The 71,936-nt window shown below is 46.8% G+C and overlaps 3 protein-coding genes across 10 annotated transcripts in view; 2 read left to right on the top strand and 1 right to left on the bottom strand.

Moving 5' to 3' along the window:
* Window positions 1-4,229, top strand: part of LOC122939172 (gastrula zinc finger protein XlCGF26.1-like) — a 1,061,774-nt gene extending 1,057,545 nt beyond the window's left edge. For 2 of the 7 annotated variants that reach the window (XM_044295180.1, XM_044295184.1), the window contains 2 exons: window positions 1,328-1,378; window positions 2,750-4,229. In XM_044295180.1, coding sequence (XP_044151115.1) covers window positions 1,328-1,378; window positions 2,750-3,903 — 1,205 coding nt within the window. In that variant the 3' untranslated portion in view covers window positions 3,904-4,229. The remainder of the gene's footprint in view (window positions 1-1,327; window positions 1,379-2,749) is intronic. The other 5 variants (XM_044295179.1, XM_044295181.1, XM_044295178.1 and 2 more) reach the window with 4 other exon arrangements.
* An 11,270-nt stretch (window positions 4,230-15,499) lies between these two features.
* On the bottom strand, window positions 15,500-20,344 carry LOC122939181. Its single transcript, XM_044295203.1, has 2 exons — window positions 19,261-20,344; window positions 15,500-16,844 (listed from the first exon to the last, which is right to left on the bottom strand). The coding sequence occupies exon 1, from the start codon at window positions 20,127-20,129 to the stop codon at window positions 19,278-19,280; it is 852 nt and encodes a 283-aa protein (XP_044151138.1). The 5' UTR covers window positions 20,130-20,344; the 3' UTR covers window positions 15,500-16,844; window positions 19,261-19,277.
* Window positions 20,345-23,460: 3,116 nt separating this feature from the next.
* On the top strand, window positions 23,461-48,552 carry LOC122939171 (zinc finger protein 665-like). 2 transcript variants are annotated; one of them, XM_044295175.1, is made up of 8 exons: window positions 23,461-23,586; window positions 37,725-37,848; window positions 37,973-38,149; window positions 38,233-38,356; window positions 38,436-38,500; window positions 38,820-38,970; window positions 43,879-44,727; window positions 47,014-48,552. In XM_044295175.1, the coding sequence occupies exons 2-8, from the start codon at window positions 37,771-37,773 to the stop codon at window positions 48,018-48,020; spliced, it is 2,451 nt and encodes an 816-aa protein (XP_044151110.1). In that variant the 5' UTR covers window positions 23,461-23,586; window positions 37,725-37,770; the 3' UTR covers window positions 48,021-48,552. The 2 variants fall into 2 exon arrangements, with proteins under 2 accessions (XP_044151110.1, XP_044151109.1); XM_044295174.1 differs by having other exon boundaries at window positions 43,879-44,895.
* Window positions 48,553-71,936: the final 23,384 nt, after the last annotated feature.

Genomic DNA, 71,936 nt, shown 5'->3' with positions numbered 1-71,936 from the left:
GGCTGCACCGAGTGCTTGCTATATTAAAACTAATAAGCGGCACTGCCCCCCAACATGTTTCGCCGAGTACCGGCGTCTTCAGGGGTTAGGGCAGTGTTTGAGCTCGCTCGTTTATCAGCAAATTATATAGCCTCTGTTGACATGTCATCAGTGGGGGCCTATCCACATCATGTCCAATAGGAATGTGTGACGTCAGGAAACCTCCAATATCATTGGTGGCAGTGGAGAACTTCCCCTCTTTCATCATCTCTTACCTATTTCGGTCCTCTTCTATTTGTCGGAGTCTGTATTTTTCATCATTAATGGCCGCGCATGCGCTAGAACTTGGTCTGCTGTCTTACCATTTCTCTCTATAGCACATGTCTTGGGACTTAGTCTCCATCTCTTATTATTTTTAAGGGGGCTTAGTCTTATTTCTCTCTTTTCTCTCTAAGCGCATATAAAGTAACTCCATAGAATAAAAAGGAGAAGCAAAAGGGACATCACCTCCTCCCCCATGGGAGTTTCTCATTGAGGGCACCCAACAGCTACAGGGCGGACAGCAAGATGCGTTAGCTGTTCTTCATCCTCCTCCTTCGTCCTGTTGCTTGAGCGACCGGGTCTCTTCAAAAATATATTTGAGGGGGATGAGGGACAACTGCAGTATAACTGGCATGAGCTGCCACTGCCCGACCTGGAAACCACACATGCTTCCTGCTGCTGAGGCCATCTGGTGAATGACTAAATTTTTCACGGCTTTCCACTGCTCGTACAGACGCTTGAGCATGTGCAGTGTCGAATTCAAGCAAGTTGGAACGTTGCAGATAAGGTGGTGTAGCTGCAGGCCATTCTGACGCAACTCCAGGAGAGCGTTCCTCACCACGTGAGAATGGCTGAAAAGTGGGACCATCTCCTGGACATTTCTTGTGCAAGCCACAGCCAGTGCGATGTTTGCTTCTCGATGTACTTTAGCAACTGCTCGCCTCTGTGGCTACTATTGCCCAGACCGATCAGCTCCAAACATGTCGTGGCATCGCTTGATGACACGTGTGATAGGAAGGAGGGGGTGTGATAGCAACGCTGTGCCCTACTGCTGGGAAGCTTATGTGCCCCCTTCCTAAAGACTGTATTTTTGTTAAAAATGGCAAAAAGAAAAATAATGCCCTTGCAGGTGGCTACTTTTGATGTTCTGCTGCAACTGTTATAAGGCATTAATTGCAGCTGGAAGCTTTTCCTGCCTCCCTATTCTACACACAATTCTTCTTCTTTGTAATTCTAGCCTTTCCTTCATAAGCTCACCCCCCCCCCCCCCCCTTCATTGACTGATTTATTTTTTATTTGCACTCAGGGGAGATGCGGAGACAGCGCAATCGGGAACGAAACCGGCGGCAAGGACCAGGTAATTGAACCAGGGGTTCTCTGGGAATTAAGAAAATGAAAATGCTTAAATATGACTTTATTATAAATATATTCTCAAATACCTTTCATTAGTTACAGTATAATGGCTTGTTTTGTCTGGGGAGCGATCATTAGGAGAATTAAAATGGCCGCCGTCCTATTAATACACACAGAACCTGTCCTAATCACACAGAAGGACAAGTTACTTCAGAGCACTGAGGTAAAGAGCTGCCTCATCCTCCTCTCTGCTCGTCAGGGATTATGGTCCTGAATACAGATGAAGACAGTAACTTGTCCTGCTGTGTGATTAGGACAGGTTCTGTGTGTAGTAATCGGACGGTGGCCATTTTAATTCTCCTAATGATCGCTCCCCGGACAAAACGAGCCGTTATAACTAATGAAAGATATTTGGGAATGTGTTTATAATAAAGTAATAGTTTAAGTATTTTCATTTTCTTAATTCCCGGAGGACCCCTTCAAGTCCCAAAACAGGCCACTCACTTAAGCAGTCAATGACCACCTGCTACAATTTCCGACTACCATTCTGCTCCCCCAACTCATCCTCTAGTAGTCCCCTTGCTGACACCTCGTGGAGCACATTAGCGGGGGTATAGTCAGGGTCTGACATGTAGCATATAGAATGCATCATACCGGTTTTTGAGAAATCTGCAGTAGATGTCATATGCTAATAAGGTGTTCAGTGCAATGAGGGCTGGGTTTAGCCCTTCAGAGCACTACATCCCCACTGTCCCCTATCACTCCCTTCTCCCTTTGATTGACAGGACCAGGCATCCAAATTATCATCCTGCCTGGCCCTTTAGTCTTGTATATGATACACATAATACTTTACAGATTTCTCAAAAACGGGGTAAGGGATTTGAGCAAGAGAGCAGTCGTTTCACTCAGTGTGATCAATGTGCCTGGTTTAATAGGGTTGATCCTGCTGACATATGATTTTATGCAGATTATTGTATCCAAAGGCAAGACTAGATTCTTATAGAGAATGAGAATCCATCCTTACACTGGCTCCATAGCCATCGCTTCATTATACATCACCGCCCTGTTCCTTTCCACTGTGCATGTAGCTGTCGGGAAGACGGGCATCACCTAATAGCCGCAGGTCCCTTTATGATTCTTTACTGTTGTCGGCTTCAACACAGAAGTGGAAAACTGCAAGAGAACAGGCTGGGGGCCGCCATGATGCTCTAGAGGTCCCTGCTCTCAGGTCTAGTGTTATTGTCTTAGTCAGTTATGAACTTTGCTACCTGCCTTCAATTTGTACGGAATGTGTTTTTATATTTATAAAATATTAATGTCATATAAAAAAATTCTTTAATTTAAAAATAATTTAAAACATTTGTATTCTTGGCAGGTGATCGGATATCATCAGATTATAATGGAGAAGATCCGGGTGTCACATTACATACATATGAAGAACGCGCCATTATCCCAGATGTACTGTTGGACCTTCAGAGCAAAAACCTATCCTCTAAAGTTTTAAAACAAATCCGATCTTCTGATTCATCACAGATTCTTACACGGAAAAGAAGTCACAGAAGGGATGCGGGAGCCCAAAGAGCTCAGAAAGGGAAGAAGTCTTATTCATGTTCAGAATGTGGCAAGTCTTTTATTAAGAAATCAAATTTTGAGATCCATCAGAGAATTCACACAGGGGAGAAGCCGTTTTCATGCTCAGAATGTGGGAAACAATTTACTCACAAATCAACTTTTGAGAACCACCAGAGACGTCACACAGGGGAGAAGTTGTATTCATGTTCCGAATGTGGGAAATGTTTTACTAAGAAATCATATTTTGAGACCCATCAGAGAAGTCACACAGAAGATAAAACGTTTTCATGTTCAGAATGTAGGAGATATTTTACTCACAAATCATCTCTTGAGAGGCATCAGAGAGTTCACACAGGGAAGAAGCTGTATTCATGTTCAGAATGTGGTAAATGTTTTCCTAAGAAATCAAATTTTGCGACCCATCAGAGAATTCACACAGGGGAGAAGCCGTTTCCATGCTCAGAATGTGGGAAACATTTTTCTCACAAATCAACTCTTGAGGTCCATCAGAGAAGTCACACAGGGGAGAAGCCGTATTCATGTTCAGAATGTGGGAAATGTTTTACCCAGAGATCACTTCTTGTTAGACATCAGAGAATACACACAGGAGAGAAGCTCCCCTGTTCAGAATGTGGAAAATGGTTTACTGACAAATCAAATCTTGAGAGACATCAAAGAATTCACACAGGGGAGAAACCGTATTTATGTTCAGAATGTGGGAAATGTTTTTGCCTGAAATCAGAACTTCTTTTGCATAGGAGATTTCACACTGGAGAGAAGCCATTTTCGTGTAAAGAATGTGGGAAATGTTTTACTCAGCAATCAGCCCTTGTTAGACATCAGAGAACTCACACAGGAGAGAAGCCGTATTCATGTTTACAATGTGGGAAATATTTTACTCGGAAATCAGTTGTTCTTAAACATCAGAGAATTCACACAAGGGACAACCAGTTCTAGCTCCTTCTCAAAATTCACCATACATGTATTATAAATGTATTTAAAGATGACATCTGCTCAAGAGATAATCAAGTGCCATAGCTGGTGGATGCATGCTGTTTTACACAGCAGATACCCACTGGCAGGGTCCATAATTAAAAACAACTCTACACTTAACCCCTCAGATGCCATGGTCAGTTGTAACCATAGAATCTGAGCCATACAGCCCCCTACGACAATATTGTGGAATCATTTGGTTGCTATAGCATCTGATACCTTGTGAAGGTTCCTAGGCTTGTTCCTATTGAGCCCTTCCTGTGGCAGGAGAACCATTGCAGTCTGATTGCGATCTAATGATCGAATGTTCAAGTCCACTAGTGCAGTGTTTCCCAACCAGTATGCCTCCAGCTGTTGCAAAACTAAGACTCCCAGCATGCCCGGAGAGCCTTTGGCTGTGCGGGCATGCTGGGAGTTGTAGTTTTGCAAACAGCTGGAGGCACACTGGTTGGGAAACGCTGCACTAGTAGGGGACAAAAATAAAGTTGCAAAATATAAATAAATCTATATTTATATATAATAAATACGAGAACCAAAATAATTAGGAATTTAAATCACCCCCTTTACCTTTTGTTACGTAAAAATTAATTAAAAGAAATTAAAATTATTGGCATCGCTGTATCTGAAAATACACAATTTGTTTTAATAAAAGTATATTCTTTGTACTATAAGCGCTGTAATGTAGTTGGTAAGACTAAAAAAAAAGACCATTGTTCATCCAGTTCAGCCTATTGTTCTGCAAAGTTGATCAAGAAGAAGGCAAAAAACCCTCACGATTTAGAAGCCAACTTTCCTCATTTTGGGTAAAGCATTCCTACCCAACTCCACTCAGCCATTAGAATAGCTCCCTGGATCAACAACCGTTCTCCAGAAATCGAATAACTATAATCTGTAATATTCTTACACTCCAGAAATACATCCAGGCGCCTCTTCACAACCTCTGGCAGAGAGCGCCACAGTCTCCCCTTCTGTGTTGATGGGAGAAACCTTTTCCATTAGACGCAGACACCACATTAGGACTCCTGATGGAGAACTATTACTTTATAAGTTACATTGCGCGTTACCAAACATACAGGAGAATACAGCACTACATACCTTTTACTAGGGATGTCCCGATATCATTTTTTTAAGACCGAGTATGAGTACCAATACTCCTATTTAAGTACTCATCGATACCAATTATAACAGCGGCGCAGTTTTTGGTTGCTATGGACAATGCTTTACTTTTCCTTTGTACAAGAATTAATAAATGGGCATATAACCGTGTTTCCCAACCATTGTGCCTCCAGCTGTTGCAAAACTGCAACTCCCAGCATCCCGGAAATGCTGGGAGGTGTAGTTTTGCAACAGCTGGAGGCACACTGGTTGGGAATCCCTATTATATGCCCACCCCCCCCCCCCCCCCCACCTTATTTTATATTCAATGTTTGAACATGAAATGGAGAGAAATTAACTGAATTCCTCTTCCATTTCCTGCACCATACCCACCTGGCCTGCTGTAATCCTTCCCATGAGATGCACCAGAGTACTGCGAGGAAGTGGCTTTAAAGGGAACCTGTCACCTGGAAAACGCACATTAAACCAACCACAGTACCTTAAAGTATCCCCCAGTGTGTTGCTAATCATGATTTGTCTCCTCATATTTTGTTAAAATCGCAGTTTTAATGTCTGTTGGCACCTTCTCCAAGTCGGGCTTGAAGTCAAGGGGGCAGCGGCCTCCTTGCTTTAAGGCACGATAAGCCGCCCCTTACCCCTCCTCTCTACATTGTGATGGATATCTTGCCGGGACCTCGCTCTTCTTGCGCATGCGCCATGCGCTACCTGTTACAGCACGATCCCGGCTCCCTCACTCACCGCCTTCATTTTGCAGACCACGCATGCACCGTTCAGTTCCATCGCACCCGGCCGTCTCTTCTCGTCTTTAGCGTAAGCGTGATCACTGGCTTGCGTTCTCCAGCGCCTGAAGCCAGTGATCACGCTCACGCTAAAGACGAGAAGCGACGGCCGTGCACAATGGAACTGAATGGCACATGGGCAGTCTGCAAAATGAAGGCGGTGAGTGAGGGAGCCGGAATCACGGCAAGATGTCATCTGGGATGATAATATGGGACACGGGACCCGCTGCTGCACGGCCATCAGGTATTGGCAGTGGTATCGGCGACATTTGCACGAGTACAAATACTTGTGCAAATGTCCGGTATCGATACTGTCATCGGTATCGGGGCATCCCTACCTTTTACGTCCAGTGACATCTCCTATGATGATCTCTTTAATCATCTTCTCCATTCATGCCAGACCACCATGATGACTTCTTTCTGCCATGTCTTATCTCTGCAGAGTTTATCACACAAACATCTTGGGTTCCTACGTTCCTTCATCCTCTCCACCTTCCGCACATCCCATTCTGCCACCCCAATACTGTGCTTGCTGTGTTCCCAAATACCGTTCTGCAGAAACAGCCCCCCCCCCCCCCCTGAAAATACTATGCCACACAAATTCAATAATTATTGCCACACAGTGCCCTCAAAAATAATTGTTTGGGGGTGGTGAAGCCTTACTGTGATGGCTGTCTGAGTACAAAAGCTCCATCAGCCATTAGAAGTGAGCAAACACCCTCCAGATGGTTAAAATCGCCCCAGGGACTTGCTTGACACCCCTAAATAACATGAAATGCATACGGACTAGGATAAATTCCTCCGCAAGGAGGTGGCTCCTAGCTCTGGTAAAGATGGTGATGCTTCTCAACTGGAAGCCAGAAGCCACTTCAATGTCTCTGGAAGGTGATACCTAATATCTCCCTCCTTTCTTAAGAAAACTCTCTTACAAGCATTGAATCCAGGTATGAAGAACTTGTGCAAGGCTGACATTAGGCACATTGATCAGAGAGTGGAGAACATGGTCACAGATTCTTTTAGCTTTTGTGACTCTGTGGGCCACAGGCTTTGGGTACAGGATACACATTTGAGTAGGGCATTTATGCTCATTGAGGATATGGGGTCGCTTTTTAACTGTATGTGGCAGTTTATCCGCCCCTGCCCAAATGTATATGGAATATCGTAAATAAAAAAGGAAAGTGACTACTATTTTCTACTACTTTTTGGACTCATTGAGGATATGGAGAATTGCAGCAGGAGAAAAAAAATCATTAAGGCACACTCCAAACATGCCGACAAATCACTGCAAGCCGTAGATTTGGATATCTTTTCCTTGCTGCTGGGTGCTTCAAATGTAGTCATAGTGGGGATACCTCAGGCCCTCAGACCTAGACCTAAGAACACCATTCTATCCATCTCTATCAAGATATCGCTGCTACCACTCTGGTGAACAGGCGCCTCATGCATCCTCTTCTCATAAAGCTGTATGAGCTTAAACTCCAGTACCACTGGCTATATCCTTTCGCCTTACCTGTGACCAAATATAGTAAAAAAAATTGCCATTCACATCTTGATGACTTGTCGGAAGCCTGGGAGAAGCTTGGAATATCACTTTTTGAAATCCCATCTTGGATGCCTACCCAGGAATATCTGAAGCTGACTATCTTACCTCGTTTTGGCTCCTGGTCAGTTCATACTAAGGCAAAGTCTACCAAGGCCAAGATGGCAAAGACCAAACCCCTAATGGACACTGACATTTGAGTATCTTGAGGGTGTGGGAGACTATATTACAACGCGTCTCTCCAATGTGCTGCATTCTGAGCTAGTCTCTGTAATTGGGCTCCTATGCTTAGGTTAAACATTTCCCTGTTTTAAAGCCAGTTTTAGATGTTCAGCAAGCCTTGCACACTGGTAGCCATTGCAAATGCCAACCAGGCTGAAACTAGTTTCAGTACAGAGCTTTTCTTTTTCATAGTTTTTTTCTCTCCGTTTCTGTGTTTTTTCCACTTTTCCTTATTCTGTATGCTCATATGTACTTTTGCATCTCTGGCTGGGATCAGCGCTGAGCGTCAACACCCCAACAGCTAGACTTAAGATAAATGGCACAGTTTATTTGCCCTTTTTTTTGCAATTGTTCTCCTCCTTCATTTTGAAACAGATGAAGCCTAGGTTTCCTTTCCATTTTCTGTCGCACAGAAAAAGTGAGCGGGCACCTAGGCCTCCTAGATGTAGAAGATTATTATCAGACAGTCCAACTCCAAAGGTGGTTGGATATTGCTTTGCATAGTACAACTCTATGGGGAGCAGACCTAGAGATGGCTCCCCTAAATCAGGATTTAAAAAAAAAATCACTCTGGCTCCCTAAACCAGCAAAAATGACCCTAGTTTCTAATCCCCTTCTCAACGGTCCCCTGTCTGGTCTCTCTTGACTAGGTCACAGCAAGTGTTCTGGTCTCCCTCGCCCTTGACCCCAGCTTCACTGCTACCTCCTCTAATGAGTATAGATACTACATGGGTGGGTGATCTTTGGAACCACCTCTTTATTCATACAATAGCGGACCTGCTACCCTTGCATAGTATTCCTGCTGCTGAGTTACTCCCTCCGTTTCTCTATTACATACTTGTCATATTCAGCATACCTGTAGGAGTTTATTAGCTCTGCAACTTCTTAGGAACCTACAGTGGCTTAAGAAATTAAAGCTCACATCCAGTCATCAGATATCTCTACTCTAAGCTGTTGATACAGAATTATCCTTCTGCTCCAGCTTTTCTAGGTCTCTGGGAGGTGGAATTAGGGTTTAGTTTATCGTCAGATGAGAAAACCTTTGTGCTTAAGAATTCACACGGCTTTTCAAGATGTATAAAGATTCAGGAGAACCTTTACAGGGCAGGACACCAGAGTTCTTGCATCAATTAAGGTGCATTTAGATGCTCAAAGGAGCAGCCAATTGTCAGAAAGGAAGCGTTCCTCCCAATCAGCTACTCGTTAAGTGGAAGAGAAGCGCCTCATTTACATGCAGCGATCATCTCCACAGTATGAGGACAAGTGATGACTGCCGCTCTCGCTCTCTCCATTACAAAATCATTGTTTAGCACCTTCATTGGGTGATCGGCGTCAACTTTAGATGGGCAGATTATCAAGAACGAGGGTTTGTGAGAATGTATTCACAATACTCAGTCTGAACATTGTGCCGTGTAAATCCACCTTCTATTGCACAATGGTTGGACAAGGTCAGCCAAATTTGTTGCCTAGAGGAGTTAACTAGCTGGCAAGACCACACTCGTAAGCAATTTATGCGAATCTGGGAGCCTGGGTTACAGCATTGCCTCAAAGGGAGATCCTCAAAGGGAGATAAGCCATTGTTCTTGTATAGCCAGTTCTATTTCCCTGGATGCCTGTACTTTGGTCTTGCAAACAACCCTCCAACTATGGGTTCAACTTGACTAACCTTCAACTTGCCAAGGCAGGGGCCAGGCTAGGGCAAGTCAGTTTCAGAGAGGAGAATGAGGAGTAAGGGTACGTGAGATCCATCTTTTGCTCTTCCAGGCCATGTGGACTGCAGAATTGACCTAGGGAGATTGCAGGGTCCTAGGCCACAGAGGAATTGCAGGCTACGGCGTATTAGAGTCAACCGATCGATCAAGACTCCATTGCAGAAGTGGTAGGAAACATGTTAAGACACCATCACAAGAGCTTAGCACAGGCCTAGCTAGAAGCCTGCATCATTCAGTGGACCCCTACAGTCACACATGCCAGAGTAAAGCCATAGGGAAAGGAGTCCAGAGAGAGAGAGAGAGAGACAGCGTGAGCTAGCAAATGCCTGAGTGTCTCTGATGCCACATCGCTAGCTATGATACCCCATCACCTGGGAAGAGAGAACTGCACTTTGTATGGACTGCTGCTGGATGTGCTGTGGATGTCACTGTTATGGGGGCACTGTGGATGACACTTATGGTGGCACTGTGGAGGTCACTGTTATGGAGGCGCTGTGGATGTCAATGTTATGGGGACACTGTGGATGTCACTTATGGGGGCACTGTAAATGTCACTTATAAGGGGAATCTGTGGATGTCACTGTTATGGGGCACTGTGGATGCCACTGTTATGAGGGAGCTGTGGATGTCACTTATGGGGGCGCTGTGGATGTCACTGTTATGAGGGCGCTGTGGAGGTCACTGTTATGGGGGATCTGTGGATGTCACCGTTATGGGGGCGCTGTGGAGGTCACTGTTATGGGGGCACTGTGGAGGTCACTGTTATGGGGGCACTGTGGAGGTCACTGTTATGGGGGCACTGTGGAGGTCACTGTTATGGGGGCACTGTGGAGGTCACTGTTATGGGGGCGCTGTGGAGGTCACTGTTATGGGGGCGCTGTGGAGGTCACGTATGGGACCCAGATATACAGTGGACCCAGATATACAGTCGCTGAGACAATATATTGAGGGTATTGCTAACCTGTAAGAGGCGCTCCACCACCCTCTCTTTTCCTTTTTAACCTGTAATAGAAAAGATAAGAACACACTGAGTATCTCGGAGAATCATACTGGGAGAGCTGGAGGTCCTCTGATGGTGAACAGAGAAACATCTAAATGGATGTCTAAAGAAGATCTCACAGAGGGGGTCTTGAGTGCGAGGAGACTCTGATGAACCTCAAGAAAGGTCTTCCTTTTCAGGTGCTGATTGCTAGAGCGGTGAAGGTGCCGCAAGGGAAGCTATTTCCCAATCTGTGATGTCCAGAATCAATATGTCCAATGCGGAGCAAAAAGGCTGTAAATCTTCCTGACCTGCATAGAGACTCATCGACCATTCTTATTAAGAGAGAAGGGATAACCCCAGCAGTGCCTGATCTTATCTCTCAATAGTCAGAGTACACGCCACTTTTGTAGTTTGGCCCAAGAGAGATCACGCTAGAGAGATAATAAGAGTGAGAGTACATGCTGCTTTTGTAGTGTGGGGCAGGAGAGATCAGGAAACGCTTGTAAGGAGGCACCTGCAGTCAGTAGACCACACAGTACGGACCTTTGCCATTTTTGCTTCTTTTAGCTCAGAGTCATGCACACTGCAGATAATGTCTCTGGGTTGGTCAGAGGACCCTTTGGGGCGCAGTGGGGGGCCTGTCAAATTTGATGCTGCATGAAGATGGTTCTTCAAAACAAAGTCCTTTTTATCTGTAGCCTCGTAAAATCCCTACAATCTGATGTTATTTTGGCGTCTCCTGTTGTCCCAGTTTTCCAAAATGTTGCATGGCTTCTTTCAAGGCGAGAGATTGTGTGGCCTCTGTCCGCTCTGTTTTTCCTGTGCTCCCTCAAACACATCATCCCTCTCAGCTATAGATTTGAGATCTTGTCTAAATGTAGACATTTCAGCTTTACTGGTCCCCTCACCTCCGAGACAAGGGTCTGGAAGTCATCCTGATTGGGCAGAAGAGTTAAGTATTTCTGTAGGGATTTAGACCCGCGGGTGATGCAGTAATAGTTGATTCAACATCCGAGAGGGAATCTGAGGAGGCACCACACATCTTAAGTAGGTTTAGACAATGATGCGGTTGCACTCAATGAGACTTCTGGCGGAGCTGCCCAATCAGATCATGCAGGAAGCGGGGTGGTTGGCAGTTTTGCCGCTTTGCCCTGCTGTTTAGTTGGCATGGAAGCAAGTGTTGAAGCACAAACCTGAGAGCACATGTTTTAAAGATGGCGGCGGGTCTTGTTGGTTGAAACTCAGCAGCAAGAAGAGAGGCCGGAAGATGCAGGAGGTTCCACAGAAAAGACATGTCTGCAGACCTGAGCCAATTCTGGAGGAAGAGAAGAGTGGACAGGAACCGCGTAATCCAGGTGACTGGACCTGCAGAAGGGAGCATTCCGCCCCCGTAAAGAGTAGTTGAAATAAAGATGATCTTTGAAGCCAATTCCCTGCTGATAAGAATTTCATGGCGTCACTGTCACAGCGCGTACTGAGGTGAAGACGATGGTGGGAAAGCTGTCTGTGACAGGAAGGAAGATCCGGTGCATCTCAGGCTTTGGGAGAAAAATGCAGTTTGTATTGATTTCAACACCTTGAAAATGTAGTGCAGGAAGCAACGAAGAGACAGTAGTGCAGCAGAACGGTTCTTTACTGAAAAAAACTAATGCACACAGGTCAAGACAGTTCTCACATGCAGTGGACCGGCCGATGTTACACAAGTGCTACAGCTCTCACAGCTGCACAGGTAACAGCAGGCAGGAGGCTTGTCTTTGAAGTAGTTGAAGCAATCTTCCATATCTTGCACTTTGCTAGCTGACTCCGGGATGAGCTTCAGGAGGTGGGCAATGTAACCAAGACAGGTGGTTCTCCCTCGTAGCAGGAAAACACTTCTGCTCTATTAGACAGGTTGCCGTCCTCACAGTACAAGTCCACAACGTTCACCGTGGGATGTGGAAAGATTTATAGAGGTCAAGCTTTGGTGTGCTCAGGTACTTGAGGCTTCTCCTGAACACGAGTGCCCTAGAGTCTATAGGTCCTGTTAGATTGGGCACTACTATAGGTCTTTACTTACACCTCTCTCATAGCTGGACTGTTCTCTGTAGATATTCTGGCTCTATCCCAGGTCCAGGATGAGCTGAGGTTGTCAGCAGCACACATTTGCTTTCTCTCCCTAGCCCTGACTAGGTTGGACTAGCATCTGGCTTACAATTAACTAGTCTCAGCCACACAAGGGCGTCCAGTCCGAGTTCCCGTTCTGACCATGTTCATTAACCCGTTGCAGTATAATGTGACTTTCATTGCAGTATAATGTGACTTTCTGAGCAGGATGTGGCACACCCACTTACTGGTGTGAATCTCCAACTTTTTGAAACAGTTATGAGGTGAATCTAGAGTGAAACTCATTAATATGGGTAATAGAGATGAGCCTATTTCTGGAAAAGGTCGGAAAATTTGAATTTGACCTGAATCAAAAGTGCTCCGATGGCCTGAAAATTGGGGTATAACACTCTGAGGTCTCCGAGGTCACTTTCTCGCCTTTCAAACTCTTCAACACAAAGTCCTCAGCGGTAAACAGCGGCTGCATAATATCACACGCTGCGCCCTCACGTTTATTATGTGCCTTACAAGTAAAAAAAAAATGACCCCTTACTGAGGTCAGATTCCTGCCGGTATTTCTACACACGCAGTACTGGAAAAACCAGGTGCTTGTTCTACACAAGCATCCAAATATTCTCCCTATTTTTGTGGGATGGAGGAACAAGCAGCAGCAGAGCCGTATGGAACCTCAACAACAAGGCAGGAGATGTGCAACTGTGTAGGGGTAATAGTAGTGGCACTAGGGGGTATAGCGGTACAGTATAGAATATAATGGACAGCAGCGTTATAAATAACAGCAATGGAAGATCTAGTCACTGTCATAACGACTGTGGGGGAAACTAATGGGGCACTAAGGGGCATTACTACTGTGGGGCAACACTTAGGGGCATTAATACTGTGGTGGGAGGCAAACAACTCTTGACTCCTCCCGTCCAACGCTAGAAAGCATTTTATTTCCAGTTTTTTTTACAGGACTGAGAGGGCGGCGGTTGTAGGGGGCAAGCGGGCGTCAGGACCAGACACAGAAGGGGGAATGTGACATGAAAGGGGATCGGAAATCTGCAATGGGGCCCAAACTTTTCTACTTACATCCCTGAAGGCAGCATCATGTAGGATTAGATACACAGCTCAGCAGACAGTATCACACAGGATAGGATTAGATACACAGCTCAGCAGACAGTATCACACAGGATAGGATTAGATACACAGCTCAGCAGACAGTATCACACAGGATAGGATTAGATACACAGCTCAGCAGACAGTATCACACAGGATAGGATTAGATACACAGCTCAGCAGACAGTATCACACAGGATAGGATTAGATACACAGCTCAGCAGACAGTATCACACAGGATAGGATTAGATACACAGCTCAGCAGGCAGTATCACACAGGAGAGGATTAGATACACAGCTCAGCAGACAGTATCACACAGGATAGGATTAGATACACAGCGCAGCAGACAGTATCACACAGGATAGGATTAGATACACAGCGCAGCAGACAGTATCACACGGGATAGGATTAGATACACAGCGCAGCAGACAGTATCACACAGGATAGGATTAGATACACAGCTCAGCAGGCAGTATCACACAGGATAGGATTAGATATACAGCTCAGCAGGCAGTATCACACAGGATAGGATTAGATACACAGCTCAGCAGGCAGTATCACACGGGATAGGATTAGATACACAGCTCAGCAGACAGTATCACACAGGACAGGATTAGATACACAGCTCAGCAGTCAGTATCACACAGGACGGGATTAGATACACAGCTCAGCAGACAGTATCACACGGGATAGGATTAGATACACAGCTCAGCAGACAGTATCACACAGGGTAGGATTAGATACACAGCTCAGCAGACAGTATCACACAGGACAGGATTAGATACACAGCTCAGCAGACAGTATCACACAGGAGAGGATTAGATACACAGCTCAGCAGACAGTATCACACAGGATAGGATTAGATACACAGCTCAGCAGACAGTATCACACAGGATGGGATTAGATACACAGCGCAGCAGACAGTATCACACAGGATAGGATTAGATACACAGCGCAGCAGACAGTATCACACGGGATAGGATTAGATACACAGCGCAGCAGACAGTATCACACAGGATAGGATTAGATACACAGCTCAGCAGACAGTATCACACAGGAGAGGATTAGATATACAGCTCAGCAGGCAGTATCACACAGGATAGGATTAGATACACAGCTCAGCAGGCAGTATCACACGGGATAGGATTAGATACACAGCTCAGCAGACAGTATCACACAGGACAGGATTAGATACACAGCTCAGCAGTCAGTATCACACAGGACGGGATTAGATACACAGCTCAGCAGACAGTATCACACAGGACAGGATTAGGTACACAGCTCAGCAGACAGTATCACACAACTGAGGATTAGATACACAGCTCAGCAGACAGTATCACACGGGATAGGATTAGATACACAGCTCAGCAGTCAGTATCACACAGGACGGGATTAGATACACAGCTCAGCAGACAGTATCACACAGGATAGGATTAGATACACAGCTCAGCAGACAGTATCACACAACTGAGGATTAGATACACAGCTCAGCAGACAGTATCACACGGGATAGGATTAGATACACAGCTCAGCAGACAGTATCACACAGGGTAGGATTAGATACACAGCTCAGCAGACAGTATCACACAACTGAGGATTAGATACACAGCTCAGCAGACAGTATCACACAGGATAGGATTAGATACACAGCTCAGCAGACAGTATCACACAACTGAGGATTAGATACACAGCTCAGCAGACAGTATCACACGGGATAGGATTAGATACACAGCTCAGCAGACAGTATCACACAGGGTAGGATTAGATACACAGCTCAGCAGACAGTATCACACAACTGAGGATTAGATACACAGCTCAGCAGACAGTATCACACAGGATAGGATTAGATACACAGCTCAGCAGACAGTATCACACAACTGAGGATTAGATACACAGCTCAGCAGACAGTATCACACGGGATAGGATTAGATACACAGCTCAGCAGGGAATATCACACAGGACAGGATTAGAAAAAGCGAAGAAGGTCACGGCACTCCAAAGGCTATTCAGTGTTTTTATTACACCACAAAATCAGCAGCAACGTTTCGACAATAGTCTTTTTCAAGCTACAAACATGTTCACAAATGACTCACAATATATAAGGGTACTAATTCATACCAATTATCCAGTGAATGTGCATTAACACAAATCCCACCCCTTCTCAGGTACATACAATCATATAATTAATTAATCAACCATCGTGCATAATAATATGAGGCTTACCACGCGTTCACATGTGTGGCTGTCACTATGTATTGCATCCATGGCGAGCGGCGTCTTCCGCATACAAATGCGGCTGCGCGAACATTCAAACGAGATTCACATGTATCCCAACGTCATCTAGGCAGTCACATGACCATCGACGCTGTTCTCGGTCATCTGACTGGTGACGTATCTAGGCGTCTGATCGCTGTCATAGTAACCACAGGTCCTACAAGGGAAAACTATCCTACCATGTGGACTCTTTCTTTTGATATTATTTCTGATACACACTGGGAATTATAAAGACGCCGATCACCATGGGAGCAACATTAGAGAGACAGCCTCATTTAACAACAATAGAGAATAAACAAAAACAGCGGCGTGAGAACCGATCTCAGCAGGCCATCTATAAGACCTCAGTCATAGCTCAATTGCGGTTCAATACACCAACTGTGTATATGTCAGGCGGAGATACATGATCTCACACATAGATACGATCACATCAAAGGAGATCAAAAAAAGATCAACACAAGATCCCACTGGAGAAAATTCAGAAAAGATCCTATTGAAAAAATTCAGGGCTGTGCAAACAGTACGGTCCTCCTAATGTCCATTTAATTGGAAAAATATTATTCAGGAATGGCAAGTGTAACATATAGGTTGAAATCCCGTGTTGTGCACGGTACAAAGTAATCAGACCCACCCGAAGGCTTATAGCCAAGGGTGTAGCGGTACAATATGTTCAAAATCATACTGTCCACTATTATTGGACAAGGAGTACTAGGGCCACAACCATCGTCCCCCTCTGTCAAAAGAGAGACCACCGATGTGTACCCCCGCCTGGTCTGGGCCCCACCGTCAGGTGGACCCCTACCTTGCTTACCCCCAAGGTCTCCTATATAGATCTAAAAACTCCAATAAGAAACAACCTCTGTCACCAGCCATCTAAATTAATCTGCCTGCATAAATCAGCCCCCGAGATAGATAGTATAGGATCTAGTCAAATTGTCAGTTTAATGAGTGATGTACTTCCGCCACAAATAACCAGTTAGTGGAACCTGATGCACAAACCGTGCAATAATATAATAACCTGCTGGACGGCTCCCAGGTCACTGCTCCCATCTCTCGCCCACATCCCGCATGGATGCCATATCTATTAGTGAAAAACACAAAAATACAACAAGAAGAATAAAATTTATAATCTCGATTATATATCGGGTACTGTTACTTATTACATATAAAAAACCCTTACTTTTCACATCCTGTTAGACGACTCAGAAAAGGGAACCCACCTTGAACTCCCGATTGAGTCCCTTAGGCTCAATGGTGTCCAACTCAAAGATCCATCTGAGTTCCAGACGTTTTAATAGTCGTTCCCGATCACCCCCTCTCTGAGGTGCGGGAACGCCATCAATAACCCTAAACCTCAACTGTGCAACGGTGTGCTTGAATCTGTAAAAATGTTCCGGGACCGGGAGTTCACTCTCCAGATTTCCAGACGTGTTCTCCATTTTTGTAAACAGTTTCCGGATGGAATACCTGTGTTGGTTAATTCTCAATTTGCAGGCCTGTGTGGTCTCACCCACATAGATGAGACCACACGGGCACTGCAGTGTATAAATCACAAATTCAGAAGAACACGTGTAGAAACCCTTTATATCATACCTCTTCCCACTATGCGGATGGAAAAAGGTTTGTCCCTTCTGTACATTGTTGCAATTGCAACAGTTGAGGCAGGGGTAACATCCCTTTCTGGAGATGCGTGACTTGTCAGGCCTCTGCAGAAAGGAATGCACCAACTGATCTCCAAGATTTTTAGACCTTCTGTAGGACATAAGCGGTGGTGACTGAAACTCGGCAATGTCTGGGAAAGAACGTGTCAGGATCGACCAATTTCGTCTGAGCGAATCCGTTATTTGTTTGCTCAAAACCGAATGAGTGGACACAAAGGGTAATCTCTTATTCTCAGTTTTAATTCTAGTCGAGGTCAACAAATGCGTCCTTGTGTGTTGTCTGACTTTGTCAAGATGTCTCTGAACCAACTTTTTGGGATACCTTCTGGCTATGAACTTAGAGCTCATTGCCTGCAATCCCTCATCCACTTTTTTGTCATCTGAGATGATACGCCTCACCCTTAGAAGTTGACTATATGGAAGAGAACTCAGCATGTTCTTAGGGTGGGCGCTATCAAAGCGTAACATACTATTCCGATCCGTTGGTTTGACAAAAATGTCTGTTTGAAGACCACTTTCAGCCACATAGACTAATGTGTCTAGAAATTGTATAGAGTGCAACGAGTCCACCCTAGTAAACTTCAGTTGTATATGGACACTGTTGATGAAGTCATGAAACTCCCCTAACTCCACATCAGTCCCTGACCATATGAGAAAGATGTCGTCTATATACCTCATCCACCCGGACACATATTGGAACAGGGTGGATGGGTATATAAACGACTCCTCCACATATGTCATATAGATGTTGGCATATGTCGGGGCCATATTAGACCCCAGGGCGGTCCCACGATTTTGGATATAAAACCTCTCGTCAAAGCTGAAATAGTTACACGTCAACAGGATCTCTAACAGTGAGCTGACAAATTCGCATACTTCAGCGGAATGATCAGTTTGTTGCAAAGCCCACTGCACCGCTTCCAAGCCTTTTTCATGTTCAATGCAGGTGTATAGACTGGTGACATCAAAGGACACCAGTCTATCACCCGCACCGAACGTCAACTGTCGGATCCTGTTGAGGAATTCAGTCGTGTCCCTCACATATGACTTTGCCCCCGTAGCCGCAGACCTCAACATTTTGTCGATGAACACAGCCGCAGGGGCAAAGACGGAATCTATGCCCGCCACAATGGGACGTCCTGGCGGGTTGTACAAGTCTTTGTGTATCTTTGGTAAGACATACAGGGTGGGCGTCACTGGATGTTTCTCTATCAAATAGCTATGGAGTTTTACATCTATGATGTTATTAGCATAAGCATTATCTACCAGTATTTTTATTTTTTTCATCACGCCGAATTTCGGATCTTCATTGACCTGTCTGTACACTTCTATGTCTTGCAGTTGTTTTTCAATTTCAGAGACATATTGTGTAGTGTTCATATCCACAATTGCCCCTCCCTTGTCAGCTGCCTTAATCGTGAGCTCTTTACGCCGACCAAGGGAGGTCAATGCAACTTTTTCATCCTTGGTCAGGTTAGAACCGGAGACACCATCACTCTGCTGTCTCAATCTAGTGACATCCGACCGGACCAAGGATATAAAAGTGTCTATTGCTTTGTGGTATATCGGGGGTTGGAAATCACTTTTAATGTGCAGGCCCAAATCAGTCAACGTTAGAATACTGTGTTCAGTATCATCAGAGGCCCTGGGAGGTAATCCTTCCCTGGGTCTCTGAGTCTGACCATTGAAAAAAACCTTTAGCTTAATCCGCCTAAAGAAATGCAACAAATCAATTTCATTTTGGAACCAGTCAACCGTGGATGTAGGGCAAAAAGACAATCCCTTATTCAATACTCTTAGTTCCACATCAGTGAGGTCATAAGAGGAAATATTTACCACCAATTGAGTCCCATTCATTGTGCCGACTTCTGTGCACCTCTTCTCCCCTGTTGTGACACAGGTGTTTTGGTTCCCACCGGTGGTTTGGCTGACCGTGTTGAGCGGACATTCCTGGTTGTTCCTTCTATGTTGGTGATGTTTGCGTCCTCCCCTGCGTCCTCCCCTGTGTCCCTTAAAAGTCCCGATCCTAAAAAATCAGTCCCATTGCCACCTTCAGTGGAGGAGTCCGTATCCGTGAAGTCTGTACGCCGTCCCCTTGGTCTCTGGAATCTGCGCTTTTTCTGTGACCTGAATTTATTGACCTCAGGTTGTAATCTCTTATAGATGTTACCCTTGGTGTAATCCTCCTCATCTCTAGACCACTTCTGCCTTTTAGTTTCCTCAATATTAAGGCGGTATTTATACAAATCTCCTTTGATTTGGTCAAGGAATTTGTCATATTCCTGTGCGCTGGTAATTAATTTTAGTCGCTCCTCGTGCTCCTGGACCCTTGTATTAATCTTTATTGTGTCCTTCTGTAGGAATTCCATGTTCAATAACATGATGTCCATGGAGAACCGATTAGCTATTTCCATAAATTTATTAAGGAATTCTTGATTCTCAGGAAACAAGATTGGTCTGAGGTGAGTCCTCAGACCCCGAGGTATGCGACTCACCCTGTAATATTCTCTTAGGGTTAGGAGATGTAGTTCCGAGTTGATAAGTTGTTTTCTCTCATTCACCAACCTGCGCTTGATGGAATCAGCAGTCGGTTTGTTCAGGAAGGCTCCCTCCCCCTCGTCGCCGCTCAGGATGTGATTGATTTGATCACTTGAATAAACAGAGCTGTGTGGTGTAGCCATTGTGCTTAAGCCGCTCAAATCCATGAAAAAACACGACAAAAATAGTTGTTTTCAATCCATGGACAGTGTGCAAGTCCTCAGGCCCAAACGGATCAGACAAAAAAGAGTGGTAGGACAGCACCACTTACTTGAATTCATTCAAGAGGCTTTGCGGCGGTGCTCGTGACGTCAGGTCCCGGCCTCATAGACCCCACAAATACCAGAAAAAGCGAAGAAGGTCACGGCACTCCAAAGGCTATTCAGTGTTTTTATTACACCACAAAATCAGCAGCAACGTTTCGACAATAGTCTTTTTCAAGCTACAAACATGTTCACAAATGACTCACAATATATAAGGGTACTAATTCATACCAATTATCCAGTGAATGTGCATTAACACAAATCCCACCCCTTCTCAGGTACATACAATCATATAATTAATTAATCAACCATCGTGCATAATAATATGAGGCTTACCACGCGTTTACATGTGTGGCTGTCACTATGTATTGCATCCATGGCGAGCGGCGTCTTCCGCATACAAATGCGGCTGCGCGAACATTCAAACGAGATTCACATGTATCCCAACGTCATCTAGGCAGTCACATGACCATCGACGCTGTTCTCGGTCATCTGACTGGTGACGTATCTAGGCGTCTGATCGCTGTCATAGTAACCACAGGTCCTACAAGGGAAAACTATCCTACCATGTGGACTCTTTCTTTTGATATTATTTCTGATACACACTGGGAATTATAAAGACGCCGATCACCATGGGAGCAACATTAGAGAGACAGCCTCATTTAACAACAATAGAGAATAAACAAAAACAGCGGCGTGAGAACCGATCTCAGCAGGCCATCTATAAGACCTCAGTCATAGCTCAATTGCGGTTCAATACACCAACTGTGTATATGTCAGGCGGAGATACATGATCTCACACATAGATACGATCACATCAAAGGAGATCAAAAAAAGATCAACACAAGATCCCACTGGAGAAAATTCAGAAAAGATCCTATTGAAAAAATTCAGGGCTGTGCAAACAGTACGGTCCTCCTAATGTCCATTTAATTGGAAAAATATTATTCAAGAATGGCAAGTGTAACATATAGGTTGAAATCCCGTGTTGTGCACGGTACAAAGTAATCAGACCCACCCGAAGGCTTATAGCCAAGGTGACAGCCACACATGTGAACGCGTGGTAAGCCTCATATTATTATGCACGATGGTTGATTAATTAATTATATGATTGTATGTACCTGAGAAGGGGTGGGATTTGTGTTAATGCACATTCACTGGATAATTGGTATGAATTAGTACCCTTATATATTGTGAGTCATTTGTGAACATGTTTGTAGCTTGAAAAAGACTATTGTCGAAACGTTGCTGCTGATTTTGTGGTGTAATAAAAACACTGAATAGCCTTTGGAGTGCCGTGACCTTCTTCGCTTTTTCTGGTATTTGTGGGGTCTATGAGGCCGGGACAGGATAGGATTAGATACACAGCTCAGCAGACAGTATCACACGGGATAGGATTAGATACACAGCTCAGCAGACAGTATCACACAGGGTAGGATTAGATACACAGCTCAGCAGACAGTATCACACGGGATAGGATTAGATACACAGCTCAGCAGACAGTATCACACAGGATAGGATTAGATACACAGCTCAGCAGACAGTATCACACAGGATAGGATTAGATACACAGCTCAGCAGACAGTATCACACAGGATAGGATTAGATACACAGCTCAGCAGACAGTATCGCACAGGATAGGATTAGATACACGGCTCAGCAGACAGTATCACACAGGATAGGATTAGATACACAGCTCAGCAGACAGTATCACACAGGAGAGGATTAGATACACAGCTCAGCAGACAGTATCACACAGGAGAGGATTAGATACACAGCTCAGCAGACAGTATCACACGGGATAGGATTAGATACACAGCTCAGCAGACAGTATCACACAGGGTAGGATTAGATACACAGCTCAGCAGACAGTATCACACGGGATAGGATTAGATACACAGCTCAGCAGACAGTATCACACAGGAGAGGATTAGATACACAGCTCAGCAGACAGTATCACACAGGAGAGGATTAGATACACAGCTCAGCAGACAGTATCACACAGGGTAGGATTAGATACACAGCTCAGCAGACAGTATCACACAGGATAGGATTAGATACACAGCTCAGCAGACTGTATCACACAGGATAGGATTAGATACACAGCGCAGCAGACAGTATCACACAGGATAGGATTAGATACACAGCTCAGCAGACAGTATCACACGGGATAGGATTAGATACACAGCTCAGCAGACAGTATCACACGGGATAGGATTAGATACACAGCTCAGCAGACAGTATCACACAGGAGAGGATTAGATACACAGCTCAGCAGACAGTATCACACGGGATAGGATTAGATACACAGCTCAGCAGGCAGTATCACACAGGATAGGATTAGATACACAGCTCAGCAGACAGTATCACACGGGATAGGATTAGATACACAGCTCAGCAGACAGTATCACACAGGAGAGGATTAGATACACAGCTCAGCAGGCAGTATCACACAGGATAGGATTAGATACACAGCTCAGCAGACAGTATCACACGGGATAGGATTAGATACACAGCTCAGCAGACAGTATCACACAGGGTAGGATTAGATACACAGCTCAGCAGTCAGTATCACACAGGATAGGATTAGATACACAGCTCAGCAGACACTATCACACATTATAGGATTAGATACACAGCTCAGCAGACAGTATCACACAGGATAGGATTAGATACACAGCTCAGCAGACAGTATCACACGGGATAGGATTAGATACACAGCTCAGCAGACAGTATCACACAGGATAGGATTAGATACACAGCTCAGCAGACTGTATCACACAGGATAGGATTAGATACACAGCGCAGCAGACAGTATCACACAGGATAGGATTAGATACACAGCTCAGCAGACAGTATCACACGGGATAGGATTAGATACACAGCTCAGCAGACAGTATCACACGGGATAGGATTAGATACACAGCTCAGCAGACAGTATCACACAGGAGAGGATTAGATACACAGCTCAGCAGACAGTATCACACAGGAGAGGATTAGATATACAGCTCAGCAGGCTGTATCTCACATGAGAGGCTTAGATACGGCTGTGCTGGCCGCTCCCAGTGTTTGGGGCTCTGGAGATGGTGAGGGAAGCGCCTGTGGCCCTCAGTGATGTGAGGAGAGGAGCAGGAGCCATGTCTGGGTGTACTAACATGGCCGCCGGAGGTGTAGGGGGCGGGGCTAGTGCTGACTGACCAGTGTGCCGGGCGGGGCCTGCCCTGTGACGTCACACCGCAAAGCATGCTGGGAGAGGAAAACTCCAGGAACCTGAGGGAAAGAGGAAGTTCTGCTGGAAACGTCCTGTAAAGAGGCTCTGATGTCCGGACAGCGGGAGGGAGAGCCCCGGCATGAGGAGCAGGTACCGGGGAGCCGCAGGCAGTAGTGCAGTGTGTGATGTCTGTCACAGCTGGTGCTTCAGTAGTGCAGTGTGTGATGTCTGTCACAGCTGGTGCTTCAGTAGTGCAGTGTGTGATGTCTGTCACAGCTGGTGCTTCAGTAGTGCAGTCTGTTATGTCTGCGGCAGCTGATGCTTCAGTAGTGCAGTATGTTATGTCTGTGGCAGTTGATGCTTCAGTAGTGCAGTGTATTATGTCTGCGGTAGTTTATGCTTCAGTAGTGCAGTCTGTTATGTCTGCGGCAGCGGGTGCTTCAGTAGTGCAGTGTATGATGTCTGTGGCAGTTGATGCTTCAGTAGTGCAGTGTGTGATGTCTGTCATAGCTGCTGCTTCAGTAGTGCAGTGTGTGATGTCTGTCACAGCTGGTGCTTCAGTAGTGCAGTGTGTGATGTCTGTCACAGCTGGTGCTTCAGTAGTGCAGTGTGTGATGTCTGTCACAGCTGATGCTTCAGTAGTGCAGTGTATGATGTCTGTCACAGCTGATGCTTCAGTAGTGCAGTGTATGATGTCTGTCGCAGCTGATGCTTCAGTAGTGCAGTGTGTGATGTCTGTCACAGCTGATGCTTCAGTAGTGCAGTGTATGATGTCTGTCACAGCTGATGCTTCAGTAGTGCAGTGTATGATGTCTGTCGCAGCTGATGCTTCAGTAGTGCAGTGTATGATGTCTGTCGCAGCTGATGCTTCAGTAGTGCAGTGTATGATGTCTGTCGCAGCTGATGCTTCAGTAGTGCAGTGTATGATGTCTGTCGCAGCTGATGCTTCAGTAGTGCAGTGTATGATGTCTGTCGCAGCTGATGCTTCAGTTGTGCAGTGTATGATGTCTGTCACGGGTGATGCTTCAGTAGTGCAGTGTGTGATGTCTGTCACGGGTGATGCTTCAGTTGTGCAGTGTATGATGTCTGTCACGGGTGATGCTTCAGTAGTGCAGTGTGTGATGTCTGTCACAGCTGGTGCTTCAGTAGTGCAGTGTGTGATGTCTGTCACAGCTGGTGCTTCAGTAGTGCAGTGTGTGATGTCTGTCACAGCTGGTGCTTCAGTAGTGCAGTGTGTGATGTCTGTCACAGCTGGTGCTTCAGTAGTGCAGTGTGTGATGTCTGTCACAGCTGGTGCTTCAGTAGTGCAGTGTGTGATGTCTGTCACAGCTGGTGCTTCAGTAGTGCAGTGTGTGATGTCTGTCACAGCTGGTGCTTCAGTAGTGCAGTGTGTGATGTCTGTCACAGCTGGTGCTTCAGTAGTGCAGTGTGTGATGTCTGTCACAGCTGGTGCTTCAGTAGTGCAGTGTGTGATGTCTGTCACAGCTGGTGCTTCAGTAGTGCAGTGTGTGATGTCTGTCACAGCTGGTGCTTCAGTAGTGCAGTGTGTGATGTCTGTCACAGCTGGTGCTTCAGTAGTGCAGTGTGTGATGTCTGTCACAGCTGGTGCTTCAGTAGTGCAGTGTGTGATGTCTGTCACAGCTGATGCTTCAGTAGTGCAGTCTGCCATGTCTACGGCAGGTGATGCTCAGTAGTGCAGTCTGCCATGTCTGCAGCAGTTGATGCTTCAGTAGTGCAGTCTGCCATGTCTGCAGCAGTTGATGCTTCAGTAGTGCAGTCTGTTATGTCTGCGGCAGTTGATGCTTCAGTAGTGCAGTCTGTTATGTCTGCGGCAGTTGATGCTTCAGTAGTGCAGTCTGTTATGTCTACGGCAGCTGATGCTTCAGTAGTGCAGTCTGTTATGTCTGCGGCAGCTGATGCTTCAGTAGTGCAGCCTGTTATGTCTGCGGCAGCTGATGCTTCAGTAGTGCAGCCTGTTATGTCTGCGGCAGCTGATGCTTCAGTAGTGCAGTCCTCTGAGCGCTGCGGCCTTCTCTCTGCTGTTCCTAGACCAGTGATGTCACCTTCATCGGTCACTTGGCCGAGGAGCAGCTCAGCCGCATAGAAGTGACTGGAGCTGAGTGTGATACCAACCACGGCCACTGTGCAGTGTGCGGCGCTGTGCTTGGTGAGCTGAGAAAAGGCCGCGGCATTCACAGGAGAATCCGTGACTTCTCAAATAGCTGATGGGCGGGGGTCCTGGGTGTTAGACCCCCCCCCCCCCCCCACCGATCAGATACTGATGACCTGCCCTGAGGACGGCTCAGCAGGAGAGTTGAGCTGATGCTTCAGTAGTGCAGCCTGTTATGTCTGCGGCAGCTGATGCTTCAGTAGTGCAGCCTGTTATGTCTGCGGCAGCTGATGCTTCAGTAGTGCAGTCCTCTGAGCGCTGCGGCCTTCTCTCTGCTGTTCCTAGACCAGTGATGTCACCTTCATCGGTCACTTGGCCGAGGAGCAGCTCAGCCGCATAGAAGTGACTGGAGCTGAGTGTGATACCAACCACGGCCACTGTGCAGTGTGCGGCGCTGTGCTTGGTGAGCTGAGAAAAGGCCGCGGCATTCACAGGAGAATCCGTGACTTCTCAAATAGCTGATGGGCGGGGGTCCTGGGTGTTAGACCCCCCCCCCCCCCACCGATCAGATACTGATGACCTGCCCTGAGGACGGCTCAGCAGGAGAGTTGAGCGGACACCTGGATGTTCGGGTTCGGCCGAACTTCACAAAAAAGTTCGAGTTCGGGACCCGAACTTGACCTGGAACCACATTGAAGTCAATGGAGACCCGAACTTTTGAGCACTAAAATGGCAGTAAAAATGTCATGGAAAGGGCTGAAGGGTGGCTGGAGGCTGCAGGTGGCTGGAGGCTGCAGGTGGCTGCAGGTGGCTGGAGGCTGCAGGTGGCTGCAGGTGGCTGGAGGCTGCAGGTGGCTGGAGGCTGCAGGTGGCTGCAGGTGGCTGGAGGCTGCAGGTGGCTGGAGGCTGCAGGTGGCTGGAGGCTGCAGGTGGCTGGAGGCTGCAGGTGGCTGGAGGGCTGGAGGGCTGCAGGTGGCTGGAGGGCTGGAGGTGGCTGGAGGGCTGGAGGCTGCAGGTGGCTGCAGGTGGCTGGAGGCTGCAGGTGGCTGGAGGCTGCAGGTGGCTGCAGGTGGCTGGAGGCTGCAGGTGGCTGGAGGCTGCAGGTGGCTGGAGGCTGCAGGTGGCTGGAGGCTGCAGGTGGCTGGAGGGCTGGAGGGCTGCAGGTGGCTGGAGGGCTGGAGGTGGCTGGAGGGCTGGAGGCTGCAGGTGGCTGGAGGGCTGGAGGGCTGCAGGCGGCTGGAGGGCTGCAGGCGGCTGGAGGGCTGCAGGCGGCTGGAGGGCTGCAGGCGGCTGGAGGGCTGCAGGCGGCTGGAGGGCTGCAGGCGGCTGGAGGCTGCAGGCGGCTGGAGTAGGGTGGCCGGACAGTCCGGTTTTCAGGCTCCCTGTCCTCCGTCCGGCGCAGTGCCTGGACGGACACAGGGATGTCCTCCTTTCCAGTAGCTCACGTCTCAGACAGCAGCATTGTGCTGTCTGAGCGTAAGCTGCAGGAACTGGCCGAGGCTTCTCTCACCCCCAGTCAGTCACTAGAGCCGCAGACATGGCTCCCTGTGGATGACTGAGGGGAAGAGAAGATCCCCGGCTGCCCCCGCTCACCTTTCATTCACAAAGTTCTTCCCTCTCCTCCCCCGTGTTTTTCCAGCCAATGGCGGGGGCGTGGCTTCACTGGCATTGAGGAGTGGCTTTATGTTTGGAGGCGTGGTTTGGGTCATTGTGGGAGTGGTTTGGGGCGTTGTGGGTGTGGTTTGGGCCGGTCCGGCTTTCTAGGGGGAAGCCAGTGGCCACCCTAGGCTGGAGGGCTGGAGGCTGCAGATGGCTGGAGGGCTGGAGGCTGCAGATGGCTGGAGGGCTGGAGGCTGCAGATGGCTGGAGGCTGCAGATGGCTGGAGGACTGGAGGCTGCAGATGGCTGGAGGGCTGGAGGCTGCAGATGGCTGGAGGGCTGGAGGCTGCAGATGGCTGGAGGCTGGAGGGCTGGAGGACTAGAGGCTGCAGATGGCGTCAACATGTGGTGAAGGGCAAGTGCTGTGCAGACAGAGGTGACTTAACCCCTTCAGGACTCAGCCTTATTTCACCTTAAGGACCCGGCCATGTTTTACAAATCTGACGTGTGTCCCTTTAAGTGCTGATGACTTTAAAACGCTTTGCCTTATCCAGGCCGTTCTGAGATTGTTTTTTCGTCACATAGTGTACTTCATGACACTGGTAAAATGAAGTAAAAAAAAATCATTATAATTTATAAAAAAAATACCAAATTTACCAAAGATTTTTTTTAAATTGCTAATTTCTAAGTTTCAATTTCTCTACTTCTATAATACACAGTAATACCTCTTAAAATAGTTATTACTTTCCATTCCCCATGTGTCCACTTCATGTTTGGATCATTTTGGGAATTACATTTTATTTTTTGGGGACGTTACAAGGCTTAGATGTTTGAAAGCAAATCAAAAACCCAATTTTTATGGACCAGTTCAGGTCTGAAGTCACTTTGTGAGGCTTACATAATAGAAACCCCTCCAAAATGACCCCATTCTAGAAACTACACCCCTCAAGCTATTCAAAACTGATTTTAAAAACGTTGTTAACCCTTTAGGTGTTCCACAAGAGTTAATGCAAATGGAGATAAAATTTCAGAATTTAGATTTTTGGGCAAATTTTCCATTTTAATCTATTTTTTCCAGTAACAAAGCAAGGGTTAACAGCCAAACAAAACTCAATATTTATGGCCCTGATTCTGTAGTTTTCAGAAATGCCCCATATGTGGTCGTAAACCGCTGTACGGGCACAGGGAGGGGCGTAGAGTGAAAGGTGCGCTGTGTGGTTTTTGGAAGGCAGATTTTGCTGGACTGGTTTATTTACACCATGTCCCATTTGAAGCCCCCCTGATGCCCCCCTAGAGTAGAAACTCCATAAAAGTGACCCCCATCTAAGAAACTACACCCCTCAAGGTATTCAAAACTGATTTTACAAACTTTAACCCTTCAGGTGTTGCACAAGAGTTATTGGCAAATGGGGATGAAATTTGAGAATTTAATTTTTTTTGCCAAATTTTCAATTTTAACCCATTTTTTCCACTCATAAAGCAAGGGTTAACCATTTACAGAAACACCCCATATGTGGCCGTAAACTACTGTACGGGCACACAGCGGGGCGTAGAGTGAAAGGTGCGCCGTGTGGTTTTTGGAGGGCTGATTTCTATGGACCGGTTTATTTACACCGTGTCCTATTTCAACCCCCCTGATGCACCCCTAGAGCAGAAACTCCCTAAAAGTGGAAACTACGGGATAAGGTGGCAGTTTTGTTGGTACTAGTTTAGGGTAAATATGATTTTTGGTTGCTCTATATTACATTTTTGTGAGGCAAGGTTACCAAAAATTGAAATTCAGAAATTTCATCTCCATTTGCCATCAACTGTTGAGGAACACCTAAAGGGTTAATAAAGTTTGTAAATCAGTTTTGAATACCTTGAGGGGTGTAGTTTCTTAGATGGGGTCACTTTTAGGGAGTTTTTACTCTAGGGGGGCATCAGGGGGGCTTCAAAAGGAACATGGTGTCAATAAAAAAGGCCATCAAAATCGGCCTTCCAGAAACCATGTCGGGCCTTTCCTTTTGCTGATACAGCAGTTTACGACCACAAATGTGGCGCTTCTGTAAACGGCAGTATCAGGGTAATAAATGTTAAGTTTTGTTTGGTTGTTAACCCTTGTTTTGTTACTAGAAAAAAACTGATTGAATTGAAAAAGTGCCAAAAATAGCTGTTGTGGCATTTATTTTTTATTTTTTTTTGACCGTGTTAATCTGGGGCGTTGGGTCATGGGGTATTTTTATAGAGGAGATTCTTGCAGACGCGGCGATACCTGATAAGTTTACTTTTTTACAATTATTTAGGTTTTAGACTATATTATCCTTTTTGATACAAAATTTTTATTAATTTTTTTTGCTAATTTTTTGCGGGATGAGAGGACGGTTTTATTGGCACTATTTGGGGGGCTATATGACTTTTTGATCGCTTGCTATTAAAATTTTTGTTATGTAAGGTGACAAAGTTCTCTTTTTTTGCATGGTTTATTTATTTTTATTTTATTTTTTTGGGACCGTGCTAATCTGGGGGGTTAGGTCATGGGGTATTTTTATAGAGGAGATTATTACCGACGCCGCGATACCTAATTTGTATTCTTTTTTAAATTATTTTAGTTGATAAAAACATTTTGGTTGTCAAGTCTGAGAACCAGTTTTTTATCCGATGTCAGTGGCTAAATTGGGATATAATTTAGTACTCCATGGAAGTGTGATACTCCCTGAAGCAATCGATAACGCAGAGGCCCGGATGATCGGGGCACGTGTCGCACTGAGTGGTGGTGTCCTTCCGTATCCCCCTCCTGTGACACACTCTGCACTTTTTTGGGGGTTCGTCCCTTCTTTCCAGTATGGGGGACCACACCTGGAAAGTGTTGGCCAGGGACGATCCGGGCGCCTCCAGTTCCCGAGGTACTCCGGCCTGCTCTTTCCCGGTCCGAAAAGATCAGGTCCTTGAGGACTGCCTCATAGAACTGGAGGAATGTCCCTGTGTTGCCAGCGCTTCGGAATAGTACAAAAGAGTTGTACATGGCAACCTGTACCAAGTAGACCGCAACTTTTTTGTACCATGCCCGGGTTTTGCGCATGGCGTTATATGGCTTGAGGACTTGATCAGAGAGACCAACTCCTCCCATATACCGATTGTAGTCGACGATACAATCGGGCTTGAGGACCGTTGCCGCGGTACCTCGCACAGGGACCCCAGACACCCTACTTAGGGTGATGCAAGAAAACTTTTTTTCACACTAACTTTCCCTTTATTATCCCTGCCTAGCCCAACCTTTCCCTATACTTTCCCTAATTACCTGCTGATCAGATAGGGGGTGCTGGGGCACAGATCGGGTGCTGGGGCACAGATGGGGTGATGCTCCACACGTGCAGGCAGGGCCTCTCTCCTCGGGCTCCGGACACAAAAGGAAGAGTGGAGGAGCGCTGCTATGATTTGAATCTCTCGCCGGCCCGCCCTCTTACCAATCAGAGGCGATCCTGAGAGGTGATGTCACCACTCAGGATCTAAGGATGGTAATTGGTAGGGTCAAATCACACCACCGATCACCATCCTGTTCCGGATTATCAGGTCCTCAGAGACCCGAATAACCCGGAAACGCAGCAAACCGCAGGTCTCAATTGACCTGCGGTTTGCTGCGATCGCCTACACGGGGGGGGGGGGGGGGGGTTGCAGAACCCCCCGGCGCATTTGCCCCAGGCACAGGGTTCGCGCGGCGGTGATCGGAAGAGGTTAAAATAACATAAAATACGTAAAAAAATAAAAAAATTAAAAATCTTGCTCTAGGATGACGAGGTCCATATGGAGTAGGAGGTTGAGGAGGCGGTGGATGTGGAAGCGGCTGTGGAGGAGGGGGAGGAGGTAGCCTACACTGCTTTTTAATTTAAAATTTTTATTTTTATTTTTTAAATCCGGGTACACCTCAAAACATTGGGAAATATAACCTGTGATAACCCCCTGCAGTCGTGCTAAACACATGTTCAGACAATACACTGTCTGCAGGCCAGCACCTCCAAGGCGTAAAGGGCAAGCTCAGGCCATGTGCCCAATTTGGAGACCCAGAAGATGCAGGGGCTGACCCCTGTCAGTCAGTTCGTGTAGGCGTGTGCACACTTAGTGCCCCACCATGTCGCACGTCCCCGTGATGTTCACGATCCAATTCGATATCTGCTCTATCAACTTTCGATGTTCTTTTCTGCGCCTACCATGGTGATCACGGGTGGCGGGGAATCGGGGTTCTACGCCGGAAAGGGAGCGTGAGAAAGAGAGACCACATCCACGGGAGGTCAATTGCTGCAATGGGATGAAGCGGAAATGTGGGACAAATTATTAAAGCAGAAGGATCAAAGGAAAGGGCCAATTAAAGACGAATTTTACAAATTTTATTCCCTGTCACCTATGCAATTCACGTCAAAAATTGTAAAATGTCAACCCAAGAATGTAAAAAATTACAGAAATGTAATTTATTAACCTGTCTACTTGGTAGAGCAGGGGTCTGTCACAGCCAGAAATTTCACCTGAAAATGTAATAGACAAATTAGTGAATTAGTGAATATGTACAAATTTAAAAAAAATTGATTTATGAGGTGGAGGTCTATATGGAGTAGGAGTTTGAGGAGGCGTTGGACGAAGTGGAGTAGGTGGAAGCGGCGGTGGAGGAGGACGAGGTAGCCAACACAGGGTTTTTGGTTAAAACATTTTTATTTTTTTATTAGGGTACACTCCAAAAGAGTGTGAAATATCCAAAATACAAGAATGAGCAATTGCGCTGCAGTATAACAATGGCTGGTTAGTGCCGGTATACATGTCTATTCTGCACAAGGTACGGACAAGTCCTGTGGGATCCATGCCTGGTTCATTTTAATGATCGTGAGCTTGTCCACATTGGCTGTAGACAGGCGGCTGCGCTTGTCTGTGATGACGCCTCCTGCCGTGCTAAACACACGTTCAGATAATACACTGGCTGCAGGGCAGGCCAGCACCTCCAAGGCGTAAAGGGCAAGCTCAGGCCATGTAGACAATTTGGAGACCCAGAAGTTGAAGGGGGCAGACCCGTCATTTAGTACGTGTAGGCGTGTGCACACATACTGCTCCACCATGTTGCTGAAATGCTGCCTCCTGCTAAGACGTTCCATATCAGCTGGTGGTGCTGGTTGTTGTGGCGAGGTGACAAAGCTTTTCCACATGTCGGCCATGATAACCCTGCCTTCTGAGGTGCTGGCGGTGCCCCAGCTGCGTTGGCGTGACCTCTTCCTTGTCCTATGCCTTCGCCTTGTGCTTCCACTGTGCCCCGGCTGTCAGGTGGGAATGCCACCAGCAGCGCTTCTACCGGCGTGCGCTTGTACTCGCGCATCTTACGATCACGCTCCAGTGACGGAATTAAGGACAGTACATTGTCCTTGTAACGGGGATCCAGCAGTGTGGCCACCCAGTAATCAGCACAAGTTAGAATGTGGGCAACTCGGCGGTCGTTGCGGAGACACTGCAGCATGTAATCGCTCATGTGTGCCAGGCTGCCCAGAGGCAACGACAAGCTGTCCTCTGTGGGAGGTGTATCATCTGTGTCCTCTGTATCCCCCAGCCACGCACCAGTGATGGCCATGAGCTGGTCTGGGTGCCACTCTGCTGTGAACATGGTTGCTCCTCCTCCATCTCCTCACCCTCCAGAACTGTGCCCTGGCTGCACAATTGTGTACCTTGGGTTTGTGGGTGCAGGAACCCACCCTCGGAGCCACTTGGGAATGACTGGCCGGAAAACCTACGAAATGATCCCTCTTCCTCCTCCTCCTGTGCCACCTCCTCTTCCATCATCGCCAGGAGCGTTTTTTCAAGGAGACATAGAAGTGGGATAGTAACACTGATAACGATGTTATCGGCACTGGCCATGTTGGTGGAGTACACAGGGCACACAGGTCTCGCATGGAGACCCAGTCATTGGTGGTGAAGTGGTGCTGTTCCGCAGTGCGACTGACCCGTGCGTGCTGCAGCTGAAACTCCACTATGGCCTGCTGCTGCTCGCACAGTCTGTCCAGCATGTGCAAGGTGGAGTTCCACCTGGTGGGCACGTCGCATAAGAGGCGGTGAGCGGGAAGGCAGAAGTTACGCTGCGGCGCTGACAGGCGAGCAGCAGCAGGGTGAGAACGCCGAAAGCGCGCACAGACGGCCCGCACTTTATGCAGCAGCTCTGACATGTCGGGGTAATTTTTAAGGAATCGCTGCACCACCAAATTCAGCACATGCGCCAGGCAAGGGATGTGCGTCAAACTGGCTAGTCCCAGAGCTGCTACGAGATTTCGCCCATTATCGCACACCACCAGGCCGGGCTTGAGGCTGACTGGCACCAACCACTCATCGGTCTGTTGTTCAAGGCCCGTCTACAGCTCCTGTGCGGTGTGGGGTTTGTCCCCCAAACAGATAAGTTTTAAAACTGCCTGCTGTCGTTTACCCCTGGCTGTGCTGAAGTTGGTGGTGAAGGTGTTACGCTGACCGGATGAGGAGCTGGTAGAGGATGAGGAAGCAGAGTAGGAGGAGGAAGCAACAGGAGGCAAACTGAAGTGCTCTGCAATCCTCGGTGGTGGAAGGACATGCGGCAAACTGCTATCCGCCTCAGGCCCAGCCGCCACTGCATTTACCCAGTGTGCTGTTATGGAGATATAACGTCCCTGACCGTGCTTACTGGTCCACGTATCCGTAGTCAGGTGCACCTTGCCACAGATGGAGTTGCGCAGTGCACACCTGATTTTGTCTCCCACTTGGTTGTGCAGGGAAGGGATGGCTCTCCTGGAAAAGTAGTGGCGGCCACCGCCATAAGGCTTTTAAAACTCTGTCTCCACCAGACGGAATGACAGCATTTCAAAGGCCAGTAATTTAGAAATGCTGGCATTCAGGGCTAGGGATCGCGGGTGGGTAGGGGGGTACTTCCTCTTCCGCTCCAGTGTTTGGGAGATGGAGAGCTGAACGCTTCCGTGGGACATTGTGGAGATGCTTGGTGACCCAGGTGTTGGTGTTGCTGGCAGATCCTCTGTTTGCGGGGTGACAGGTGGCACTGTCACTCCAGAGGTGGATGAAGAGGCTGCGACTGCAGCAGAAGAGGAAGCAGGAGGAGCCAGAGACCTTTCTTGGTTTTTGAGGTGTCTACTCCACTGCAGCTCGTGCTTTGCACTTAGATGCCTGGTCATGCAGGTTGTGCTCAGGTTGAGAACGTTTATGCCTCGCTTCAGGCTCTGATTGCACAGCGTGCAAACCACTCGTGTCTTGTCGTCAGCACATTGTCTGAAGAACTGCCATGCCAGGGAACTCCTTGGAGCTGGCTTTGGTGTGCTCGGTCCCTTGCTGCGGTGGGCAGTAGCAGGTGTACTGTCTAGAGGACTGCCGCTCCGCTTTTGCACCCTGCTCCCTCTTCTGCTGTGCTGGTGGCTCTGTGCGACCACTGCCTCTTCCTTCGAACTACATAGGTCACTCTCATGACCTTGATTCCATGTAGGGTCGAGGACCTCCTTGTCCTCCACATCATCTTCCACCTAGTCTTCACCCCTGCCCTCCTTGCCGGTCTGCACACTGCAGGAAGCCCCAGCAGTTGGCACCTGTGTTTCGTCATCATCCGAGACGTGCTGCGATGGTCCTCCCATGTACTCATCTTGAAAGATAAGTGGTTGGGCATCGGTGCACTCAATCTCTTCCACTTCTGGGGCAGGGCTAGGTGGATGGCCCTGGGAAACCCTGCTAACAGAGTCATCAAAAAGCAGAAGAGACTGCTGCATGACTTGGGGCTCAGACTGCTTGGCTGATTTGTAAGGGGGTGAGGTGAAAGACTGATGGACATCGGCTGCAGGTGCCAACTGTGGTCTTTCAGCAGGAGGCTGGGTGGGAGACAATGTGAAGGAACTGGAGGCACTGTCAGCAACCCAATCTACTATCGCCTGTACTTGTTCAGGCCTCGCCATTCGTAGAGCCGCATTAGGCCCGACCTAATACCGCTGCAGGTTTTGTCACCTACTCGCACCTGAGGAAGGGGTTTCACTTGTGCGTGTAGCTGGCACAGATCGACCACGTCCTCTCCCTGCAACAGGAGCTCCACCAGTAGCACCACGACCGGGGCCACGTCCCTTATTTGACGCTCTCCTCATTCTTTGCAAATTTAGGATCTTGCCCAAAATCTGTGTTTTTTTTTTTGTTTTGTTTTTATAACAGAAGATAACCACAGTATTTACCGCTTGTATTTCACACTGATAGATGCAGCAAAGGCTGCCCATTTAGTGTCATGCCCAAAAAGGGTGTTTTTTAAAACACAGAAAGTTATTGCAGTATTTTTTAAGATTATATTTCACACTGACAAATGCAGCATAGGCACCAGATGTAGAATATTGCCAAAAATGGGTGCTTTTTTAAACCCAGTAAATTATTGCAGTATTTCAAGCTTGTATTTAACAATGACAGATGCAGCAAACGCCGCAAATTTAGTATTTTGCTCATTGCTCCAGAGTCCACTCTTTATGCTCTCTAGCAAATTGAAGCCTTTTTTTCTGGTTTCCTCACTGATTAGTGGTTTTCTTACAGCTACACAGCTGTTCAGTCCCAATCCCTTGAGTTCCCTTCGCATTGTCCGTGTGGAAATGCTCTTACTTTCACTATTAAACATAGCCCTGAGTTCTACTGTTGTTTTTCTTCTATTTGATTTCACCAAACGTTTAAGTGATCGCCGATAACTATCATTCAGGATTTTTTTTTCGGCCTCATTTCTTCCTCAAATACGATGGGTCCCCACTATCCTTCCGGTTTTTAATAATGCGTTGGACATTTCTTAACCCAATTTTAGTAGTTTCTGCAATCTCCTTAGATGTTTTCTCTGTTTGATGCATGCCAATGATTTGACCCTTCTCAAACAGAATAACATCTTTTCCACGACCACAAGATGTGTCTTTCAACATGGTTGTTTAAGAAATGAGAAGCAACTCATTGCACCAGTTGGGGTTAAATAACTTGTTGCCAGCTGAGGGGAGGAGAGGACCGATTATCTATCTTCACTAGAACACCCTGCTTATTACTGTTTATAGTATAAGGACAGGAGAGGTGAGAACTGATTATCTATCACCCCTGATTATCTAGCATCACTAGAACACCCTGCTTATCACTGTTTGTGTGTCGCAGTTGATACTTCCTTTCAAAGCGTAAGAACTGGAGAGGTCAGGGCTGATTATTTGGCCTTTATATACTGTTATTATTGGTAATGTTAGGCACATATTCTGTCCTCCAATGGATAGAGCATCGCATGTGCAGTGACATGTCATAATGTGTGCACAGATGGCACTGACATACTGCGCATATGCTACTTACCTGATGGGATTTCACTTCTACAGGATATGACGTCAGGGAACACTGAAGCCATCACTGAAGAAGAAAGTCTCTGCTGGGGAGGGTTTCCCACCAGTATCTCCAGCAGTGATCGTTATCTCCAATAGGTGTTCATGTTATGAGGATGTATCCCAGCAGTGATACCAGTATAAGTGTCACATGACCACTGTGGCCATGAGGGTTTACATTACTGGTATCACCATTGCGGCCAGTGATTGAATGTAAGGGTTGTGTGAGGGTGCACCATACTTTAGACCAGTGGTTACCAACCTATTTTGCCCAAGGGACCGGTTTCATGCAAGTATATGTTTCCATGGGCCAGGTAGGTGGGTTAATCACGCACAGAACAAAACACAATAAAGTGCATATTACAGAATACATGCTTAACGTTACCAATACTAACACTATATGAAGGCCAAATAATACTGCTCAACCATAACCATGTAGGTCCCAGTTATTAATAATCCCATGTAGGTCCCAGTCAGTGGCTTCTGGTGATGTCTCCTCCGACTGGAGTCGATCTCTTTCCTTTTTCCCCTCGGTCCTGCACAGATGACGTCTCCTGACCACAACTGGTTTCTGCATAATTGAACACCGCTATTTAGTGTTAATGCCTCCTTTTATACCCCTACCTAGTAATCATCCACATTTAACCAGAGATGATGTTATGCCTTCCCAGCGCCCTATGTACATAAAATACCCCCGAGTAGTGGCCTCTTTACATAAAGTACCCCCTCCCCCTTAAACATAGTGCCCTCAAGTAGTGGTCTCTTTAAATATAGCCCCCTCTTTACATATAGTACCCCCAATAAATAATGCACCAACCAGTACCCCCCAGTAGTGTGCCCAGCACAGGAGGCAGCAATGATGTCATCATGAACATTCTGAATGTTAGCACTGCTTAGAGGCCTCAGCCCTAGCCGTCTTCAGCATGTGCGACTATATTGTGGGGTATATGAGCCAATACTTCCCAACCCCGCCATTCAACACTGGTGCTCCCTTAGACTAGTACCAGATGATCCATGGCCCGGTGGTTGGGCACCTCTGCTTCACACTGCTGCCTCTGCTTCACACTGCTGTGACCTCAAACGTGGAGGAACTGCTCTGACGAGATCTTCTATTCATTATTCCAGACAAAAGAGAGAAGACCTCATCTCCTCTGTTATCGCCCCAAATCCCCGGTCATTATAAGCATTTCTATGGGACTTCATGCGGATTCTACATTGACTCCTCTTCTTCCATTCAGGTTCCTGTGATATAGGATTGTCCGATGACATCATCAATACCAGATAATGGATGGAGACAGGGACAAGATGGCTGAGAGGATATTAAATCTTACCCTAGAGATACTCTTCCTGCTTACTGGAGAGGTGAGAGGTTCTGATGATGTCACATTACACCATTATCTATGGTAATTACAGGTGGACATGGCTGTAGAAGTGATGGACTTTGGTAATGGATGTGATGATTTTGATTGATGTCTCCTATGACCAGGATTACACAGTAGTGAAGAAGACTTCTATTGGGTGCTGTCAGGCCCCTGTGTCAGAATCTCCAGTAGGAACCCTGAGCCCAATCATGTGGCCTTCACTTCACCCCCTGATACTCGAGAAGAAGAATAAGAAGATCCTAGAAGTCGTCCACAAGATGATGGAGCTGCTGACTGGAGAGGTGACACCGCCGGGAATGCTAGGACATTATACAGTCACAGCACTGGAGGGGTCTGTGTGATGACTGTGTCATTGTGTTGTCAGGTTCCTCTAAGGTGTCAGGATGTCGCTGTCTATTTCTCCATGGAGGAGTGGGAGTATTTAGAAGGACACAAGTGTCTGTACAAGGAGGTCAAGATCGAGGAGGACCAGCCCCTCACATCTCCAGGTAACAGACAGGACTAAATACAAATGTCCTGGAATTCTCTGTCTGTAAAGTCTGAGTCCAGTCTCTGTGTCTCCTGCAGAGAGATCCAGTCAGAGGACAACACCAGAGAGATGTCCCCGTCCTCTTCTTTCACAGGATGGTCAGGTAACCGAGATTTTCCCTATCGCTGGTCACTGCTGCGGCCATTGTTTAGTTGCAGTGGTCACATGCCCCCATCAATGGGATGTTGATATCCAGAGTCCCAGTACCTGCGGAGGCGGTCGTGGAGTGATGAAGCCGGCAACCAGCGGTGGGGATCAGGTAAGTATGAACCCACCACAAGTCCGGTCACTCTAAAAAAAAGGATCTGTTAAAAAAAGGTTAAAGTTGGATGATGACCCCTTTTAATGATCTTTTGTGGTCATGTAAAACATTTTTCGCAACTTGTCCGACTGTCCTGTAACTTACAATATTTGCTTCACAGATTTTATGTCAGGATGAAGATCTGAACAATATTAATGCTACAGAGACAGATGTGTGGAGCGATGAGGAATACAAGGAGGAGGTTCCTACAGAGATGTATGAGAGGGGTGATAAAAAGTGTAAGGAGGACAGTCCTACAGATCAGAGTCCAGGTGAGTAGTGACCACTAAATGAAGCAAAGAGGAGTCTGTAACCGTAATGACCCTGAACTGGACTTCCCCCTATAGCAGGCGCCTACTTACAGTGTCTCCCATTACTCAGATACCCCCTGGACTTACAGTAGGGCCAAACTATGTAACAGCGGACCGTCCCATGCAGAGTTATACAAAGCACATATCACAGCACTAACAAGTAAGAAGAAAGCCAGGAGATAGGAACTTATCAGTAGATGACTGGACCAGGATGGGGATAGTAACCAGACAGTGGCACAAACGGATGATTGAACAGACAATAAGTGACCCTGACTGGAGCTTTCCCTAGATCTGTCCTTACATGCTGACCCAATGCCAGACATCACTATCACTTACAAACAACAGGAGGACACCAAGTCCCAACCCAAACTGAGCAGATCAAGGCAGAACAAATTAAAACATGAACCCCCCCATCTCCAACCACACACACAGACTGGACTAACCATAAAAACAAAACTACACTGATGAAGAAAACTAGGAGAGATACTAGAAAATAAAAGGATTACTGGATTAAAAAGCACAGAGCTTACACTATAACCAGCAGCCCCCTGCAGAAACTAGGAATATTTACAGCGAGGCTAACCAGTCAGGAGCTGCTCTCCAAAAAAAGGTGAGCTACAGCAGAAAGTCCTGTACTACCCCCACAGGTATACCTCGAATAAAGTTTTCAGGGTTCTTCCCCCCACCTCTAAGTGCTCTGCTAGCATAGGCTATTACTTGCTCCCTGCCATCTTGAATTTAGGTCAGGATTGCCCCCAGCCCCTCCAAGCTTCCCTCAGTATACAGGGTAAAAGGCTTGGTGTAGTCAACATAAACCAGAATGCGGGAGAGACCAACAATCTCTTTATCGGTGGGAAGGCCTGATCTGCCTTAGTCCCATGAGATGAACTTGGGTAACACTTCACATAACAAGGAGAGAAAGTGAGTTTTAAAGACCGACTCCTGTGTCCACTAGAAAGACCAGCTCTACTCCATTCCCCATGCCAACCACCACCAGACACTGGTCCAGCTCTTTCATCATCGCCACCAGAGAGATTATTCAGGGTTCCATTCTTTTGTCAGTTTTTTTTTGCCACTGTCTCTACTTGCTGGACCATCAGAACTGCCCCAAATTGTTAATCCTTTTCTCAGGTTATTTCTTCCTTCAACAACTGGTGTACTGTCAGACCAGGTTCTCACTTGAGTTGATCAAAATGGATTGAACTTGATGGACCCGTGTCTTCTTTTAAGCCTTTGTAACTGAGTTTCTCCTACAGGTTTCGTTACTATGGTTGATTTCTGAGATATAATATTAACGGTTCCCACGACACAACATCCACTTGGTAAAGGACATGGCCCCTTGTCCTTCCTCGCTATGTAACATTGCCCTCAGTTATATGCTGTTCTTGGATGATGGGGATGTGGCTTGCCTGTGTTTTAAGATCCACATGGTGCCAGCTGCTCTGGTTTCTGGCTGCTTCTTAAACATTACTTCCAGTCCTTCCCTGGATTTCCTAACCCCGGATCTGGAGCCCCCTGCTGGAGTTACATGTTATAGCAGCATCTCCATATGTGTTATATCTGGAAAGGGTTAAATCATGTAGCTGCTGCTATCTCCTGACTGTTAGCAGCTAGAAGCATTAGCCCAAGATAAACAGGAGATATCATTGTTAGCTTTTAGTGTCACTTTCAGCTGTATTCACTGCATCCTGATTTCCTCTATTTGCTGTCTCCTCAGGGAGCACATTTGCAGGGGCATAGTAAGGGTCTGACATGTAGCATATAGAATGCACCATATAGTGATCTACAGGGAAGCCGGGACAGTCACCCTTGGTGACAATTGTTTTACAGATCTCCCAGTGCTTTCTTATTAGTGACGCTGCCACAATTATTTACTTATAATTCCTGATTCTCACCTGCAGTTACAGAACTGTTTTTAATGATCATCTGTCAGCAGGATCAACCCTATTAAACCAGGCTTGCTGTTTGTTAGAGTTGATCATGCTGATTGAAACGACTCCTCTCTTGTTGAAATCCGTTGCTTGGTTTTTGAGATGATCAGTGAGTCCAGCCCTTCAGAGCAGCGCTTCACCACCGCCTTTCCTCCTCCCACTGAGTGACAGGACCGGGCATGCTCATTATCTTCCTGCCTGGCCCTGTAATCCCGCATATGCGCCGGTGAGTGTTCAGTCTGCACTTGTTCAGTAAAACCCAGTTGGTTTTTTCCAGTACTTAACTGTGCATGTGTGGGATTACAAAGCCGGGAATAGAGACAGTGAGGATGCCTGGCCCTATCAATCAAGTTGAGCGGTGGGGGGAGTCGTAGCTAAAGGGTAAAGCCGATGGTGAAGCAGTGCTCAGAGGAGCTCAGTCCGCTCCCTCATATGAAATACAGAGCAGATTTCTCAAGAAAGGGGCAATGAATTTGAACACAAGAGCGGACGTTTCACTTAGGCCTCATGCACACAACAGTTTTTTTTCACGGTCCGCAAAAACGGGGTCCGTGATCCGTGACCGTTTTTTCGTCCGTGGGTCTTCCTTGATTTTTGGAGGATCCACGGACATGAAAAAAAAGTCGTTTTGGTGTCCGCCTGGCCGTGCGGAGCCAAACGGATCCGTCCTGAATTACAATGCAAGTCAATGGGGACGGATCCGTTTGATGTTGACACAATATGGTGCCATTTCAAACGGATCCGTCCCCATTGACTTTCAATGTAAAGTCTGGAGTTCTTTTATACCATCGGATTGGAGTTTTCTCCAATCCGATGGTATATTTTAACTTGAAGCGTCCCCATCACCATGGGAACGCCTCTATGTTAGAATATACTGTCGGATATGAGCTACTTCGTGAACCTCAGATCCGACAGTATATTCTAACACAGAGGCGTTCCCATGGTGATGGGGACGCTTCAGGTTAGAATACACTACAAACTTTGTACAAGACTGCCCCCTGCTGCCTGGCAGCACCCGATCTCTTACAGGGGGATATGATAGCACAATTAACCCCTTCAGGTGCGGCACCTAAAGGGGTTAATTGTACTATTATATTCCCCTGTAAGAGATCAGGGCTGCCAGGCAGCAGGGGGCAGACCCCCCCCCCCTCCCCAGTTGAATATCGTTGGTGGCACAGTGTGCGCCCCCCATCGGGCCCCCCCTTCCTCCCTCTAATGTTAGAAATCGTTGGTGGCACAGTGTGCGCCCACCATCGCCCCCCCCTCCCTCCCTCTATTGTAATAAATCGTTGGTGGCACAGTGTGCCCCCACCATCGCCCGCCCCCTCCCTCCCTCTATTGTATTAAATCGTTGGTGGCACAGTGTGCCAACCACCATCGGCCCCCCCCCCCCCCCTCCCTCTATAGCAGTAACAACATTGGTGGCAGTGTGCGGCCTCCCATTCCCCCCCCCCCATCATTGGTGGCAGCGGAGTTCCGATCGGAGTCCCAGTTTAATCGCTGGGGCTCCGATCGGTAACCATGGCAACCAGGACGCTACTGCAGTCCTGGTTGCCATGGTTACTTAGCAATAGTACAACAGTAGAAGATTCATACTTACCTGCTTGCTGCTGCGATATCTGTGTCCGGCCGGGAGCTCCTCCTACTGGTAAGTGACAGGTCTGTGCGGCGCATTGCTAAAGAACTGTCACTTACCAGTAGGAGGAGCTCCCGGCCATTCACAGACAGCGCAGCAGCAAGCAGGTAAGTATGAATCTTATACTGTTGTACTATTGCTAAGTAACCATGGCAACCAGGGCTGCAGTAGCTTCCTGGTTGCCATGGTTACCGATCGGAGCCCCAGCGATTAAACTGGGACTCCGATCGGAACTCCGCTGCCACCAATGATGGGGGGGGGGGGGAATGGGAGGCCGCACACTGCCACCAATGTTGTTACTGCTATAGAGGGAGGGGGGGCGATGGTGGTTGGCACACTGTGCCACCAACGATTTATTACAATAGAGGGAGGGAGGGGGGGCGATGGTGGGCGCACACTGTGCCACCAACGATTTATTACAATAGAGGGAGGGAGGGGGGGCGATGGTGGGCGCACACTGTGCCACCAACGATATTCAAACTGGGGAGGGGGGGGGGGGGGGGGTCTGCCCCCTGCTGCCTGGCAGCCCTGATCTCTTACAGGGGAATATGATAGTACAATTAACCCCTTTAGGTGCCGCACCTGAAGGGGTTAATTGTGCTATCATATCCCCCTGTAAGAGATCGGGTGCTGCCAGGCAGCAGGGGGCAGTCTTGTACAAAGTTTGCAGTGTATTCTAACTAGAAGCGCCCCCATCACCATGGGAACGCTTCTGTGTTAGAATATACTGTCGGAAATGAGTTTTCACGAAGTGAAAACTTAGATCAGAAAAAGCTTTTATGCAGACGGATCTTCGGATCCGTCTGTATGAAAGCAACCTACGGCCACGGATCACGGATGCCAATCTTGTGTGCATCCGTGTTCTTTCACGGACCCATTGACTTGAATGGGTCCGTGAACCGTTGTCCGTCAAAAAAATAGGACAGGTCATATTTTTTTGACGGACAGGATACACGGATCACGGCCTCGGCTGCAAAACAATGCATTTTCCGATTTTTCCACGGACCCATTGAAAGTCAATGGGTCCGCGAAAAAAAAACTGAAAACGGCACAACGGCCACGGATGCACACAACGGTCGTGTGCATGAGGCCTTAGTGTGATCAAATCTAACCAGCAGTGTTCCTGGTTTAATAGGGATGATACTGCTGACATGCTTTTTAATGCAGATTATTATATCCAAAGGCAAGACTAGATTCTAATAGAGAATGGTAATCCATCCTTACACTGGCTCCATAGCCAAGGCTTCCTCTTACATCACTTATTATTTACAAATAATTTAAACAAAGTTTTGTTCTTGGCAGGTGATGGGATCGGGAGCTTAGAGGGACATCTTATATCTTCAGATTATAATGCAGATGATCCGGGTGTCACATCAGATACATATGAAGAATGTGCCATTGACGCAGATGTACCCTCAGACCTTTACAGCAAAAATATGTCAACTGATCTTTTAAAAGTCCAATCTTCTGATTCACAGACTGTTACACAGAGTGAAGGACACAGAAGTGGTGCTGGAGCCCAAAGAGCTCAGAAAGAGAAGAAGTCGCATTCATGTTCAGAATGTGGCAAATGTTTTGCTAAGAAATCACATCTTGAGAGCCATCAGAGAATTCACACAGGGGAGAAGCCATTTTCATGTTCAGAATGTGGGAAATGTTTTACTGAGAAATCAAGTCTTGAGAGACATCAGAAAATTCACACAGGGGAGAAACCATTTTCATGTTCAGAATGCGGGAAATGTTTTACTCAAAAATCAGTTCTTCTTCGACATCAAAGCAGTCACACAGGGGAGAAGCTGTATTCATGTTCTGAATGTTGGAAATGTTTTACTCAGAAATCAAGTCTTGAGAGACATCAGAGAATTCACACAGGGGAGAAGCCTTACTCATGTTCAGAATGTGGGAAATATTTTACTCACAAATCAAATCTTGAGAGACATACGAGAATTCACACAGGGGAGAAGTCTTATTCATGTTCCGAATGTGGGAAATATTTTTGCCTGAAATCAGAACTTCTTGTGCATAGGAGGTTTCACACTGGAGAGAAGCCATTTTCGTGTACAGAATGTGGGAAATGTTTTACTCAGAAATCATCTCTTGAGAGCCATCAGAGAAAACACACAGGGGAGAACCTATATTCATGTTTAGAATGTGGCAAAGATTTTAATCACAAATTATTTCTTGAGGACCATCAGAGAAGTCACACAGGGGAGCAGCTGTATATATGTTCAGAATGTGGCAAATGTTTTTCTCAGCAATCCTCTCTGGAGAACCATCAGAGAAGACACACAGGGGAGAAGCCATATTCATGTTTAGAATGTGGGTAACATTTTACTCTGAAATCAATTCTTGAGAGCCATCATAGAATTCACACAGGGAGAAGCTATTTGGGTGTACAGAATGTGGTATATGTTTTACTGTGTAATGAGCTGTTATGCAAATGAGCTCTTAACCAGCTCTGCCTCTAATGTCAACAGATGTAAGGCAGCTATCCTATAAGTCAATGTTTGACCCTTTAAACAGGCCTTGAGACATGACTCGGATAATAAGTTAGGCAGCACCTCATCTGCAGACAGCTGATTCAGGGTGATTGCCCCTCATCAGTGCAGAGCAGAGTGTACTGGCTTAACTGGGATATTGGTCAGGTTAGGATTTAAGGACTACTATCTCTCCTTGGGGAGAGAGCGTCTTAATCGGCATGAGGAGACTTATAGGCCATACATGCTCCTCTGGAAGTCTAGGAAGAACAAAGCAAATGAGCTCTTAACGAGAACTGCCTCTAATGCCACTAGATGTAAGGCAGCTATGGCCTATAAATCTCCTCATGCCGATTAAGGCACTCTCTCTCCAAGAAGAGCTAACACCCCCCCAAATCAGCTGTTCTTCAACATCAGAGAATTCACACAGGGGAGAAGCACTTCTGACTCCTTCCTGTGAAATACTGTGAATTTCAGTAATTTTTCAGTTATAGCAGGAGGACTTGGCTTTCTCATAAAATACTGCATATTTATTGAGAAAGATTCATCTTATTGACATTTGTAGCAGAAATTACAGGAAAATATCAATAAATTCAGAACTGTACTTATAGCTGCCAAAAGTTTACATTTTAATGTCTTGTTGTCCCATCTTAGAACCCACAATGCTCCCGGCTGCCTCTCCACTTCCCCCGTAACGCATTATGTGCAGGAAATTTGTATGGAGGGGGCTACTGCAAGGAGCCTGCTCCACACATGGCGGGGGCCAGCTGTATATTACAGCAGACACCTGGCCTCAATAACTGGGATCTGCAATGACGCCGAAACCAGTCATTTAACCTCTCTGATGCTGCGTTTACCAGCAGTCACGGCACCTGAAGAGGTTAGGCAGAAGGATGCCGCTCCCTCTGCCTTTCAGTCGGAGCCCCAGTTATATTGAGAGGCTCTGATCGGCAACCATGACAGTCTGGGGCCTGCTAAAGGTTCCCAGGTCTATCATGGTAATTTGCCTGCTGAACTGTGCATGAGGCATGGCTCAGCAGGCAGCTTGTCAGAGTAGCATTCACAATAATAGATCTCTGTTATGGTCAATGGCAAAAGGAATCAAAAGATCTCCAGTTCTAGCCCCCTAGGGGTGCTTAAAGTTAAGTAAAAAATATATATATATATAAAGTAAAAATTATTCCCCCCTCAATTTTACATATAAAAATATATAGACAACAAAACATATCAGGTATTGCCGTGTCTAAAAATGACTGAACTATTAAAATATTGAAATAATTTTCCTGCGCGGTGAACGCCGTAACAGTAAAAACAATAAAGACATGCGATTCGCTATTTTTTAGCCACCTTGTCTCCACAAAAAAGCTGAATAATAGTGATCAAGAAGTTGTACGTACTCCAAAAATGGTACCAGCTCTGTAGAAATCTAAAAAAAAAAGTCATGGCTATCATAAAATAGCAATGCAAAGGAAGTTTTTTTTTTAAGTAATAAAACAAGAAATCTAAACATTTGCTATCCCCGTAATCGAGAGGAAAAATAAAAATAGGCTTAAACGGGTTGTCTCATCATAGACAATCGGGGCATATTGCTACGATATGCCCCCATTGTCTTATAGGTGCGTGTCCCACCGCTGGGACCCGCACCTATATCGAGAACAGACCCCCTCTATTTATTTTCTATGGGGCCAACGAAAATAGGCGAGCACTGGTTCGGCTATTTCCGTTGAGCCCATAGAAGTGAATGAGAGCGGTGGCCGGCCATGGTCTCATCTTCCGGTCGTCCTGTCAGTACTGTGAATATCCGATCACTGTGCTGAGATGGTGGAGGGTAGAAGCGGGGGTCAGTTCTGAGGGGCACAGCCTGGCTCCAGCACGATATTTACAGCCCTTTAGACTTTTCAGTTTGCAAATTTGTAAAAAATATTTTAAAATAATCGAAAATATGTTTTGTTCTTGGCAGATGACTGTACCAGGAGCTTGGAGGAACATCTGATATCTACATATTATAATGCAGATGATCCAGGTGACGTATCAGATACACATGAAGCATGTGTCATTATCCCAGATGTACCCTCAGACTTTCACAGCAAAAATATATCATCTCATCCTTTAAAACGAATCCAATCTTCTGATTCATCGCAGACTGTTACAGAGAATCAAAATTACAGAATGAGTGCTGAAGTCCAAAGAACTGAGGAAGCAAAGAAGTTGTATTCATGTTCAGAATGTGGCAAATGTTTTAGTCAGCAATCAAATCTTAACAGCCATGAGAGAACTCACAGAGGGGAGAAGCCACATTCATGTCCAGATTGTGGGAAATGTTTTAGTAAGAAATCATATCTAAAAAACCATCTAAGAATTCACACAGGGGAGAAGCCATTTTCATGTTCAGAATGTGGGAGATGTTTTACTCGAAAATCAATTCTTCTTCGACACCAAAGCAGTCATACAGGGGAGAAGCTGTATTCTTGTTCTGAATGTTGGAAATGTTTTACTCAGAAATCAAGTCTTGAGAGACATCAGAGAATTCACACAGGGGAGAAGCAATATTCATGTTCAGAATGCGGGAAATATTTTACTCACAAATCAAATCTTGAGAGACATAAGAGAATTCACACAGGGGAGAAGCCGCATTTATGTTCTGAATGTGGGAAATGTTTTTGCCTGAAATCAGAACTTCTTGTGCATCAGAGATTTCACACTGGAGAGAAGCCATTTTCGTGTACAGTGTGTGGTAAATGTTTTACTCAGCAATCAGCTGTTGTTAAACATCAGAGAAGTCACACAGGAGAGAAGCCGTATTCATGTTCAGAATGTGGGAAATGTTTTACTCAGAAATCATCTCTTGAGAGCCATCAAAGAATTCACACAGGGGAGAAGCTGTATTCATGTTCAGAATGCGGAAAATGTTTTACAGTGAAATCAAATCTTGTTAAACATCAGAGAATTCACACAAGGGATAAGTAGTTCTAACTCTTTCCCAATAGCTGCCATATTTGGATGGTTGTCTGGTATTTAAAGGCTATGGGCACCTTTTAAGGCATTTTTTATTATTGCATTGTACTCAATCTGAGGTACAAATAATTTTTTTTCAATTGGTCTTGATCAAAAAATGTTAGCCTCTTTCACTGTACAGCGTTGGGATTCTCTAGTAACTGTGTGTCACATGAAGCCTTATCTCTGATCTCCTGATGGTTCATAAACACTCATTATACCTCAATTCAAATGTATGAGCTGTTAGGGAATCCGAGATAAGGACTTTACAAAGCCATCAGATGAGCTCAGTGAAAGTAAGATGCTCACAGCTAGGCTAAAACTTAACCCTTTGTAACAAAAACTGATGAATATTTCTAATATAATTCTAAAAATGATTTTAACCCAAAATAAGTAAAATGCTATCATAAAAACAAAATTGCCCCCAAAGGTCTTCATACCCTTTAAAGGGCATCTGTCAGCAGTTTTGTACCTATGACACTGGCAGGCCGGTTTGCTCGGCAGCTGAAGGCATCTGTGTTGTTCCCATGTTCATATGTGCCCACATTGCTGAGTAAAATGAGGTTTTAATATATGCAAGTGAGCCTCTAGGAGCAATGGGGGTGTTACCATTACTCCTAGAGGCTCTGCTATTTCTGCAACTGCTGTGTGCTCTGCAGTTTTATTGACAGGACCAGGCAGTGAAATCATTATCACAGCTGGTCCGGTCAAAGTGCAGAGGGTGCAGTCGTTGCAGAGAGAGCTGAGCCTCTATGTGTAACAGCAACGCCCCCGTTGCTCCTAGAGGCTCATTTGCATATATCAAATCCTCATTTTTCTCAGCAATGAGGGCACATATGAACATGGCACCAACACAGATGCCTTCAGCCAGTCGAGAGCACATGTAACCGGTCAGCCAGTGTCATAGGTACAAATCTAACAGATGCCCCCTTTAAAGATGATGCCTGTGAAAGAGATAAACGAGTGTGTGAACAATTCTTGTCATTTACATTTAATCCCTCTGATGCCGTGATCAGTTCTAACCATGGCATCTGAGCCGTCAAGACTCCCAGGTTTGTCATAGTAAAGTTCCTATTGAGCCCTTCCTGTGGCAGGTCTTAATAGCAAACCCTAAACCATTGCAGTCTATGGTATAAATGACCTGATCATTGAATGTTCAAGTCTCTTAGTGGAACTAAAAAATAAAGCTACAAAAGGTAAAAAAATAAATAATAATTTAGAAAAATAGAACCAAAAATAATGAAAAAGTCAAGTTCCTTCCCCATGTTATATGTAAAAATAAACAATCAAAATGTTACAATGACAGTTCTCTGTTCTCCATTGTTTCCGGGTGGTGGCTGGATACTCATGGGTGTGTATCTAGAGCCATTCCTCAGTATGGCAGCGCACGTTTGCTACTGTTCCATGTGTACTGGCATCGGGTGCTCTCACCTGTATCACTCCTCAGTCTGGTCCTTGTGGGGTTAATCTCTTATTTAATCTGCACCTATTTGCCTAATGAGTTTGTTAAAGGAGTATTCCCATCTTGGTCATCATGTTGTATTCGATTCCCCCACCCCCACCCCCGAGCCTTTTCCTAAATATAATGCATTTTAAAAATCCGATTACATTGTTTAGATTCGCTGCCCATGGATAAGGCCACCGATCGCCTGCCGCATCCATGAGCCGTGCCTGCGCACTGCAGCGTCTGCGATCGTGCGGCCGTTATGTGAAGGAAATCGTGAACGTCGGCTCTTTCGGAAGTCCGCGCATGCGCAGAATCTATTGCGTCTGAGATAGAGCCGCACATGCGCGGCCGCCCGAACAGTTCGTGGGAGGAAGAGAAGAGTCCGGACATCGTTGGAGAGCCAGCGGAGGACCGGGACTTCAGAAGCGGTGAGTATTTTTTTTACATGCACCACCAATTCCACCAACGATTGGGGGCAGATGGAGGCACATGGGGGGCTATTTGTGGCATATGGGGGTTAATTGAGGCAGATGGGGCTGATTGAGGCATATGGTCGGCTATTTGAGGCATATGGGGGCTGATGGGGGTTAATTGAGACTGATGGGGGCTGATTTAGGCATATGGGGGGCTGTTTGAGGCATATGGGGGGGCTGTTTGAGGCATATGGGGGGGCTGTTTGAGGCATATGGGGGCTGTTTGAGGCATATGGGGTTGATTGAGGCATATGGGGCTGTTTGAGGCATATGGGGGGCTATTTGAGGCTGATGGGGCTGTTTGAGGCATATGGGGGGCTATTTGAGGCTGATGGGGGCTTTTTGAGGCATGTGGGGGCTGATGGATGTAGCAGAGCTGCATATGCTGCTGTTCAGCCATAGTTCTAGTGGGGAAGGGAATAGACAGATGTAGCAGAACTGTATGTGTGTCGGGTCAGCATCAATGCTGGTGGAAGAGAGAAACTGATGTAGCAGAGCTGTATATGTGGCGGGTCAGCATCAATGCTAGGGGAGGAGAGAAACTGATGTAGCAGGGCTGTATATGTTGCGGATCAGCATCAATGCTGGTGGAAGAGAGAAACTGATGTAGCAGAGCTGTATATGCGGCTGTTCTGACACAGTGCTGGTTGAAGAGATAGACAGATGTAGCAGAGCTGTATATGTAACTTTTCAGACCCAGTGCTAGCGGGGGAGTAGAATAAAGATGTAGCAGGGCTGTATAGGAAGCCATTCAGCCAAAGTGATGTTAGGGGACTGGAGAAGACACATGTAGCTGAGCTGTATATGCATCTATAAAGATACATAGTGTAAGGTTTATACATAACTGGAGTACAGCTGTAATGGAAGCGAATCTGCATCAGTGCTGGTGGGTGGGGTTGGTCAAGCTTTTGAGCTAATGTATAATCTGGAATTATAGTTTTTGATGCACAGAATGGGTTTGTAAAAGATCAGAGATTTTGTGTGTAAAACTGCATGACCGCCACGTGTTACTGTGCACTGAGCCAGGGGCGTAGCTAAAGGTTTATGGGCCCTGGTGCAAGAGTTCAGCTTGGGCCCCCTTCCATCATTGCTTTGTGGCCAGGGGCAGGGAAGCACATTGCCTTCCTGCTGCCTGAGGCAAAAATTGAAACTGCACCCTCCCCTCCTGCCAAATTCTTGACCTAACACCTTCCCTCCAGCCAGAGGTGTAACTTGACCAGCATGCACCTTCTATAAAACAGGTGTCTTCTCATGTGGTACAAGGGTCTTTGGGGCCCCTCAGGCTCCTGGGCCCGGTAGCGACTGCTACCTCTGCACCCCCTATAGCTACGCCCCTGCACTGAGCTCACTTCACATGGCTCTCTGATTGCCCAGCAGGGGGAGGGGCTTCACAGACACTGCAGGCTGCCAGACTGATGAGTCATACTCTTCATATGAACTAGCAGGCAGGACTCCGCTCTCAGTGTGATGTCATAAGGAGGTGTGGCCAGCCTTCACTCTAGCTGCCTAAGCCCGCCCAGCCTTAGCAGCAGAAAACCAGGAAGTGAACAGCTAGCTGGCAGCAATTGAGGATGAAGTAGCAAGATGAGAATACCCCTTTAAGTCTATGATATGCGTTCCAGTGTTCTGTGTCAGTGTTTTAGTCCCTGTTCTTCATCTGTGTTTGGTTCCAGCATTCTGCGTCTGTGTCTCGTTCCAGCGCCCTGGGTCGGTGTCTCGTTCCAGCGCCCTGGGTCGGTGTCTCGTTCCAGCGCCCTGGGTCGGTGTCTGGTTCCAGCGCCCTGGGTCGGTGTCTCGTTCCAGCGCCCTGGGTCGGTGTCTCGTTCCAGCGCCCTGGGTCGGTGTCTCGTTCCAGCGCCCTGGGTCGGTGTCTCGTTCCAGCGCCCTGGGTCGGTGTCTCGTTCCAGCGCCCTGGGTCGGTGTCTCGTTCCAGCGCCCTGGGTCGGTGTCTGGTTCCAGCGCCCTGGGTCGGTGTCTGGTTCCAGCGCCCTGGGTCGGTGTCTGGTTCCAGCGCCCTGGGTCGGTGTCTGGTTCCAGCGCCCTGGGTCGGTGTCTGGTCCCAGCGCCCTGGGTCGGTGTCTGGTCCCAGCGCCCTGGGTCGGTGTCTGGTCCCAGCGCCCTGGGTCGGTGTCTGGTCCCAGCGCCCTGGGTCGGTGTCTGGTCCCAGCGCCCTGGGTCGGTGTCTGGTCCCAGCGCCCTGGGTCGGTGTCTGGTCCCAGCGCCCTGGGTCGGTGTCTGGTCCCAGCGCCCTGGGTCGGTGTCTGGTCCCAGCGCCCTGGGTCGGTGTCTGGTTCCAGCGCCCTGGGTCGGTGTCTGGTTCCAGCGCCCTGGGTCTGTGTGCTGGTTTTTGTCCGTTTTATTGTAACCATTGCACTGTAACCAGTAATGTCGGTGTGAGCGTCTTGTGCATGCTTCTGCCTAGTCTTCTTGACCACTGCCATCCAGTAATCCACCAAGTGTGAATGGGTTCCTCCAGCTGGGTGGAACCTTCTTTTCCTGCTCTGTTGTCAGTTTGGCGACATTAAAGACACACGACTCAGATGGCCAATTAACCCCTATTATGCTGGAGCACAACTTGTGGTGCAGTTCTCCAAGTTTCAGTAGCAATAATTTCCAGGAATTTCACACATCAATTTAGGCCGATAGTAGTAAGGCACGGAGGCCCAATCCTGTTCATGGCACCAAATTATTCAGCGAGACCCCCGTGGGAGCCTTTGTAGAGGGTAGTAGTGGTTCTGATGTAGTATAGTTGTCACATTGTCCTTCCCCAGGCCGTCGCTCCCAGGGCTGGTGCAAGGATTTTTGCCACCCTAGGCAAAAGCTAATTTTGCTGCCCCTTTGACTCCACCCATTGAGCACACCCCTTTACCTGCCCCTTTTTCAGCCACCTATTGCATGTAACATTTAACTATGGTCGTGTACCCTGTGCCAGTCTATGGTCATGTACCCTGTGCCAGTCTGACTATGGTCATGTATATATAATATCCAGCCATTGTCTGCCACCTAGTACCATCCCAGTGATGCCAATCACTCTGCGCTGTTCAGCAGGTTGGCACACCAAACACGAGCAGTGCCACCTATTTACTGCCATGCGCCATTCAGTCACTATCTGAAATCCTGTGCCACCAGGGCAACATAAAACAGTATGCTGCCTCATAGCCCTTTAGACAGTCTGTGCCACCTATTAGGCTCCATGTGCCGGTGCTGGGCACCCTGTGCCAGTCAGAATCTATGGCCCCTAGTCAAGCAGCAGGTGTGCCCTGACCCCTGTACACAAGTGTGTGCCACCCTGCTGCCAGTCACTGTCCTGCAGCCTCTGACACCCTAGTGCAGGTTGTCAGAGTGTGGTTGCCAGGGGTGCTCACCAGGGTCTGCTCCTCGCTGTGGCAGGTCCACATTGCCTTGGCTTTTGTCAAGATCATGTGTCTTTGGCGCTTTATCCCGCGAAACCCACCTCTGGAGGTCACTGGTCTCGCGGGATTGTGCGCCCGAAGTCAAGGATTTTTGTCAACACAAGCGAATTTACATTTTAGCGACCCCCCCCCCCCCCCCCCATCATTTCACATTTCTGCTCCTCATGATTCATGTCCATTTGTTGCCCCCCCAAGTGCTAATATCATAGTGCCATCCTGTCCCCCTGCCCCCTAATGTGCCAGTATCAAGTGCCTCTCTCCTCCCCCCCTTTATGGCGCCAATAGCCCCCCTCCCCCGTGGCAGTAAAGTAACAGTCCGGTATTAAAAAAAAAAAGTGAAAAGTTTGTCCTGGGATTTGAACTCACAACCTCTACACATCAGAGGCAAGGCATTTAACCTCACAGCTATGAAAGCTGTCTAGCTAGTTAGTTAAAAAAAAATATAAGACTTCTACTGTAGGTAACTTTGATACCTAGTGTACATCCATACACATGACAGCTGCCCCAGTACACAGTGTATGGATGTAGCAGGGCTGGGTGTGTTGGGGGAGATGTCATGTGTATGGATGTACACTAGGTATCAAAGTTACCTACAGTAGAAGTCTTATATTTTTTTTTAACTAACTAGCTAGACAGCTTTCATAGCTGTGAGGGTAAATGCCTTGCCTCTGAGGCAGTCTAAATGAGATTTAAATACACCAGGGTCTCGTAGCTGTGTGACTGAACAAACTCATACTCGCAGTGCATCTGGCCGGCAAGTACAGGAACAGAAGGGGCGGGGCGGTGGCCTATTCTGCTTATGGGTGGCGCCGGCCCTGGTCGCTCCGTGGGGTCCGTTGCTGTGAAAGTTTTAGCACTGAAGAATGAGGCCAGAGCTGAATGTAACAAAGTCCTTTTAAAGCAACACAGAACTTGAAAATATATACAGTAGCAGGCTTTATTGCAATTTTCTTCAGGGACGAGGAAGGACATTGTGGCAGGTTGGTTGGTGGTGATTCAGCACATAGGTAATACTGGCTTAGTGGTTGGTGGTGATGACCCATTTTCCATCACGTCACAGCAGTGTCTGCAGAAGCTGAATGTTGCAGGTCACTCTGCTGTCTATTATCCTCTCAAGGCTTGATTTAGAACAGGAGCTGGAGCACTGCAGACTGAGTCCTCCATGGCCTCCTGGCAGAAAGCAGGACCAGCCCAAGAGGGGAGGAACAGGGTAGTTAGCCCATTCCTACCAACCTTTGCCAAACTTCCTTGCTGGCAGTGAAAGTGTCACAGGTAGTGGGAAAGGGGAAAACCCCAGATACACACAAAAGAAATAGACAACAGTCTAGGTCTCAAAAGCTAAGGAAGAGGGATGGTGACCTCTTAGTAATCCCTAGGCCTTTCCCTAACTCCTGCCAGTATGAGCAGATCCTGGTGGTGGAAATGCTCATACGCCGTATACCTAGGCCCTGCTGATACTGACGATGCCTAGAATAGATAGCAGGAGACGAGTCAGCTGGTTCCTCCCCAGATGAAGGAACCCGCGTCTCCCTGCGACCTAGAAACAAAACACACCAGAGAACAACGGACAGAAAAGGGAAAAGACAACTAGTACTTCGCTTTGGGATGTATGAAGAAGCAGGAGAGCAGAAGAAGCTCTAGCAACTCCAACAGGAAATACCAACCGCATGGTCAGCAGTGTGAGGCGGACCTAAATAGAGCCTCATCACTGATAATGAGCAGAACCCAAGGAGAGGTGAGATCCTACCAAACAACATACTAAGAGGAAAACAGAGAGACCTGTCAGCCTCAAGTGCAGCAAGTCTATCCGATCTTCTCACCTCTGTCCCGGGAGGGACTGTGACAGTACCCCCCTTCTAGGGGTGACCTCTGGACACCCAGGACGACCTTATCAGGATGCGCCCTGTGAAAGGTCTTCACAAGGCGACAGGCATTCACGTCTTTTGTAGGAGCCCACATTCTTTCCTCTGGACCTTAACCCTTCCAGTGCACGAGATACTGAAGAGATCTACGAAGAATACGTGAGTTCACTATCCTGGCAATCTGAAACTCAAGATTACCATCCACCATGACAAGAGGGGGTGGCAGGGAGGACGGTTCGACATATCTTTTCAGCAATGACTTGTGAAATACATTATGAATTTTCAAAGCCTGCGGAAGATCAAGACGAAAAGCAACTGGATTAATCATGGCAGAGATCTTGTATGGCCCAATAAACCTCGGCCCTAACTTCCAAGAGAATACCTTCAACTTAATTTTTCTTGTGGACAGCCACACAGAATCACCCACTCTCAGGTCCGGACCACTCATATGTCTCTTGTCATATGTATGTCATAGCCATACGTTTATACTTGTCCATTTTTGTTTTTGTTTTGAATCTTCCGCCAAATAGATGACAACGAAGAGGAGAATCTTTCCTCTTCAGGCATACCAGAATTCCCTTACGTCCTACCAGCAGCACAGATGGGGTTAACTGCCCCCCGTGGACTGGTAGGACCGGCGGAATTTTTAATGAGCCCAAAGAATAACCAATAAAAGAACTCCAGCTCCCTTAAAGGGAGGGGTTTGCCCCCCAGCCCACCGTGTTTTTTTCTGTCCTTTGGACAAGTGGACTGGCGAATCTCTCCCTCTCTGGGAGTTGGAGACCGTTACTCTATGGTTTCATTGGTCTCTTTGTCTTTTTTCTTTAGATTAAGCGCTTATTCTATGTGCTTATTTTTTCCATTCCCCCATTTAGCTGCCTGAGTTAGCGATACCTGGGGGTGATGTGCTTGCTTCACTGAGTTTTCCCCTCCTGGATGTGTCGGCTCGATTCCGGCATGTGTCGGCTCGATGTCCGATTCCGGCATGGCATGGGCGCCGCCATGACCGGAAGTGACGCACAGCCGGATGCGGCGTCACTTCCGGTCTCTCGGCTGATGTTGTTTTCTTTGGATAAAGCAAACTAGATCTTGCCAGCCGGGGTTTTGTTCCCACATGAGGGGTGGGCCAAGTAAAGGAAATGAATATTTCTTTCTTTACCACAGTAACGTTTTAAAATAATGGCTGTAACAGAGCCTTCTGCCTTCTGCGGGAGGGCTGGTAGCTGGGCCCCTCCCCTGGGTGGAGCTGTTCACTTCTTAAGCGCCCCGATAGCTTCAGTTTGTCTCTGGCTGCGCTGCTTTAACAAGCTAGCTCCAGAGTCTCCTGTGCTTCAGTTGAGAGTTTTTGCTATCTTCTGAAATCCATTCAGCTTCTAACTTTTCAAAGTGCTTGACTTTTTCTCCTTTGGTTTGTGCCGCTAACTAATGTTTTATACTCCCTTAGTTTTTTAGGGATGTTTTAATTTTCTTCTTTCGTTTCAGCTATGGCTTCTCCTAGAGAGTCAGACCAGCAGTGGAAGTCTGCGGCCAAGAGGAAACACCTGGCCTGTTATGATTGCAACACGTCCCTTAACGATAGTTGCCCCTATTACAGGTCCATTCCGGCACCGCTACAGAACCTACAATGCAGGACATCTACCAGTGGGCGAAGACGTACGTGGACGACTCCATCAAGGGTGTCGTACGCCTTCTAAATGAGAGGTTACCGGTTCCCTCTCAGACTCCGATGGAGGTTGTCGCCCCTACTGACAGACCTATGCCCCTTTCTGTGGGGTCAGCTTCCTCGGATGAGGAGGAATCAACTTCATGTTTCTTTCCACCCGAAAAGACACAGAAGCTACTGAAGTCCATCAGATCGGGGGACCATGATGTTGACATAGGGGAGTCTTCCGATCCTGCCTGCCAGACTCAGCGGGTCTGTAAGGCAGATGAGACCCTTCTTTCTGTGATGCGCACAGAATGGAAAAAGCCGGAAAAAGGTCCAGTCCTCACCCGGAAATTTAAGTTAACGTCTCCGATGGCTAAACCCTTAGTGGAATCATGGGGTTCCATACCTAAGGTGGACATGGTGATAGCCAAACTGTCCAGGCGCACTCTGGTTCCTGCAGACGATGGGTTTAGTCTGCAGGACCCTCTAGATAGGAGGGCAGAATGCACCCTAAGAAGGGGTTACTCGGCGGCCGCAGCTTCGGCCTCAACCTCCGTTGCGGCCACAGAGGTCTCTTCCTTCCTAAGATCTAGGCTGAACCAGATCCAAACTGATGTAGACCAGAGTGTCTCCCGAGACGACATCTTGGCCGCTTTTAAATCCATCAATCTGGCCATGGATTTCCTGTGTGACACGTCCCAGCTACAGCTGAAATTGGCAGCCAAGACAATGGCTCTAGTGTCAGCTGCTAGGAGACCTCTGTGGAAAAAGTCCTGGAATGTGGATAACGCATCCAAATATAACCTCTGTTGGCTTCCCTTCGAACCGGACCGTTTATTCGGTTCGGAACTAGACACCATCATGGAGGGTCTCTCGGATAAAATGGGAAAAAGTCTCCCCCAGCAGCCCTTTCGGGGCCGGGGTAGACAAGATCGCGGGGGCAGATCCGGACAGCAGGCCAGATGTAGAGATTGGGGTGAGGGGGGCAGTCTAGAAAATTTTCTAGACTCTCCCGTAAGCCCAACAGGGAGGCAAAACCCTCCTGACTATGGGCCTCTCAGAGGCTCTTGGATAAACCCTGCTACCCCTGTTGTTACGCTTCTGGATTTTCCCGTACCCCTCCCTCAGCTCCCTGTAGGGGGTCGTCTTTCTTTTTTCAAGCACGTATGGGACCAGGAAATCTCAGATCCCTGGGTCCAAAGCATAGTAGCTACGGGCTATGTAATAGACCTCGTTTCTCTCCCCCCAGAAAGATTCATTGCCACGCGCAGTTTTTTGCCGGCCAGACAAAAGATTCTAGAGTCCTATATTCAGGATTACATTTCCAAGGGAGCCCTGGAGGAGGTACCGACAGGAGAAAGGGGTCTAGGGATTTATTCTCCAGTATTCCTTGTACCCAAGAAAACAGGAGATCTCCAGATGATCATAGATTTGAGATTCCTCAATCGGTTCGTAAGGAGAACCAGGTTCCGGATGGAAACCATAAGGTCAGTCAGCCACCTCCTCAGCCCTGGGGACGTGATGGCTACTCTGGACCTCAAGGATGCTTACCTCCACATCCCGATCCATCCTTTCTCCCGGAAATTTCTCAGGATCGCGGTCCAGATTTCAGGAGTGCGCAGGCATTTTCAATTTGCCACCCTCGCCTTCGGAATCTCACTTGCCCCCCTTATTTTCACCAAGGTGGTAGTATCGGTGGTAGCAGCTCTGAGACTCCAGGGACTGACTATTGCTCCTTACCTGGACGATTGGCTTCTTTTAGCCTCTTTGGTCCCATTACTTTCTCATCATCTTCATGTCACAATTTCCTTTCTGCTCCGCCTAGGCTGGATCATCAACTGGCAGAAGTCGAACGTGAGCCCTTCAACTTCCATCCATTATCTAGGATTCGTAGTCGACTCTCTGGAGATGTCCCTCCAGTTGACGTCAGAAAGAGCAGCGCAGATTCAGGACCTGGCAAGGTTCCTTTCTGTCCCACGACGGGTCTCCGTCCGTATCTCTCATGAAGATGTTGGGGCTCATGTCAGCGGCTGTGGATGCAGTCCCTCTTGGGCTTTATGGCACCTCCGGCCTCTTCAGGCAGAGGTTCTGTTCCCTATACAGGGAGGAAAAACCCCTGGTGATAGATGCTCTGACAATACCGTGGAGGTTCAGGCTGGCTTACATCTTCCCTCCTTTTTCCATGATTCTGAGGGTATTGATGAAAATCCATCAGGATCAGGCCTCGGTAATAGCCATCATACCATTTTGGCCCAGGAGATCCTGGTTTACCCAGCTCATTCAGATGAGTCGGGGACAATATTGGAGACTCCCCCTAGAGCAGACCCTGGTGTCGTGGGACACTCATCTCTGCCCAGATCTGCACAGATTCAACCTGACAGCCTGGAGGTTGATCAGTCCCTTCCCAGAGTGGATGGGCTCTCCGAGTCGGTCCTGAGAACCCTGTCACATTCCAGAGCAGAGTCTACCAAGAAGGCCTACTCCCGGATCATGAGGATCTTCACCTCATGGTGTAGTTCCAACCAGGTGGCGTCTGCAGATCCACCCCTCTCTGCGATCTTACAATTCCTCCAGGATGGGTTAGACAGAGGTTTCTCCCCATCTACCCTGAAGGTTCAAGTTTTTGCCATCTCGGCCTGTCTCAACAGACCATATTCTCGGGACCCGCTCATCAAATGCTTCCTTAAGGGAGCAGAAAGATTGAAGCCTACGATACTGAAACCCGTTCCCCAATGGGACTTGTCAGTAGTTCTCAAGGGGTTAGCATCGCCCCCCTTTGAACCCTTGGAGGAGGCAAGCTTTAAGTTTCTATCACTCAAGGTGGTCTTTCTTCTGGCCATAACCTCAGCCAAAATAATTTCTGAGCTGCAAGCTTTCTCTGCTTTACACCCATACACTATTTATTTACAGGACAGAGTCCTTCTAAAATTTCTACCTTATTTCAGACCTAAGGTTTCAACTTTCCAAAATATTAATCAGGTAATTTCTCTACCTGTATTATTCTCCGCCTCCTCCTCTGATGTTCCAGTTAGACATCCACTGGACATATTGAGATGCCTCCAGATCTATGTGGATAGATCCAGAGAATTCAGGATAGATGAGAACCTCTTCATTCTGTTTTCCGGTAAGTCTAAAGGCTGTAAGGCGTCTAAAACTACTATTAGTCGCTGGGTCAAGGAAGCCATTAGGGAAGCTTTCACCTCCCAATCCTTAGATCCTCTGGAGTTTGTGAGGGCCCATTCTACTAGGGCCGTAGCTACCTCTGTCGTGGAGAGAAGTCTTCTCCCCCTAGAGTTGATCTGTAAGGCGGCTTCCTGGAGCTCTGAATCAACCTTCATCTCTTATTATAGAATAGATGCTAAGGTAGCAGAGTTTTTGGCCTTTGGGCAGACAGTTCTTACTTCTGCCGGGCATGAGGACCCTCCCTAGGGGATTCTTCTTGCTATCTCCCCATCTGTGCTGCTGGTAGGACGTAAGGGAATCGTTAATTTCTAACGATAATTTGTTTTCTCTTAGTCCTAACAGCAGCACACAAATTTTCCCACCGTAAGTACTTTTCTTGGTATAGACACGCTGGAGCTGGAGTTCTTCTATTGGTTATTCTTTGGGCTCATTAAAAATTCCGCCGGTCCTACCAGTCCCCGGGGGGGCAGTTAACCCCATCTGTGCTGCTGTTAGGACTAAGGGAAAACAAATTATCGTTAGAAATTAACGAGTCTCAGTACCAGAAAATGTGCCAAACTGCGGATGGAACCCATATGCCCCAAAAAACTGTGACCTATCAGTGGACTCTTGTCTACGGTTATTTATGGTAAACTCGGCCAACAACAAAAATGAAGACTACTCTTGATGATTCTCAGAGACAAAACATCTCAAATAAGTCTCCAGTCTCTGGTTAGTGCGCTCAGTTTGTCCGTTCGACTGAGGATGAAAGAGAAGAGAAGGACAATTGGACCCCCAGACGAGTCCAGAATGCCTTCCAGAATCTGAAAACAAATTGAGTCCCTCTATCAGACACCACATCAGAGGGAATGCCGTGTAGTTTCACGATGTTATCGACAAACACTTAAGCGAGAGTTTTGGCATTAGGTAAACCTGATGTTGCTGAAGAGGTCAACCACCACCAGAATCACAGTTTTCCCTGAGGAATTAGGCAAATGAGACCAGGGTCGGGATGGGATAGACAAGGGAAGTAGAGATCCTGAAGGCCGAGTATGAGTCACATTGGGTACGCACAAGTCTTACAAGCTGCCACATAGCCCTCAACACATTTACATAACCCTGGCCACCAAAATCTCTGGGAAATGAGATCCACAGTGGATCTGCTCCCAGGGTGTCCTGTAAGAACAGTACCGTGATGTTCCTTAAACACCTTCTGCCGTAGTTCCGAAGGGACAAACAACTTCCCTGGAGGACAGGAATCCGGTGCCTCTCCCTGGGCCTCAAGTTCTGGATAAAGGGCGGATACAACCACTCCATCAGCCAATATCGGACCAGGATCCTCCAAATTTCCCTCTCCCCCCTGCTTTGACGTTTTTAATCCCAGGGCGATAAGTGACAATGAAATTAAATCTAGTAAAAAATGACCATCTGGCCTGGAATTTGGGGCTCATAATCCTCAGGCGGTGTGGACCATAGGGGATCACTGGGGGGGGGGGGGGCTACTTCATCTCTCCTGGGGCGTCTCCTTGAGGGTCCCTCATCACCGGATGATGATGATGATGAAGGAGTTGAGGAATAGAAGAATGTGGCATCCTCTTCTCCCTCACTTGCAGACTCTGTTTCAGAGGCAAGGATGGCGTATGTCTCTTCAGCGGAGTACATTCTCTGGGATGAACTGGACATTTTTATTTTTATTGGTGTATGTAAAGTGAAAAGTGTCAGGGGGGTGTATGTAGTGATTTTACACATGAGGGGACTTGTAATGAATTCATTAAAATAAAATTTATGAGAAAGAAAAAAAGAGAAAGAAAGAAAAGAGAAAAAGATAAGTGAAAAAAAATGATAAAAATTTAGAAAAAAAGGCTAAAAAAAAAAGGCACTAAACCTGAGCAGACACAGTCAGTAATTGACAGTACTCAGCCATCAGCAGGTGCAGGACCCACGCACACAAATGGCACGCGTGTGGATTCAAAAATCTAAACTAGTACTAACTAAAATTTACATATATATATATATATATATATATATATATATATGTGTGTACATATATATATATAAATTGATGAGCAGCACACAAATCCAGAAGCGGTGCAATTCCTTGAAGCAGACCACGGACCTGATCCTACTAGGTATATGCAAAGAAAGGCCAAGGCAGCGCTCAAATATCCGTGTGAAGACAGCAACGTTTCAGCTCACTCCATGGCGCCTTTGTCAAGCCATAATACATAGTGCAAAGTCAGGTGCTTATATAGCGTACATAATTGACAAAAGTGATTACATGATTATACATCAATTTCTACAAAAACATTAATGAAAACAATAAACTTCAAGTGTACATGATTACAATGCAATAAAAACAGATCATATATCATAAAGTGCTATGTGCCGAAAATACTGACCATAAATTCATCTGGGAAGCTCCTCATTCCGCGAGACTATCACATAAGACACATAGCCGCCCACATCCAAGATGGCGACTCAGCACCAAACAGAGACTGGGCATGCTTGTTCCCAAGACAAGGTCTCGATTAAAGGACATGAATTGTCCACTGACCTCTATGTGAAGCCCACAGATAAAACCACTCTTGTAAGGTTTGAGAGTCATCACCCACGGCCAATGCCTAAGTCCCTTCCTATCAGCCAAATGCTACGGGTAGCCAGGATAGTTGATGAGGCCCAGTTAGGGACCACAGGCTATCAGAGATGGCCACTAAGTTCCAGTCTAGGGGCTATCCTAGGAGGCTCATCTCTGAGAGTATCAGCAAAACTAGGACGAGAATGAAGGATGGTGAGTGACCCCAGGAGGCCCAAGACTGAGATATCGAGGATTCCATTTGTCACGGACTATTGTATCAGTAGTCCTCAAGTTTCCTCTATTGTCAGGAAACACTGGGCGATATTGACCAGTGGTTTTGACAATATAGAGGAATTTAGGGTCCCCCCTCTGTGCTCCTTCCGCAGGAGTCGCAATTTAGGAGACAAACTAGTCAGGTCAGATGTTGGATCTACCAAAATTGATTGCAGCACATATTTCGGCTCTACACGCAGGGGCTGTTATCCGTGCTGCAATCGTGTGAACTGCCCCTATATGATTAGAGGTGATTCGTTTGTAGATCCAGCCTCTGCTAAAACAATCAGAATTCAACAATACCTCACGTGTGATTCCACATACGCAATTTATCTATTGTCGTGTCCGTGTAAACTGTGGTATGTTGGTAAACAACTTGGGACGTTAAAACACGCCTAAACCAACATAGATATACTAAAGGAAAACAGAGGCTGGATTTACCTGTGCCCAAACACGCTAAGGAAGCGGGACAACGTGAACGTGATCTGAAATTCAGAATACTTGAGCAAGTGCCTTGGGGTGCGGATAGGACGATACGTTTAAAAAGAAGAACGCTCTATTGGATCTTTGAGTTACAAACTCTCAAACCGAGAGGGCTCAACGGCAGTTTTAGGGTTATAGGAATATCTCTTACTTGTTTTGTTTTTCATGTTTTTATATATTTTTGCTTTTCCCTTCCCCCCTCTGCCCCCTTTCCTCTGCCCCCTTTCCTCTTTCCCCTTTCCTCTTTCCCCTTTCCTCTGCCCCCTTTCCTCTGCCCCCTTTTCTGTTTTACTTTCATTTGTGATTCTGATGAAGTTCGCTCACCTCTCTCGTATGGTTCTTTACATGTGCAATTTTTGTATTCAATCCAACAACTGATATTTAGTTTTATGTATTTTTATATAGATGAACATGCGAATCTGTTCTATAATGAACCATCTCTTTGGAAGCTAGAAGACAGCAGGACTTGTCTGATATATGTATTGGACGCATGGTGACACGGACAAGATGTGACTCAGCATTATACATGTCTCCTTGACCATGGGACCGTTGACACAGTGTAGTTGGCCGGTTTTTCAGGTCACTTATTTGTGTGCATCGGTCGCGTAGGACATGATACAGTCTGTATGTGAATAGATGGTTCTCTTGTGATGGGGACCGGGACACAGAGTCGCTTCACGGTGATGGCTGTGTCCGTGGCTCCCCTCCAGGTGCGCTGTCTCTGACTCCCGGCGGAGACGCCTCACCATTTGAGACAAATTGTGACTGCCCATGATTTGTGGACCATTAGAGATAAAACCATGATTATAAGAATATGGGGAATAGGTGAACAAGGGTGATAGCGGCGGTATGCCACTGGCCCGTTTTACACTGTTGGACTCCCTTTTTTTTAGCTATTATTAAGGAAATGGTGCAGCATAATTGGTCCATTGTTATGAATGGTGGTCATGTGATCCATCACATGATCTGTGTGTGTGTCAGACTGCTTCCGCCTTGTCTTGGGAACGAGCATGCCCAGTCTCTGTTTGGTGCTGAGTCGCCATCTTGGATGTGGGCGGCTATGTGTCTTATGTAATAGATAGTCTCGCGGGATGAGTAGCTTCCCACGCCTGCGCATTACTCAATTCCGGACGCTGACTGAGTCCTGCCGTCTCCAGCTACATGTGAGAGTTCTATAGTAAATGAATTATTTGGTTTTAATTAGCACGATTATGTACACCTGAACTGTAATACTGATTACTGATGTTATGCCCTGCAACCGGATGAATTCATGGTCAGTATTTTCGGCACATAGCACTTTATGATATATTATCTATTTTTATTGCATTGTAATCATGTGCACTTGAAGTTTATTGTTTTTATTAATGTTTTTGTAGAAATTGATGTATAATCATGTAATCACTTTTGTCTATTATGAACGCTATATAAGCACCTGACTTTGCACTATGTATTATGGCTTGACAAAGGCGCCATGGAGTGAGCTGAAACGTTGCTGTCTTCACACGGATATTTGAGCGCTGCCTTGGCCTTTCTTTGCATATATATATATATATATATATAGGATCCAGAATATATATATATATATAGCTAGCACTAACTGATTTCTTTTTTTACACAAAAAAAAAAAAGGCACTAAACCTGAGCAGACGCAGTCAGTAATTGACAGTACTGACCGGCGCTCAGCAGGTGCAGGACCCACGCACGCGGACGGCACGTGTGCGGGTTCAAAATTCAAGAATACTACTAACTAAAAGTGACTTATACAGTATATATATATATATATATAGCTAGCTAGCACCAAAAAAACACAAGTCCTGATCTGCACTTGCCAGTCACAGCTCGCACACTGAAAAAGTGGTGCAGAGCCAAAAAAAAAGCCAAAAAATGCCAACCCCCCCCCCCCCCCCCCCAAAAAAAAAAAGGACGGAGAAGGGGGAGACAGGGACAGGGAATGGGGATCTGAAACAGCTGCAGATGAGCCGAAGATCACTACAGCTGTTTCAGATGTTGCTCTTTTTCTTCTTCTTCTTCTTCTTCTTCAAAGCACTGAGTGAAAAGCAGTGATTTATGTGGTAGTACCACAAGTTCCAGCCGACAACGAGCAGCACAGAAGGGCACAGGTCCTCTCTGCAAGCAGTCACCAAGCTAGTTCTTTCTGCTGCATAGCGCTGCCATTGGCGGGAGCGTTGTCCCAACCAATCGCAGCGCTGGGAGGGGACATCAGTGTCTGATGTCCCCTCCCTGACCTCGGAGGTGACATGGGCTGATGTAATCAGCCCCAATCACCTCCGTCCCAGCCACCAGCAGCACCACAGATTGGATGATACTTGTATAGCGCTGCCATAGGCTGGAGCGTTGCTCCAGCCAATCGCAGTGCTGGGAAGGGACACCTGTGTCTGGTGTCCCCTCACTGACCCTAGGAGGAGACCTCTAGCCGAGCCACCCTGCAGCAACATTCATTGCCGGTGCTGCGATGGGCTGGTCTTCACTATCCAGCCAATCGCAGCGATCGGGGCTGCAGGGGGCGGAAAAACTACTCCGCACCTTCAGCTAAGATGGCTGACTGCCGATTAGTGCAGTCAGCTTACTCTGATCACCGCACGATTCGCCGCGGTGACCGGAGTTATCCATGACGTACTATTACGTCACGATGCGGTAAGTCACCGACTTTCATGACATACTAGTACGTCATGTGTTGGGAAGGGGTTAATGGGGTCCTCTGGATAGATCATCAGCGCCGCTGCCTTCTCAAACAGCTGATCGGCAGCTGTCCCGGGTGTCGGACCCCTGTCGATCAGATGCTGATGATCTATCCAGAGGATATATCATCAGTTTAAAAAAACTGCAGAACCCCTTTAACTTTTGGGGGTCTAATATCCTCCTTTACAATGCATTACATTACTTCTGTATTGTAATGCATTGGCTGTAAGTGTAATACACACTGTAATACAGGGGACCTGCTCCCACAGGCTGTCACGGAAGGGAGCTATGATGCCTAAGGAAGGCATCGGGCTGCCTTCCCTGCCATCGGGTCCCCGTCACAGAAGCACGGAGACCCGATGGCCACCCAGTGCTCGTCACGATCCCACACATGCCGTGGTCAGCACTGACCGCGGCAGTGTGAGGGTTAATGCGTCGGCATCTGTGTTTTCACCGATGCCGGCGCATACAGCAGGGGTCCGGCTATCAGTGACTGTTGGACCCCTGCTGCTGATCGGGCGGGCGGGCGCAGCTCCTGCACCCGCCGAATAAGTGCGCCGTACATGTACGGCGCAGGTCCTTAAGGGGTTAAGGGACTATAACATTACCAGATGGGCATTGCACTACATTATCAATCATGGGGCACATATTTCCTGAAAAACACCAGAAACAAGAAAACAAGTTCAATTATACAACTGCAATTAAACAGATGAATAAACGCTATTTCCTCCTAAAGTCACTTAATTTCAAGTCACACACCTGTTAGGGAGATAGGGCGTACAGGTATCCGGTGTCTGGGGTCCACAGCACAGCTGTGTGACCCTAGACCCCCCCCCCAGGGGTGTTGCAGCTTGCCCCCCCAAAACTTTTTTTCTGCGTACACTGACTGTGGCCGGCACTCTTAGCGTCCGGCCACTGTTAGCGCATCGCATTTAGCGCATTTTAAAATCTTTTACCCTTTTTTTTTTTTTCAGTTTAGGGTAAGTTCGTGAACACCCGTGCCCCCACACACACCAAATAAAGTTTAACATGCACACACTCCGCTATGGCCCGCCGGATATTCACGGCCGAGGAGGCATATGCCCAGTTTGCCTCCGAGTCCAAGAGCCCCAACGAGGACGAAGATGACCCCACTTTCCTTTTGTCATCCGCGTCTTCCTCATCATCTAGCGATGATGATGAGTCCCCAAGGTGGCGGAGACGCCGCCAGGGGGAGCAAGGGGACCGCCATGCTAGGGACCCTGTGGCCCACCCTAGTACGAGCAGCTCTGGGGCTTGTACTAGTTTTCCGGCCCACCAGATAAGTCACCCCTGAGCCCCCTACCGGTGAACTTGTCTGGTGTACCCCAGAGCGTTTTGAGCCCGTGATTCCTGATTTTGTAGGCCAACCAGGAATCCAGATTTCCACAGTGGGCTTCACTGAATACGACTACTTTAGTCTTTTTTTCAGTGACCGCTTTGTAAATCTGATGGTGGAGCAAACGAACCTGTAAGCCCAACAGTTTGTTGCTGAACACCCCGGCTCCTTTTTGGCTAGACCCGGTGCCTGGACTCTGGTCAGTGCAGCCAAGATGAGGACGTTATGGGGCCTCATGCTGCCCATGGGCCTAGTCAAAAAAACCTACTGTCAGGCATTACTGGAGTGGGGACGTCCTCTACCAGACCCCACTTTACAGTATGGCCATGACACGTACCCGGTTTGAGGCCATCCGGAAATGCCTGCATTGGGGCCAAATTTGTACAGGCCTATGTACCTGGAATGGAGGTCGCGGTTGATGAGTCTCTCATTGCTTTCAAGGGGAGACTCCTTTTCCGCCAGTATGTTCCCTCTAAGCGGGCGAGGTATGGTGTGAAGCTGTACAAACTTTGTGAGAGTACCTCAGGGTACACTTACAAGTTTTGTGTGTACGAGCGGCGAGATTCCCGTATTGAACCCCAGAATGTCCCCCCACTCTGGGTGTTACCGGGAAACTTGTGTGGGACCTTATGCACCCACTGCTAGATAAGGGTTACCACCTGTACGTGGATAACTTTTACACTAGTGTCCCCTTGTTCCAGTCCCTCGCCGCCAGATCCACGTCCGCTTGTGGGACCATACAGAAAAATCAACACGGCCTTCCTACCCACCCCCTCCAGGTACCTATCCCCAGGGGTGAGACCCGTGCCCTTACCAGTGGAAACCTGTTGCTGGTCAGATATAAGGTCAAGAGGGATGTCCTGTACTGTTCACAATTCATGGTAACGGCATCACCCCTGTCCCTGTGCGAGGTACCGCGGCAACGGTCCTCAAGCCCGATTGTATCGTCGACTACAATCGATATATGGGAGGATTTGATGTCTCTGATCAAGTCCTCAAGCCATATAACGCCATGCGCAAAACCTGGGCATGGTACAAAAAAGTTGCGGTCTATTTGGTACAGGTTGCCTTGTACAACTCTTTTGTACTATCCCGAAGCGCTGGCAGCACAGGGACATTCCTCCAGTTCTATGAGGCAGTCCTCAAGGCCCTGATCTTTTCTGACCGGGAAAGAGCAGGCCGGAGTACTCAGTGTGACACGTGCCTTGATCATCCGGGCCTCTGCATTGACGGTTGCTTCAGGGAGTACCACACTTCTATTTGGTACTACATTTATATTCCCCTTCCCCAATGTAGCCACTGACAATCGGATAAAAAAACTATGGTTCTCAGACTTGAGACACTAAAACGCCAAAAAATGTTCACAAATATTATTTAGTAAAACTAAAATAAATAAAAAAAAGTAGACATATTAGGTATCGCTGCGTCCGTAAGAATCTACTCTATAAAAATGCCCCATGACCTAACCCCTCAGATGAACACGGTCAAAAAAATGAAAGAAAAACGGTGCAAAAAAAGGTATGTTTTTGTCACCTTACATCACAAAAATTGTAATAGTAAGCGATCAAAAAATCATATGCCCCCAAAATAGTGCCAATAAAACCGTCCTCTCAACCCGCAAAAAATGAGCCCCTACCTAAGATAATCGGCAAAAATAAAAAATAAATGACTATGGAGATACTAAAATGTTTTTTTTTGTTTATAAAAAGATAATATAGTGTAAAACATAAATAAATTTAAAACAAGTAGACATATTAGGTATCGCCGCGTCTGTAAGAATTTGCTCTATAAAAATACCCCATGACCTAACCACTCAGATGAACACGGTGAAAAAACTATGTGTGACCAAACCGCAAGGCGCAGAAGGAAAGGAGCGCCGTATGGTTTCTGGAAGGCAGATTTTGATGGCCTTTTTTATTGACACCATGTCCCATTTGAAGCCCCCCTGATGCACCCCTAGAGTAGAACCTCCATAAAAGCGACCCCATCTAAGAAACTGCACCCCTCAAGGTATTTAAAACTGATTTTACAAACTTTGTTAACCCTTTAGGTGTTCCTCAACAGTTTATTGCAAATGGATATAAAATTTCAGAATTTCTATTTTTGGTAACCTTGCCTCACAAAAATGTAATATAGAGCAACCAAAAATCATATGAACCCTAAAAATAGTCCCAACAAAACTGCCACCTTATCCCGTAGTTTCCAAAATGGGGTCACTTTTATGGAGTTTCTACTCTAGGGGGGCATCAGGGGGGCTTTAAATGGGACATGGTGTCAAAAAAACTGTCCAGCAAAATCCGGCTTCCAAAAATCACACAGCACTCCTTTCCCTCTACGCCATACCGTGTGCCCGTACAGTAGTCTATGGCCACATATGGGGTGTTTCTGCAAACTACAGATCAGGGCAATAAACATAGCATTTTGTTTGGTTGTTAACCCTTGCTTTGTAACTGAAAAAAATGGATTAAAATTGAAATTTTGCCCAAAAATCTAAATTCTGAAATTTTATCTCCATTTTCCATTAACTCTTGTGGAACACCTAAAGGGTTAACGACGTTTGTAAAATCAGTTTTGAATACCTTGAGGGGTGTAGTTTCTAGAATGTGGTCATTTTTGGGTGGTTTCTATTATGTAAGCCTTACAAAGTGACTTCAGACCTGAACTGGTCCATAAAAATTGGGTTTTTGAACATTTCTGAAAAATTTCAAGATTTGCTTCTAAACGTCTAAGCCTTGTAACGTCCCCAAAAACTAAAATATAATTCCCAAAATGATCCAAACATGAAGTGGACATATGGGGAATGTAAAGTAATAACTATTCTTGTAGGTATTACTATGTATTATAGAAGTAGAGAAATTTAAATTTTGGTAAATTTGGTATTTCTTTACAAATAAAAAAGATTTTTTTCTACATCATTTTACCAGTGTCATAAAGTAAAATATGTGTCGAAAAAACAATCTCAGAACGGCCTGGATAAGTCAAAGTGTTTTAAAGTTGTCACCACATAAAGTGACACTGGTCAGATTTGCAAAAAATGGCCTGGTCCTTAAGGTGAAATATGTCTGTGTCCTTAAGGGGTTCTCTCACTTCAGCAAATAGCATTTATTATGTAGAGAAAGTTAATACAAGCCACTTCCTAATGTATTGTGATTCTCCATATTGTCTCCTTTTTCATCACATAATACACTACTCGTTTCCATGGTTACGTCCATCCTGTATTCTATCAGTGGTGGTCGTGTTTACACACTATAATAACAATATATTAGTAAGTGGCTTGTATTAACTTTCTCTACATAATTAATGCCACTGAAGTGACAAAACCCCTTTAAGACAAACCGCACTTCAGATAAAAACATGCTCCCAGCTCTCACACTCTTTTTCATTCTGCTTATAAAGCTATTTTTAAATAAGTTTTTGTGGTTCTAAACATTTTTTACAGTATTAAAACATAAAAATGATCTATGTTTTGTAATCTTCCCCACCCACAGGGAACGTGTTGTTTTTACCACTCAGAGACCCATAAAAACCTATAAAACAATGGCACAATTGTATTTTTTTTATCCTTATCCAATTCCACCCATTTGTTGTTTCCAGCTTACCAATAAATCATAAGAAATAATATATGGTGCCATTAGAAAGTACCACAAAAAAACAAGTGTGGAAGAGTCATGCTGCTGTCTGAGGATACACACCGGAGAGAGGACGCCAGAGAGAAGAGATGATACAGACAGTCCGTGAGCGGGAGGAGAACATAGCAAAGTGATAGAATTACAGGACCCAGACGGTCAGTCAGTGCTGGGCTGTCCCTTGTCAGCGATAGCAGCAAGAATCGATTCAGTGCACTCTTAGTAGACAGACCGCGTGACTTCTGATTGTTATGGGCCTTGTGGTCAGAAAACCAGCGAAATGGTGCCTCATTTAATAAAAATAAAATGTCTGGTGAAAGTGCAGTGAATGAGATAATGTAAGAGGAAACACCCGCACCATGTCAGTCACCAGTGAGAATGTGGGTGGCTGTAGCGGAGGTAGCAGCAGCACTGTCCGCACCAGCCGTCCGGCCTGTAGTAACAGCTCACAGCTCTCCCTCACCTCTGGTAGGTGGCCGCATGTTACAGCATAGAAAAAGGATGACTGTGGACGGGGGTGGCTTACTGATCTTCTTAGACACAGTAGAATGACCAAGCTGCTGCTGTCACTACTACTACCCCTACAGAGCTGCACATCCCCTGCCTGGTCCATCATGTTCCATACTGTGCTGCTGCTGTCACTACTACTACCCCTACAGAGCTGCACATCTACTGGCTGGTTCATCATGTTTCATACTGTACTGTTGTAACCACTAGTACTACCCATACACAGCTGCATATCTTCTGCCTTGTCTATCATGCTCCATTCTGTGCTGCTGCTGTCCCTACTACTACCCCTATACAGCTGCATATCTCCTGCCTTATCCTTCATGTTCCATACTGTGCTGCTGCTGCTGTTACTACTAGAAC

The sequence above is a fragment of the Bufo gargarizans genome, chromosome 5 (genome assembly GCF_014858855.1).
Source record: "Bufo gargarizans isolate SCDJY-AF-19 chromosome 5, ASM1485885v1, whole genome shotgun sequence".
NCBI lineage: Eukaryota > Metazoa > Chordata > Amphibia > Anura > Bufonidae > Bufo > Bufo gargarizans.
This window is presented reverse-complemented; position numbering and strand designations above follow the sequence as displayed.

Excerpts from the sequence above, each read along its gene's own strand:
- LOC122939181 (XM_044295203.1), bottom strand. The coding sequence starts at position 20,129 with ATGGATTTGAGCGGCTTAAGCACAATGGCTACACCACACAGCTCTGTT.
- LOC122939171 (XM_044295174.1), top strand. The coding sequence starts at position 37,771 with ATGGATGGAGACAGGGACAAGATGGCTGAGAGGATATTAAATCTTACC. Across the intron at positions 37,849-37,972 it reads TCTTCCTGCTTACTGGAGAG|GATTACACAGTAGTGAAGAA; the intron begins GTGAGAGGTTCT and ends TCCTATGACCAG. Across the intron at positions 38,150-38,232 it reads TGGAGCTGCTGACTGGAGAG|GTTCCTCTAAGGTGTCAGGA; the intron begins GTGACACCGCCG and ends TTGTGTTGTCAG.